The following is a 72,089-nucleotide window of genomic DNA, read 5'->3' as shown; positions in this document are numbered from 1 at the left end:
ATCACTAGGTGGATTACAATATCAAAACACAAAAATGCATAACATAGTAACAAACAACAACACCCCCAGTAACTAACCCCCAGCTTTCAATCACTGACATATCCCTGTATCCCCATCAGAAATTCAATGTACACCTTCTTGGGAACAGGCCCCACTGAGCTAATTAGTACATCCTTCTATCTAAACAAACTGTGAGGCAGGGATGGGGAAGCTGGTCAGGGATGATGGAAGTTATAGTCCAATAACATCTGCAAAACCACAGATTCCACATCTCTGCGATATGTCATGAGCAGGATAAACAAGGAAATCTGAGAACTTGGTGGTGGAAAGAGCAGGTGGCCTGATTCTGGCAGCTCTGCAGCACCACCCTGAAACAATTTGAAGGTGTACTCCTGCTTGTTGAGTCAACCAGGTGATGTGAGTAGCCAACTGGGCCAATGAGGCATTGCATTATTGCTAAATCAGACTTAGTTCCCTAATCTGATGCCTGCTTGTTGGCTGGAGAAGTTTCTCTACAGCAAGGATGGCTAATCTGTGGCCCTCCAGATGTTGTTGGACTTCAGTCAGAGGCGGAATGCTTCTGAATACCAGGAATGGGGAGTGCTCTTATGCTTGGGTCCTGTTTGTAGGTTTCCCACATGCATCTGGGTGGCTACTGTGTGAACAGAATCCTGGGCTAGAAGGTCCATCAACCTGATCCAGCAGAATCCTCTTATGGTCTCACAACTCCCATCATCCCTGACCGCGGGTCATGTTGGTGGGGCAAATGGAGTCCAGGAATATTGGGAAAGTCAGGTGTTAGCTACTGGCTTCCTCTAGTTATTTTATTGTTGTTGATTAAAATCACTATTGTTCCACTGCTCTCCCTTGGAAAACCCACTGTTTGGTGCTGAATCAGAACAAACATCCATCCACAGAAAACCCAGTAGATATTTTGTTCCGATTCAGTAGTAAAGAGTGAGTTTTCCTGGGGAAATCAGCAGGGCAAAAGAAAAACCTTCCAGACCCAGGCCTAGAAACACAGCTTTTTTGGGTGGCTTTAGCATGGTGAATAAGCTTGCTTCTGTACCTGTATTATATGCCAAAAATATGACTTATTTACTACATTTTAGCTCAACTCACTTTTCATAGAGGCTGGTGAGTTGTGAACTACATGAACAACACTTCCTGTTTAAATCCTGCATATGTTCCACAGGTGGCAATTTAACCTTAGAACAAAAAAATGTGTAAATCATGGATGGGGAATCTGTGGCACTCGGTGAGAACCCCCCTGAGCCCAAGCCAGCATGGCCAGTGGGCATGGGTTGGTGTTCACCATCAAAGAAAGTGTAGGTGCGTATCTCAAAGGCACATATTGCAGGAGAAAGGATCATTAGTCTGTCTAGGGAAAATATCATTTCTTGCGCTCAACTGTATTTCCTGTGAACATGAACAAAAACAATCTACCAAATTTTCCCAGGGGAAATATACAGCTCTCTGAGAAATCTTGGCCAAACAACAGAGTGCCCTTATCTCCACTATGGTGTTTAGAATTCCCATTCGGTCTATAGACACAAAGGACATCACTCTGTGGCTATGGGAAACTGAAGACCAAATTGTTTTTCAATGAAAGCAGAGAATAGAAATGGAAGTTCCAGGGCACCCTAATGATAGAGCAAATCTGGGGCCAATGGACCCTAGGGAACCCACAAGGCTGATGTCATTCTTTATGAAATAAAGAAAATGCACAACCCTCCTTTGCTGAGCATCACCACCGATCCCAACCGCTGGTGATCACCTGGCCTTGAGGGTGTGGGGAAGGCCGTGGCATTTAGCAAAGTAGAAAAGTACTGAGTGAACTAGCTGGAGCAGCAGCTACTCACTTAATTTTCCAGAGAGTTGATGCGGGCAGTGCAGAGGGCATTTTACACAGGGACTCCTCACCCCTGGTAAGTACAGACAAACTACCAAGGGAGAAGGCAAAGTAGCCTAATATGTTTGTTACTGGTTAATATGTTTGTTACTGGTTAATATGTTTGTTACTGGTTAATATGTTTGTTACTGGTTACTGGACCTAATGGTCAGGGACCCCTGACCATTAGGTCCAGTCGTGGCCGACTCTGGGGTTGCGGTGCTCATCTCGCTTTACTGTCCGAGGCAGCCGGCGTACAGCTTTCGGGTCATGTGGCCAGCATGACTAAGCCACTTCTGGCGAACCAGAGCACCGCATGGAAACGCCATTTACCTTCCCGCTGGAGCGGTACCTATTTATCTACTTGCACTTTGACGTGCTTTCAAACTGCTAGGTGGGCAGGAGAAGGGACCGAGCAATGGGAGCTCACCTTGTCGCGGGGATTCGAACCGCCGACCTTCTGATCGGCAAGTCCTAGGCTCTGTGGTTTAACCCACAGCGCCACCCGCGTCCCTTGTTACTGGTTAGGCTGCTATTATTATTCTTTCTTGCTTGTGCTTTACCAGCTATTTCATGCCCAAACTGGAAGGCTTCTGAGACCAGGAACTCCGTGAAATGTGTTCTGTGATCTGAGTAATCACAGGGCCTTGAGTAGCATGAAGTCCAAAGGCGGCAAAACAAGATGCAAGGGGGCATCTGAGTGGCGTTTAAAAAATAACTCTGATCTTTGTGCTTTCGAATCACACTAGACCCATGGCAGTGGTTATAAGTTCCCATGCATCTATTGTAACAGTGCTATCAAATATAGAACATAGGTGAAAAAATGTACCGTATTTTCAGCTGGTATGAGACACTAATGAAGGAGAGCCCCGCTGACTTCCATGATTCTGTCATGATAGACATCTTGATGAACTCTCCTCCTTGTTCATTCCCTGTATTGATCTGCACCCCTTGCCCCTTGTAATATAGTCATCTCTTGCTTCACATGCAGGTGAAGAGGTAGGAGGATAAAAGTAAATGGCATTGGTCATATTAATCAGCATGGAAGCTGGAGAGCCAGAGATAACTACCAAATATGTCTTGTGTCCAATGGCCTCAATAATAAAAAGTGTTGCCACTTGATGGCCTTTCAGAGATCAAATTGGAATTAGTTTTGGAGCTGTGATCTGAAAGGCTGCCCAAAGGATTTATGGGACAATGAGGAGCCAGCCAGCAAGGTCTAAAGTATGAACTATGGATTATGCTTGTGCGACTGTAGTGCTTTTTATTACGCCTTCAGACTCTCTAGCCTAGGTCAAGAGGGCAGCATTTGTGTGGCAAGAATCAGAGGGGAGAAGCTTCTTCTTCACATCACCTCCTTGGTGCAGCATTGATCAGGAAGGCTGGCCTATTGCTAGGAATTTCCAAAGATGGGTCAATTAATTAAGCTCAGTCATAGCAGCAGGAGGAAAGTTTGAGATGCCCAGGAGACACAAGTGTAAGATGCATGAGCAGGCTAATCAGGCCTAACTTGGATGAAAGACTTTTGAGTACCTTTTACAAAGCAATAACTAATTGCCACCTGAGTAAGAGGGGCATCACTTGTACTCTGTGGGGTGTAATCCACTGGGAGCAGTCAAGTACAACATTCCTTGTTTTGCTAGAGTGGACATGCAAGGGAATGTTTGGTCTAGCCAGTTGAACTTCCTGTTACACCTGGCCTGGAGTATCCTTCCTTGCATGTGACTGGGAGGTGGGTGTGACCTTTCCAGACCTGATAAAGGGCCAAGTCATGCAGCCACCTCCTTCTCTTCGATCTTCTTTTTCGTTCTGCAAACTTCCTGATTCACCTGGACTGTACTGCTGGCTACCAGCCAGCAGTCCCCCAGGTTATCTCCCATATGGGGTAAACCTGTTTGTACGTATTTGTAACTTTAAGTCTAAAGCCTGCTTTCAGGGATCACACTGTGCTCTGCCTGATCGTGAGTAAAACTACTTTTTGTTACTTATGAATAAGACTGTTTTGTCTTTATTCTTTTAGGAGGAATCAAAGGGGTCTTACCTGGAAAAATAGAACATATCTCAGTCTGGGCAAGCCAGGTTGAATTGTTTATTGTCTTAAGAGACTCTCACGAGTTTGCAACCAGCTTTCTGCTGAGCAAGAAGGGAATTGTAACTCTGCTAAGCGAAGAAACTTGCTAGAGCAAGTTAGGAAAGATATTAATAATCAATATAGCCTCTCCTGCCACCCTCAACATTCGTCCAGATTCTCTCTTTTTTTTATATAAGATATTTATTAAGATTTTCAAAATATTACAAAATAAAAATAAAAAAGAAGAAAATACAAAATAAAAATGGTTAAAAACAACTCAATCTTTCCATTACTTATTTTTCATTAGCTTGTTTCCCGGACCTCCTCACGCCTCCCTTTTTTGTATTCCAGTTCGGATTGTTGGTTCAGCAAATCCTTACCCTCTTTGTTTATCCTAGTCTTTAATCTTAAAATATTGTAACGTTAAATTTTTACCTATTAATAATCCATTTTTCATATTCCCTTATAGTATTACAGCTGAGAACCACTCAATTTCTATCCAACATCATTCTAACATTCTTCCAGAGTGGGTAGGTCTTGTGTCTTCCAATACTTCGCGATGAGTATTCTTGCTGCTGTTGTTGCATACATAAAAAAAGTTCTATCCTTCTTTGGCACCAATTGGCCGACTATGCCCAGGAGAAAGGCCTCTGGTTTCTTCAAGAAGGAACATTCGTCCAGATTCTCTGTCAGAAAGTCACCAAAATATTTCTTGGACTATCTGTGTAACCAGTGGGACATGAATATCAGAGTTATATACCAGAAGCTTACCTCAGGACAGTCTAAAAGGCTGGCAGGCTGGTTACATAGCTATTGGATTAGAAGGGAAGCAAATGTCCACTTAGTCATTTGAGGATGCATGTTATGAGGAGGAATATGTGGAGGAGAAAGAGCCCCAGGCCCCAGGAACCCCAGGTTCTAAGGGTACATAAAACTGATTACCCATTTCGATGTTTTGCTGAGGGTGAACAAATGAAGCTGTTCTGTACCAAAGCTCACCATTTAATAGGAACATAGGAAGTTGTCTAATACTGAATCAGACCATTAGTCCATCAAGCTCAGTATTGTCTACACTGATTGTCTCCACTGTTTCAGAGAGCAGCTGTTCCTATCCCTACCTGGAGATGCTGAGAATTGAGCCTGGGACCTTCCACCAGCAACATGCATGTTCTACCACTGAGCTTCAGCCCTTCCCCAGAACAGAAATCTAATTCTATCTGTGCTTCCCAGCAACAACCCTTTAGGGCCAAAGTCTTTCCAAAACCAATAATAATAATAATAATAATAATAATAATAATAATAATAATTTATTATTTATACCCCGCCCATCTGGCTGGGTTTCCCCAGCCACTCTGGGCAGCTTCCAACTAAGTATTAAAATACAGTAGTCTGTTAAACATTAAAAGCTTCCCTAAAGAGGACTGCCTTCAGATGTCTTCTGAAAGTCTGGTAGTTGTTCTTCTCTTTGACATCTGGTGAGAGGGTGTTCCACAGGGTGGGTGCCACTACCAAGAAGGCCCTCTGCCTGGTTCCCTGTAACTTGGCTTCTCACAGTGAGGGCACTGCCAGAAGGCCCTTGGCGCTAGACCTCAATGTCCAGGCAGAACGATGGGGGTGGAGACACTCCTTCAGGTATACTGAAGCTACTGAAGGTATACTGAAGGTATACTGAACTTACTACTCAAGATCTGTCAACCGGAGCTTCTAGGGATTGAACTGGGATCTTGTGCATTTCAGTGAGTCATGTGACGTAGATCTGCCACTATGCCCCTAGCAGCCATCCATAAAGGCTACTGCCTCTGAATGCCTCTTGCTGGTAGTCACATATGGGGAGAGCAGTCTTGTACTCAGGACCTGCTTGCTGTCTTCCCATAGGCATCTGGTTGGCTCCTGTCAGAACAAGATTCTTTGGACTGATTCAGCAGAGTGGTTCTTATGTTCCAGAGTAGTCTGAAGCTGGAACTAACTTCGGGATAACATACCATATCAGTATCACCTAAATAACACGTTTGCTAAGGATGTTATTAAGAGCTGCAATTTCCCAGCATTTTGGAGCTTGAATGAACATGGAAAGCCCTCAATGCAGCATGTTAAACTTCTGTCATGTGAATATGTATATGTTTATATAATGATCTACACATCTTTAGAGCTATAATATATTCTCACAAGAGTATATTAAAATGTGACTATATAGGATGTGTTAAATTATAAATCAGCATGTTTTAATGGTTATATCAACCAGTGAGACTATATTTCTTCTTTTAAAATGGTCCAAATACAAATGGAAATGTTAATTAAAAGCAATGGTTTAAATCAAGTCTTTCTGCTTGATGATTTAAATTATTTTGATTTAAATCAATCTTCCATGCTCTCTCTCTGACAGTGTATGTGTGTGCACGCTGTTTTTCTTTGTGTTATGGTTTGAGTTCATTTCCAACAAAATATACACTACCAGCAATAATGTAATACACATTTCTCTTACATGACAACCGGGTCGGTTGCAATTTTTCTTAAAAAAGTCATGAGGAACAGACTTTGCAAGTATTCAGTTTCTCTGACTTCCAGCGCAAGGGCAGAATGTGAAAATAATGGTTGTGTGATATAAAATCCATTGCAACATTTGCACTAGCATAAGCTTGTTGCATGTCTGCAACAAGTTATGGAAGAAGTAGTACTGGGTCTACAGCAATCTGCCTCACAACCAGCCATGAGAACCATGGTGGCTTCCTGAACCTTCTCTTGCATTAGTTTTTCCACTAGTACATGACTAAGGGGCTTTAAGGAAGCAATACATTGAATTACTCCCAAGGATTTGAGCAGTAGAAAATTGACCAGGATGGTAGGAAACTGAAGGTAGGCAGCCTTTCTTCACAATCCATATACATATTATCAGCTAAATGAAAAGTGTTTTAAAGGAGTGGTTCAATTAACTACTCAGGATAGTCCATTCTGATGCTGGAAACCATGGAGAGCAGCTTTGCCCCAATCTCGTGCCCTCCAGGTATCATTGGACTCCAACTTCTATCAGCCTCAATCAGCATGGTCAATAGTCAGGGATGATGCAAGCCATAATTCAAAATATCTGGAGGCTACTGTGTTGGGGGAAGCTGATGCATAGAGTACAAGTGTAGATGTCCTGTTATTGGGGATCCCACAAACTTGCTTATCCTGTTGAACTGGTAAGGTGTGAATCAGTCCTATACAAATATATTTGTAAGATACAGTGCCCTTTAGAGAGGTGTCATGTTTCTAGAACCTAGCCAAATTTGCACATGCAAGGATCAAGATGTTAGGGCCAAAGCTATTTAACAGCCCCAAACCAACAACTTGAATTGTGTCTTTTAGGCAACAGGGAATCAGTGCAGACTCTGGCACATCGGGGGTAAACAGGAAAAAGAAATCCAGAGTTCATCATAACAATTTCTACCAGCACTTTTATTCAAGGTGAGTTTGTTCTCCTCCATAAGTATTCCACACACATTTTCCTAGTTCTGTTTAAACGGAGGCAACAGACTCCCTGACATTCTTCAGCTACATTTACATTGATTTAGAGCAGGGATTCTTTTATGTTTGCTTTAATTATTTGGATTGTGTATTGTCTCGATGCCATAAATACAGGGGTATAAGGGCTTTTTCTATAAGGTTGAGCATATAACCAACCAAAAAGGCAGTTCCTCCTCTGATGCCGCAACAGAATTTAAGGGTAGCACATTAAACAGACCCCTGATGGCTACAACATACTCCTTAGGTCATATACTGACAAAAGGGCCACAGATATGTTCGGCACAGTTGGAAAAGGAATAAGATTGACTTAAAAGAACTTCACAAACTTCTTTATGTGTCTCATTTAAGGAAATTGGCAATTCGCGACCTACGACCCATCAGCCTCATCTCTTGCAGGGATGCCATATATCGGAACTCTCTTTCATTGCCCAACCTCTTGCAGGCATCATTTGACTCCAGAAATCAAAAGTTACCACACACACACACATTCACTCTAAAAGAGACAGAGAAAAGAATATTCACCATACCATTGCTTAGCTATCCAGCAAGCAGGATCGAGAGCAATCCCCTTTTGATACTTTGGTAAGGTAGGAGCGAATTTCACACTATCTATTTAAGTATCTCCCAGCTGCCCTGAAGAATGGCACAGCTTGTGCGTTTGCTAATTAGAACCTGCCCAGACTGACATTGTAAAGCAAAGCAGAATTGCCTGTGTGTGCATGTATGGCAGATAGTCTTCCTCCTCCTTCCATATTTTATTTGGGAAGCTTGTTGTTTCACAAGCGGCGATACTGTTTTTTAAAGGATCCAAAAGTGAGACATAGCCCCAGCTGATCCCAACAAACAGAGGTTTCCCTCTTCTTCAGAAATTGGCTTTGGAAAACTCATTGTTTCATGTGCAGCAACCCTCTGTTTTACAAATGATCAAAAAGCGAGACATGGCCCTAATTGATCCTTAACAAAATTCCCCCACATATTGATTTCCATTTTGTACCGAGCAACGTGCATTCCAGCTATTACAGACACAGCAGATATGTTTTGCTGGTTTCTCCATTTAATGAACCACATCACAGCAATCTCTCTCAAAAGCAGCACAGAATGAACTAACAACTCATCCCATTTGCCTTTTGCCGCCCAGCGTAACTGCATCTTACAGCAGCCAGGCAAATAATTGCAAAATGGTATTTACAATGTTTTCCCCAGTAAGATCCCCCCCCCCCATTTTATTCACAGACTTTTTCTTCTTCTTTGTCTCATGTTATTGCTGAATAGATCCCAATGTGAACGGACTGCTTTTATTAACCTGCCTTCCTCAAATAAGTCCCAGGTAGTATATAGAAGGCTGCAACTCCACAAAGTTAGGCTAATTTAAACCCACTGGTTTTAATGTGCATAAGCACAAACAATGTCAGATCGTGGGCCATGACGCCTCCATCCCAATTATATTGTCATGGGTCTAGGGATGGGGAAGAAATCCCATTGATTTTGCATTTAAAGGTAAAAAAAATTGCCCTTTCTGAAACAATATGTGAAACAGAGCACCAGCATTCTTCAAACATTGCACTTTTACAAATATTGCAATGCAATTCTCCAGCCAAATAATATTTACAAAAATGAACATATCATATTTTTTTTAAATGATATTTATTGAGAATTTTAAGATTACAAAAAAACAAAGAAAAAAAGAAGGAAAAAACAAATAACAATTAAACAATACAAATCGATAAAAATCAAAATCAAAAAGCAAAAGCATAACACATAATACATCAAAATCAAAAAGCAAAAATAAACAAAAAAAAATTAAAAACAGATCCAGTATTCTCAAATCCTTAACTGTCATTACCTTATTTCATCGACCTCCTCACACCTCCCTTTTTTGTATTCTAGTTGTTAATTATCTCAGCAAATCCTTTCCATCTTTCATAATATTCTGTCATTAAATTACCTTAATCTATTTTAACCTTATCTTACCATAAAAAACCCTAAAACTTAAAACTTAAATCTTATTTATACCAATTTCTCATAACCATAACATATTCTTACATAATTCTTTTTAACATTTCTGCTAAAGACAAATAATTTCGTTCCAACATTTTTCTAATACTCATTAATTTTACAAAACTTTCCTAAATAATTTTTTTTAAACTTTCTTCCAATCTTCATCCAACGTCTCTTCCTCCTGGTCTCGGGTTTTGTCAGTCCTTTCTATCCCATCCATCTAGTTCATCAACCCGGTAACCTTATGTCCCTTCCGCAGGTCTTCTTCATATTTATATCTGTACTTTGTCTTCTGCTCCTTTCATTCGTGGAGACTCCAGCTTGACGATATTTTTGTCCCTTCTCGACAGATCAGCCCCTTTTCCATAGTCAACACTGAACTCCATGTGGTATTTAAACGCATGTTTCAAGGTCCCTCCAAAGTTAAGGGCCCCCACAACTCCGAACTCCTCCCGGCCCAAAGCCAGACTTGAAAGGTCAAAACATCCCTGCATAGGGGGGTCTATCCAGCCCCCCAACTCCAAGCCAAACAAAACTCTATCTCTCCAAATCTGGCTTTTTCCAGGTTCATTCGTCAGATCCAACAACTCATGTTCCTGCTGGGCCACAGTTCCCTCCATCTCTGCCTCCCGAGGACCAGCAACAACCTCCTCTCTCATCTGATCTGTCAGGGCACACTCCTGGATTAATTCTTGAGTGGGTTCTATATAGATACCCACTGCCTGTCCAAAATTTCCAATCGCAACAGTCATCAAATCCGTCTTCTCATGTAACTGTTCCAATAAAGCACTTGTCTTGCAGAAGGCAAGCACCAGAGCCTCCGAGTACATTCTTGTGCAAGGTCAAAGTCTGATCCCACGATCTTAATCTATTGCAGCTGCAAAGCTCCCCAGTTCAAATTTAATAACAGTTTCGCAAGCTCCCTCTAGGGGAAAAAGCTTCTATTTGTATCCATCTCTTTTTTTTAAAAAAAAAAGCAGATCTAACAACAAAGTTTCCTTTTTCAGATATGTTGTCAATATTTTGTTCCTTTTAGATGCGAAGGGGAACAATGGAATCACTATGTTTCTCTTCTTTTAACTATCTGTCAAAAACGTTTGTCTATAGTCAATGAACTTCCCAAAGACGTCTGTCCTGACACCCCGCTCCCAGGTTCAAGACGGTGGAAAATTGCTTTTCTTTACACTCTCTTCTGCAGGTTTAAACAGTCCAGAAAAAGTTCCCCCCTCTTCTCCTGCTTCCAAGGGGGGTTCAGTAATTTTAGATGATGAAAATTGATCCTTTACGGACGACTTTCTAAACTCCAACTTGTCGTGTCTTTGCTTTAATCTATCTACAAAAGCGGAAGGCGGACTTCCTGTTTAGACCTTCAGTGCCAAATTAAAAGAAATTTCTTAATCCAATTTTCCGTTCTACTCACGGACAGTTATTTAAGATCCAATTGTCCACAGGAAAAAGTCAGCGCTCTCCGGCAACAGCAATGCAGCTTCACTCCGTAAAAGAAGCAGTCGATTCAAGGCACCGCGCCACTCACCCCACGTCGCTCCGGATCCCCGAAACCGGGTTTCCCCATGAGTAGGGGGCGCAAAGGTGCCAGCCAAATCCCACGTCCACAGGCTTCTCCCGCCTGTGGTTTTTGATGGGTCTCCGCCTCGCCGTGGCGGTTCAGACCCTTTTTTCCACGGAGCGGATTCCTCCCAATCGGAGGAAATCTGCCATTGCCAGAGGCGCCAACCCGGAAGTCCCAAACATGAACATATCATGGCATAATGTGCATAATAATGCACATATTGGTGAAAAATAACATACAGAAATGCATTACAGGAGGAAAAATTGCATTGCAAAAATGTTTACAACAGGAAAGATCACATACAAACAAATCCATTAAAACAAATCCACACTAAAATGCTGATGAATTTTCATGAGAACTTAAAACAAAAATTCCACAAAGTGATATGAAAATGTGAATTGAACTAAATGCTGGAAAAATAAGGAATTGGAGAAACCATGTTTGACAGATTTGCCCATCCACACCTACATGAGTCTGTAGACTTGTGTAGACAGTACTTGGCTCCACAGAACAATGGTCTGACTCAATACAAAATGGCTTCATATGTTCTCAGCATCAGAGGTTTCTGTAAGTCTCAGAACCAATTATCCTCTTAGCACCCAAGTCAAGGACATTAACAGTATTTATTACCTTAGACTCCGCTGGCACACACAACACTTTAGACACAACGAGGCTGAAAACCTAGGTTTTCCAGGACAGTGGCCAAAATGGCCTCTGCGATCTCACACAATTTTGGGCTGCACTTTTTTCCAGGCACAGTGCCCCAAAACGCACATTTTGGGGCACTGTGCCTGAAATAGTGCTTTTTTTGGAGGCCGTGATCTCACACAAGTCATGTGACACATGCGGGAGTGCAGCCCTGGAAGATGGTGTCCCAGTTTGGGCCTCTTCATATTGGAAGGTATGTGTTTAAAGCACTAATCCACCCCTTTAACAGCCAAGGAATCCTGGGAACTGTAATTTGTTAAGAGTTGTTAGGGGATTCCACATATGGCTACATTGCCTAGTACAAGTCATGTGGCACATGCGATCTCTGCTGAGGACGCAGCTGGCGGTGGGTGGGGGATGGTGGGCCAAGTCAGCCTGGCTGGACATCATGCATGCACAAACGCCCCATTCCCAAGGTTGGCACACCTGCGAAGGATTTCCCCCCTATATCTCAGTCCTGATCAGAGTTGCAAGCCCCAGTCCGCTATTTGGGGGTTTTTTAAAGGAAAAAAATAAACCACACAAGGCCAACACATCGTGTCTATTATGGTTCTAAACTGCATCACATCAAGGTGCCTGCAGAACAGATGACTGAAAAATGAGCCTTCAGATTATGGACCAAAATGTTCCCCATGCCCTTTAGAGCAACATTTAAAATGTTTTCAGAGCCAATTACCATTATCTACCCTCTAACCATTTTTCTAAGTTTAACATGTCTATTTTTCTTGTGATCCAGACACTTTTCCCCTTCTGAAGTGTTCCTATATGACTCATCCAACTTCTATAGCGATCCTGCGTGAAATATAGTAGAGACAACAGTTTTGCTCAGGTCTGCAACCGCACAGCACTCTTGTACTATTATTTCTTATAACTCAGATTTAAAATGCTTTTGCAAATAAAGTATGTAAAAATGATTGGGGGCTACAGAATGTGGGGCTTTATAGTTGACGTGGGAGCCAGAGAAGTGACTAAAGGGGAAATGATAGAGGTTTATAGAAATACTGGATGGACATCTGAAGGCAGCCCTGTTTAGGGAAGCTCTTAATGTTTAATAGCTTATTGTATTTTAGTGTTTTGTTGGAAGCCACCCAGAGTGGCTGGGGAAACCCAGCCAGATGGGCCGGGTATAAATACAGTGGTACCTCGGGTTACATACGCCTCGGGTTACATACGCTTCAGGTTACAGACTCCGCTAACCCAGAAATAGTGCTTCAGGTTAAGAACTTTGCTTCAGGATAAGAACAGAAATTGGGCTCCGGCGGCGTGGCGGCAGCAGGAGGCCCCATTAGCTAAATTTATTATTATTATTATTATTATTATTATTATTATTATTATTTGAAGAAAGTGGATAGAAGGAAGTTTTTCTTCCTCTCTCATATTAGAACTTAAGAGTCACCCAATGGCAGGAAGTTCAGGTCAGTCAAAAGTTATTTCTTCACACAGCACATAGTCAGTTTATGAAATTTGTCTCCACAGCGATGGACACTAGCTTACATGGCTTTAAAGAGGAATTAGACAAATTCATGGTAAGGTTATCAATGGCTATATATTATTGATAACCTTGTCAGAAGCAGCATACTTTTGAATATTGGTTACTAGGGAGCATGACAGAGATGGTGCTGTTGTTCTTATGCCCTATTTGTGGCCCTACGAACTAGAGTCATCTGTGGGATGCCACTGTGGGAAAGAATCCTCTGGTCTGAACAGGCAGGTCTTGTGTTCAAATATTCAAATATGCAACCACCACCCCACATAATTTCCCCTTGAAATAAGGTGGAACTTTAGAATACGCTTCAGGTTTTGCTTTAAACAATGTATTGGAGGGGTGTGTGGAGCAACTCCACACATACACACATCTCCAAGAAATTGTATTTGTTTCAGGGAAATAATTTTGGCTTTGTCCTCAAAGATATTCTGCCTGAATGGTGGGGTGGGGTGGGAAAATTCATTTCAAGTTCCATTTTGCGTGAAATTTCAGTCACAATACACTTTACCTTTCATTCTTTTTGGGAGCAGAACAAAAAAACTCACCTTACCACATTTGTCTCCAATGTTCCCATCAATCTGAACATGGATAATCTGGAGAATATGTCTTTCTGGTCGCAGCCATAGGCTTTTTTTAAACCACCACTGCTCTTTGTCTTGCACTGTTCATTACATTTCTAAAAGTTCCTTCTCAAATTCTCTTAAATTAGTTCCTCACCTACTCTGATGCCATCTAGGGAAACCAAAATGCTTGTTTACAAAGCTATTGTACTACCAACCTTACTATATGCTTGTGAAACATGGACCACTTATAAATGCCATCTCCAACTCCTCAAAAGATTCCATCAACGGTGTCTCCGAAATTTTTTACACATCACTTGGGAAGACAGGCGAACAAATACCAGTGTATTGGAAGAAGCAAAGATCACCAGTGTTGAAGCAATGATTATTCAACATCAACTTCGATGGACTGGTCATGTTGTGTGGATGCCTGATTATCGTCTTCCAAAACAACTACTCTATTCCAAACTTAAAAATGGAAAGCGTAATGCTGGTGGTCAACAAAAGAGGTTTAAAGACTGCCTCAAGGCAAATCTAAAAAAATGTAGTATAAACACCAATAATTGGGAAAGACTGGCCTGCAAGCTTTGAAGACACTCGAATTCAGGACACAAGGGAGAAATGTGGTAAGAGGAAGGCACTCTTGACAAATCCACACCGTGATCAACTCCCACCTGGAAACCAATGTCTCCACTGTGGAAGGACGTGTGGATCCATAACTGGCCTCCACAGTCACTTACGGACTCATTGTTAAAACCATGTATATGGAAGACAATCTTATTTGGCTATGAGTGATCACCAAAGAGAAGAGAAGAGATGCATGCAGCATCAATCCCATTCTAAAGCATGTGGAGTGATGCTCAGCAAGTGAGCCCCTCCAAACAACATGCCTTATGCTATCATTTGCTATGCTGTTTTTGAGCAGGCTTGAACACATACTTTGGGGTCCCAGTCATTTAAATGAGTAAGCAAAGAAATAAATCACGAAGGAACATGTGGAGGTCTATTTCTTCTAGAAACAATGAATCATGGTCTGTGGCCCAAACACGTGTTTCCATGTCCCTTTATTTTCTTCTAATTCCCCTACACTTTCTTTCGCCACCCCTGCCAGGCTTCAGAGATGTGCAGCAGTTTCAGATCAGTACGTTAGAGCCTTCAGAGTCAAACCCTGGTATCCTCAATATTTGTCCCCAGCATGTAAGTGGTGCCTCATGCTGTTCCCCTCTGTGACCTCAATATCCAATTCCTGTTCCCCTTCGTTGCTTCACTTGCAGGAATAATACCTTCTGTGGTGAAGATAATACCCTGCAACATCTCACCAATACATGAGGTAGGCCTGATCTCTTCCATCACACTCACACACACACACACACACACACACATACAGAGCTCTGCTGATAGAGGTGCTTTGTACAACCAGCACGTTCATTGAATGCAGTGTTCAGCAGCACATCTTTCCTCTGAATTATTCTGTTCATCCCTTACAGTTTTCACGGAAGGAGCTATGACAGACAGTTGCCATGTGGTTGCTGCAAAGGTGCAAAATGTATGCAGCCATGTGCATTGTTCTCTAACTCCTCTTGCATTCAGAAATGTGTGTCTATGTGTGTATGCGCGCACACACACACACACACACACACACACCATGTCTTCTGTTCTCCTTCCAAACTTGATGGATATTTACAGCCGTCCTCTTTTGTTTCGTTCAGCAAAGTTGTTCCGTGAGTGCATTTCCTTATCGCTGGTCATCAACGTTTCAAAACATGATTAAGCAGAGAGAACAGAGGCAAACAGTGCTGACTTAGGAGTTTGTTCTGCGGCACTGGCATATACAACAGTTAATTCAAAGTAATTGATTTCTGCATGAATCAGTTTGAAGATTACTGCACTATGGTCTAAGATAAGCCCCTTATGAACACAATTCTAGTTTTTTCAACACAGGGTGGCAGGGAATGGGATTAATGACAATGACAGCATATTACATAAACAAGTCCTGTGCTTTAAGCATGCTTCTTTTCACCATAAGCTGGGTTTCTAAAAATTGTTACATCTGCCTTTGCATCAGTATAGACCTAGAGATACGGCTCACGCGCACACATTCCTCAGTCATTGACAGTAGCGTTGAGGGTGGACTTTCATGTGCGAAGCGAGCCACCACAGATTAAATCACTGCAGGCATAATGCATCAGATCAGCAGGTGTCATCTCAAACACAACGCTTGGGGCTGAGTCGCATCTGATGGAGTGTCATCAAATGTTGAGTAACGGGTAATGAAAGATCAAACGATATAAATGCAGATGTGAACCAACCATTATCTATGTATCTGAGGATCATGGGCCCAATGCAAGGGCTCTACCATTCATCAGCCAATGACAAACAGACATGCATCCATTGTAATCACCCAAGCTTCTGCATGTATGTGGCAGAAATTCCATTAAAACAAGAATCTTCTACAAGATTCATTGGGCTAATTTGCAAGCCATTGCTATAGCTCTGTATGCGCTAGTGTTCCAATTCAAGGACACTGCAGGGGGGGCCTATAGCACAGTGCTAGACCATCTGCTTTGCATGCAGAATGTCCCAGGTTCATTTCAAAGGACCAGGTGTGCAGCCTGGGAGTCATTTTGTACTCACAGCTGTCTATGAAGGTGTCCATGAAGGTCTCCATCTGGTACATCAGCTGAGACCCTACCTGCCCGCAGACTGTCTCACCAGAGTGGTGAATGTTCTGCCTCGACTACTGCAATACGCTCTACATGGGGCTACATTTGAAGGTGACTCAGAAACTACAACCAATACAGAATGCAGCAGCGAGACTGGTGACTGGGAGTGTCCGTCGGGACCATATAACACCAGTCCTAAAGGATCTTCATTGGCTCCCAGTACATTTCCAAACACAATTCAAAGTGTTGGTGCTGACCTTTAAAGCCCTAAATGGTCTTGGCCTAGTATACCTGAAGGAGCGTCTCCACCCATCATTCAGCATGAACACTGAGGTCCTCCTCGGAGGGTCTTCTGGTGGTTCCCTCACTGTGAGAAGTGAAGTTACAGGACTCGCTTGGAGGTTTTCAAGCAGAGGTTGGAGAGTCATTTCCCATGTTGAGATTCCTGCATTGCAGGGGATTGGTCTAGATGACCCTTAGGGTCCCCTACAGCTCTACAATTATATGATTCTATGATGCCCTTTCCCAAAAATCTGACCCACCATGAGCTCCTTTTCTCTTCACTTCTCCCACTTCACTGCATTTCCAGTCCCCTCTTTCCTCATATACAGAATCACTTGTTCTGCAAAGGCTTTCCTAAACACAGCACCTTCGCCACTATCTGTGTGCTCTGTTATGCGTTAATCATAGCCAACTCTCACTACACCAATGTTCTCTCTAGTTCTCAAATTATATGCACTCGGGGAAGGACATGGTGTCATTTCATTCCTGATTAGAACAAAGTGCATATATAATTCCAAAATGGAATGCATGAGAGAAGCTTCAGCACTGGAAAAACTTTGGCATGTCCAAGCTTAATTCTCAAAGCACAGGTGAGGAGGTAAATCAGTTGCTTATAAGAACCTACCCAATCCCTTTTCATTCCCTCATTGCAACTTCTTCCTACCAGCTTGCCCAGCCACACTTTTGAATCCCATACAAACCTATTTACAACCAAGCTTTGAGCTTCCTCAGCATGTCATCTCTGTGGGTGATGCCTCAGTACGTCACCTCTCTGCTGATCATCTCTGCGCACCGTCTCCACACATTCCAGGAGCAACTTTAACTCATGGCTAGACTTCAAATCTAAGGCTCAGTGAATGGTCTATGCCAATGATCCTACTTTCTAATAAAGATGGGAAATCAGTTGCCTTTTTCTTTGCTGCCAATCACATGCAAGCCAGGGCAGAATGGGAAGATCATGTTGGGCAAATTCATTTATTTCCTGTATACTTGGGAAAGAGGAGGTGGGGATGAGGGGAGACTCAGCTGTGAATTTATTGACTCTCCCTTAAGAAGCTGTGGAGCAGTAAATTCCACCTTTATGGTGCCTGCTAATTAGACATTTATTTAACTTTGTTGCTTTTTTTAATGACTCGCTGCTGTTGTTTGAAGTTCGCTGTCTATTATTTGTAATAAAAACCTCTGTCACTTTTTCGCCTCATTATTCCCAACAAATAGTGCATTTCGCAGCCAAACCTCCCCCACTCCCCGCACCTCACAGACTATGGCTTCCAGAGTTTCAAAGACCAGCTGTTATCATTTTGTCGACGGAGCGCTTTTGAGAAACTTCTGTCGCGGACTCAGGCACAGCAGGGGCTGCTGAATAAAATATCAATCCCTCAAAAGGGAATTAAGGCAAAAGAGGAAAGCCGCCGGGAGAAGTAGGAGGCGAAGGAGGTGGCCAAAGCTGCAGTTCTCCTCCCACCCAGGAATTTTACTGAGGGAGCCCTTAAGTGCGCTCCTGCACCAACTAGTCTTTCCCTCAAACTAAGTCCTGTGGCAGTCAGTGGGCTCTACTTCCGCGTAAACATTGTAGGATTACACCATCTAATTCTATAACTTATAAATTCTGGAGCCTTCAATACAGGTTTCTTAACCTCTCTGGCAGCAGCCTGAAGATTTTTCTGACTGCAGCTGCTGTTTCCTTCGGAGTGTTGTGTCCCCTTATTTCACCAAAGTGAAGCTTCAGCTGGCCATTAAAAGACTGCAAATGGGCAGAGGAGTGAACAAGCTGTTCTCTGAACCAAGTCAATTCTGCACAGCTGCCTAATGGCTAAGTCAATTAACAGGTGAAGCTCTCCCTATCGGGAGGGCTTTTCTTCTGCTGGAACACAGTTCCGACACCTCTCAGATGGGGGCAATTTCTGATGATGATAGCGCTGCTTGTTTACAAAAACCACAGCATCCAAGTGGATGGCAAGAGCAAAGGAGTGAGGCATGCACAGCAGCAGTAGGAGTGGGGCAGGGGGCCACTCCAGTTGCCTCATGAGACAGAGAAGCAACAGTCAAGGCTTGCCCCTTCGAGGGCATCTGCACAGCACAAACCAGACTGATGCTCGGAGGCTAGAAGATGAAGGCAGTGGTGGCCGGCTGCTGCCATGGTTGTGCACAATGTGGAGGATTTGTGCTGCGTAGCAGTGCCCAAGCATTGATGCTTTGCATGGTGAGTCACCCACAAAGAAACAAGGGTATAAAGCTGCCCAGAGTGGCTGGGGAAACTCCGCCAAATGGGCGGGGTATAAATAAATTATTATTATTAATTATTATTATTATTATAAAAGAGCAGGATTTCAAGTCACAGTCTGGAAGAGTACATGCACACCTTTCTCCCCATTAATGAGCGAAGGCGCTGAGTGGCAGAAACCATCTGGATATCCTTATAAGATGGTGTAGCCTAGCACCTTGTCATGCAATGTTGGTTTCAAGATGCTGTCTGCATTGGCATCTGGGTTGGTGACTGAGGCAGTTAGTTCCGGCACTTTTTTCTAAAAAAAAAAAGGACTGCCTATCGGCATTACCTCATGTGCATGGATGATGGGAGTTGTAGTCCAGCAACATCTAAGAGAGCATCTCCTGGCTATCTGCATACCAGGTTTCACCTGAATGATTTTTACCTTCAAGGCAGCTTGTAGAAGGTTAAAGACCTGTGGGTATAGGATGGTGTCTAAATTCAATAATTAATAAGAGCAAGCAACATTTAACACAGTGCCATGCATAAATGTAAGCTTAGATTATGAATATATTTTCTAATTCTCATTGTGTATCTCATTGGGATTTAATATTCAGGCTGGGCTGGCTTGCCATTTTGAGCCAGGGAAGCCATAGCACTAGGATAGACCAGTAATGTATCTTAGAAAGTTTCCAAGCGCCACCCCAGTAAGTTCTGTGTGCCTCTTTTCAAATGACATTCATACTTAAATGATACCAAAATCAAATACTGAGCATGCCAATATTCTTTATTCCACATCTAAAGTAAAATCAATAATTACAAGACAAGACACAAGTATTTCTCCTAAACAGCCCTATGGGAGAAGTTACCACATAATACCTTCTACTGAGTTTCAGTTGCAGCATTGCAAGCTGGCTACTGGGCACCCAAAATTGGTACACTCACTAGTCTTATTAGAGGGAAGCATTTCCATTTCTCCCTCTCTCAAAAAACAACTTTCTCCTTGATTACTTTAAAACTAAAAGACAAAGAGCTGCTGAGTCCACAGAAGATAGCTTCCCTACCTTCCTGCCCTTACTAGACAGCCCAGCAGAGGCTTGCCATGGAGTTTTAAGGAAATGTGGGCACTGAAAGTAGCTGCAGAGCAGAGATTGTACGATCTATAGCTACAAACGCAAGCATCTGTCCATTTTGGTTCTCCTAGCTTCCCATTTCCCCCCAATTCATTTCTCTACATTTCTGCAGTAATGTGGGATTTTGTGCTGATTTCTCCCAATACATATGTTTTTTGTAGGTATCTTTGATTAATATCCACATTCTTGCAATTTCCTGTAATACACGAATTTTTGCGAACATTTTTTCATTGGAGAATTTTGTCACAAAAAATCTGATAGTGTGAATTTGGAAGGACGGCTGTGGTTCAGTTCTCATATTGTTATGGAAAGTGAAAATTTGATACCTTTAACAGAATCAAATCTCTGTTCTGTTCCCATTCACAGCAGACCAGAAGAATAGGACACAAACATGCCTTGGCCACCTTGAAAGTAAGGAAGTTCAAAGAAAATCTGCATCCCAGCACTTGAGTATTTCAAAATTTTATCCTTTGATCATTCTTTAAATAGAATTTCTTTTCTCATAAATTGCTGAATAATTCATTTTTTTAAAAAAGGGATATTTTGTTATATACAATTTTAGCTACCTTTTTCAGTATATCCACCTACCTTCAATTTAACACATACCAGAAGAGTGCCTTGTCTAATTCCACTATTTGTACTTCACTGCGCTAGATCCAGAAACAGTGCAATGAAACACATACAGTGGTACCTTGGTTCTCAAATTTAATCCATTCTGGAAGTCCGTTCCAAAACCAAAGCATTCAAAAACCAAGGCATGCTTTCCCATGGAGAGTAATGCAAAATGGATTAATCCATGCCAGACTTTTACGTAACACAGTCACAAAAACCAAACAAAAAGCCGCAAAAACAAAAAGGCAAAATAAATAGCAAAAACAGACAGACCTCAGTGTAACACTCAAAATGGAAGCATGGCACTCAAAACAGAAGCTTAACACTGAAAACAGAGCACATTCGGCTTCCGAAAAAAGTTACTTCCTTCCGGGTTTGCAGTGTTTGGGTTCCAAGTTGTTTGATAACTAAGGTACCAATGTACTTCATTTGATTTTGACAGTGTATGTTGGTAACTGTTTTAGCAGTTCCAACTTGAACCAAGCAATCATTGAGACGTAAGGCAAGACTTGACAAGTACATTGTCCACCCCTGCTCTTTACCATGAGGTGCCTTCTAGACATTGCTGCCCCCATGGTCAAGGTTCAGGGATGATGGGAGCTGTAGCTCAACATCATCAGGAAGGTTCCTTGTTGGCTAGCGCTGGTGTAGAGCTTCAATACAGGACAAGGCAAATAAAAGAGATCATTCACCACTTCTTTATTTAAAACAAAAAACAAAACAAAAAACATCTGTCCATTCACATTTTGGTCCTTTTCGAGTATTTCCTTAATCCTACAAGAGACAAAGCAACAAAAACAGCTCCTACTGCAACTACAAGGGCTCTCTCCCATTCTTTTGACAAGACTGGACTACTCCAATGGGAACCTGCAAGAGATAATTAATTAATTAACCGGCTAATTAATAACCACAGAACTCTAGTTTTCTTGTGATTCAGCGAAGTCCTCAACAGAGAGGTGTATGCAATACTTTCGTACATCAGCATTTTCACACGATCCACCTTGCCATATACCATTTGCCCACCACTGCCATATTTCTTCAAATTCTTCTTACAAGGCTACCTAAGGAGAAGCCGTTTTGCCCACACATGCCAAGCATATGCCACAGAGGACCAGGACACCCTCTGGGCCCATCTATATATATGTATTCCATGGAGCAGATTTCTTTAGGTACGTAGTGTAAGCTTGAACCATAAGCACATCCATGCAACTGAAAGGTTACTGCTCAGAAAAGGCTTAGAGGGCTTTTGTTCTTGCTCTTTATGACCAATATAGGAATTTAAAAAAAAAAAAAACCCAAAATGCAGCAGTGTAGACAACCCTTAGCTTAAAATTTATGCATCTGAGCCAGTTATGAATTTGGCAAATTAGATCTATATTAGGAATAGTAAGTCTCCAACACACAAATACAGTTTCAAAGTCATGCCCATGAAAAGAATAGGACCCAATTCATCATGGTATTTCATGGCAACAGTCATTATCTCTCCACACACACACACACACACACAAATAGTATTCCCATCTCAATAGCTACTTCCCTCTCACCTTTCTGTTCAACATTGTCCTGTTCTTTCTCCATCTGGAAGTCTACAGGTCCTTCTGCCATCACTAGGCTCCTTGGAGTGTCCTGTAGGGCTTGGTTCTCAAGCGATCTCCTGGCTATTTGACAAGAGAAGTTAGCAGGCAAGCGATTAATACAGATGTTCCAGCTCTTGTGCTGATCATGTCTCCCCTTTCCTTTCAGCCTCAGGATTACCACTGAGGCACTCAAGGGAGCTTTGCATTGAAAGGCTGCGTTTGAGGCAGTCGCTAGGCTTTCTGGGAAGCCATAAGCATTCAGCACCTTATTCGGCTAGTTACTCCTGCAGAGCAGCACACTGCGCTAGATGCATTTCCACATATTGTCAGATCTCATGCACAAAATTCCACATAAAGATCTGAATTGGCCTCCCACAGAAGAGTAATCTAGGGACGGCTGATGCATAAATCCTCGAGGCGACACTGCAAGTTTGTTTAGTTTTGCATCTGGCAGAAAGCACCTTGAAAATTTGTACAGAACCGTCTATTCATCACAGCCTCCTCTCTGCATTGGAGTGGAGAACCACAGGCTCCAGGGCCAAATGTGGCCATCAGACCTTTAAACTCTCTACAGACCATGGCCCCTCACTGTTTTTGCCTGGCTGGAATATGGAACTAGATCCTGCTTGCTTTTTGGGTCATTTATTCTGCACCAACAGTTCCTAACTGGTTGCCACTGCTCAAGGGAAGTCAACTCTCTTTGTTACAAGAGGAATAAATTCTTCTATATCCTCTTTTAGCAGTTTTGGAAGAGAAAAACAAAATGGCAGTTGAATAGCTGGGGAGCCATTACCTCTGATCCTAGGACAGTGAGCCATGCAGGTTTCCACAGTGGATGGGACACAAGCAGCAGCGCTGCAGTGGAAGTAAACCTGGCAAAAGACAGTCAGACTTATTCACGCCTGTTAAAAGTACAAATCTAAGAGGGTTGTTCTATACACTGCCCACCTATACTCACACATCCTTTAACAGGCATACTGTGCATTCCAAGTCAATTGCCCCACCCAAATCTGGTGTTAACAGCATTTAACCAGACTTTGCTATGCTTAAGCACAAGTAGATGGACCTTCATTGTGGAATGGTCCTGCATTAAGAAAACAAAATGACTTGTCCTGGAGGATCTGGGCTAGGACCCTCAAACCTCCTTCTGGCTCTCAGGACTCCTTCCTCTCAGGCCACATCCTTCACCAGCCCTACTCCATGCCCTCCCTGAAAGCTTTTGCAAGGGCTCAAAACATGCCATGCAACTGTGTTAATGCTTCTTCTTTGCATAGATGGAGGATAGAGAGTTACGCTGTGGTTTTGCATGGCTGGAATGCAGCCTATAGTACGAAGAGATAAAAGTCGCATTTGTTGCTCTAGTCCCCACTGGTATGCGGCCCTCAAGTGTTGCCCAGGAAGGCATGTCACCCTTACGCCAAATGCAACTCTCTACCTCTATTGCATACAGTAGAAGCAAAAACAGTCACATTGTGGAAGGTTGTGTGTCTGGACCCAGCTCCTTGGGACAAGCTTCTGCCCACAGCTGTGAAATCCTGCACAATGAATGTCTGTAAAACACACTGCTGTTTAACAAGTGCATACATAATAATTTTCTCTGGCTGCCCGAATGGTATATGCCCAAAGATGGAAAAAAACAGTTCCAATGAAAGATGATTGGCAAATAAAACTGATGGAAAATATGGAAATGGCGGGACCGGAAGAATAAGAGATCAAGGTGAGAGACTTTCTTTTAGTAGACTGGGGGAAATTTGTTGAATATATGAAGACCAGTTGTATGTAATTTAAAACATTAGCAAGAATGACAAACATGAGCAGTAAGAAATAACTTAAAGGGAATAAAAAGGTTAAATTTGTAAATAGGTTTGAATTGGTTATGCAGTAAGATTACGATATAATAGAACAAAGTACGGAGGGGAGGCAAAGAAAATGTAAACCGACTTACTTTAGATTTAATTCTTGTTGTTGAAATATTGTAAGATGGAAAAATGGAAAAATAGCATTTAAAAAAATCCCAATTTTCTCAACGATTCATGATAGATGGCTCAGTCAGTAGAGTATCTCAAGGTCATGGATTCTGGAACCACGTGGGGCCAAAGGGGGTTGGGGACTAGATTACCCTCATGATCCCCTTCCTACTCTACAATTCTATGATTTCATGATTCCGTAATCTGATTCAGTAATCTATTCTCATGCATCACTCTTTCACAAGCTAGGACCCTGGTGAAACTGGGGAGCTCTTACTGGTCCAGTAAGTGCCTGCCGGGAAGCAGTGCTGAAAGTGCTGATGACAAAGCGTTGGTAGTGAGATGGAAATTGTAGCCCTGAAACTGCTCCCACGAGGATGAACCGAGTCTGGTAGTTGTCTCCTTCATATGGACACCTGTAAGAGAGGAAAATGCTGCATTATGTGAAATGCTCTTCAGTAGTCTCAAATTCCTAGCTTATCTTGGAGGTCTTGCCTGTTCATTAAGATGGGCCACTGAGGCCTCTGCAGGGGGTTAGTACTTGGTGTGGCCCAGCACTCATGAAGAACCAAGACAAGGTCTGGGTCTGTCCGCTGCAGGATCCGTACTTCCAAGTAAACAGAATCCTTCAGGAGCTTGACTACAGGATAGTCCCCATTAGCATAGTATTTGCTGTACTGTTGGTCTGCAGAATACAAATATTGCAAATGGTTACACACCACCAACTGAGAAGGATCACAACACCATCGCTTTAAATGTTTTTATAAAGCTATGCTATAGCTTTATGATGCAGCAAAATAGATATTTTTTATGAAGAAATGAATTGGCCATGGTTCACTGACTTGGTGGATGCTGTAGTTCAGGCTTCGTCAACCTCAGCCCTCCAGATGTTTTTGGCCTACAACTCCCATGATCCCTAGCTAGCAGGACCAGTGGTCTGGGATGATGGGAATTGTAGTCTCAAAACATCTGGAGGGCCGAGGTTGAGGAAGCCTGTTGTAGTTCATTTGCAGGGCCCAAGGCACCCTACTCCTGCTTGTAGCCTCTTGTTGTGGCTGTCTTACAAAGATCTAGCAGTGTGCCCAATTAATCCCTCCTAATCATCAAAATGTGTTCGTATCATGTGCAGCCTTCTATTGTCTTTTTCCTTGGAAAGTCAGTAGACACAATAATCACATTGCACCATGCACAACTCTTAGCAGGAAGTTAGCTGTTCTCGTGAAGTTACTTCCCCGTAAGTCCCTTTGTTCCAGTTCAGTCTTCGGGGAAAGTTTGAAGATTGAGTTTTAGGCTTCCAAGCTTTGTTCACACTATTGCAGAGGGATGCAGACAGCTACTAAACAGACGATTCTTTACAATACATGCAAGTAAGAAGTACACGAAGTGGAGAATAGAGGTGTCAGAAATTATGACAGCCATAGATTTTCCCCTCATTGACATGATGACACTTACTAGTAGCAATTCTAAGCTCGAGGCTGAGTGGGCCAAACTGAGTGATTGACGGTGGAGGCGGCAGGGTGAAGACTTGTACCATAAGTGGGAGGAAGCTCCCTGTTGAATACCTGCAGCTGACATGCAGTCTAGTGAAGAGCAAAGATAAAGAAGTTAGGTATTGGGGAAGAGTCATAGCTTGGTAGTAGAGCATCTGGCTTTGCAATCAGAAGGCTCCTGATTCAATCCAGGGAAGGACCTATCTCAAAACTTGAGAGCTGCTACCAGGCAATGCAGACAATAATGTGCTAGATAGACCAATAGCCTTAACACTGTAGTTTCCTGTGTGCCCAGATGCCATTATGTGTGAGTGCCATTTACGATTACCTGAAGGTGCTATCTTGCATGAGTGATCCAGTGTTCCAGTTTTTGACATCATGGTGTGCTACCAGCTCATTTGCATATATGCCCTGATCGCCTGCTCCCTGTTTTTAAACATTAAAGATTAGTTGGGATTAATCCAGTTTATTTGCCCTGCAATCCTGCACCCAGAGAAGAATGAAGGAAACCTAAGAAGAGTCAAACATTTCTGAACCATAAAGTGCACTCTTGATAATACCTGTAAATTTAGAGGGGTTGCATCAATTGCTCACTTTCTCTGGCCTTAAGAAATTCAGAGCTTCCTTGTGGATGGGAGGTTGCCTGCTCTTGATGACGTTACAGTCCTTCTGAAGGATCCTATACAGATTGGGCTCAGGTGGCTTTGGTGGCACAGAGTGCTTCCATCAGCTTTGGCTGGTGGCCCAGCTGTGCCCCTATCTGGGTAGGGATAGTCTAACTTCTGATGTCTATGCCCCGGTAACCTTTTGGTTAGATTGCTGTGATGTGTTATACCTAGGGCTGCCTCTTAAGACGGTTTGGAAACTTCAGCTAGTGCAGAATTCAGTGACCAGGTTGCTCACCAGAGACGACTGTCTGAGCATATTGCACTGATCCCGGCTCAATTGTACTGGTAGCCAATGCATTTGTGGGTCCAATTCAAAGTGTTGATTTTGACCTAGAAAGCTTTAAAATGGTTCAGGACCATGGTACCTCAAGGATCACCTCTGCCCATATGAACCAATTTGGTCATCTAGCAGATTACTTTCCTCAGTAAAAAGGTAAAGGTAAAGGGACCCCTGACCATTAGGTCCAGTCGTGGCCGACTCTGGGGCTGCGGCGCTCATCTCGCTTTATTGGGCAAAGGAGCCAGCATACAGCTTCTGGGTCATGTGCCCAGCATGACTAAGCCGCTTCTGGCAAACCAGAGCAGTGCACGGAAAGGCCATTTACCTTTCTGCCGGAGCGGTACCTATTTGTCTTCTTGCACTTTGACGTGCTTTCGAACTGCTAGGTTGGCAGGAGCAGGGACCGAGCAACGGGAACTCGCCCTGTTGCAGGGATTCGAACCACCGACCTTTGGCAAGTCCTAGGCTCTGTGGTTTAACCCACAGTGCCACCCGCATCCTACTTTCCTCAGTACCTTGCCCAGTTCCTGTCTCCCCTAACCCCTGTACATTTTCAGATCAGAGGGCGTATGCATGGATTTACAAGGACTTTATTAACACAGTCCATAGTAGCCTATGCTTTTCTGTGCATCTCTTCCCACTATGCCTGGGGATTTCAGCTATGGAATGGCCATGCAAGAGGCTCCTTTTGTTGACCCCAGACTTACCTAAAACCAGAATATTTCATCCAGGTATAATAGTGTGGTGCAGTCAAAGAGAAGGGTTATAGCTCAGTAGTGACTTTGCACACAGAAGGTCCCAGGTTCAATCCCCTGCATCTCCAGGTAGGGCTGGAAATGTCCCCAACCTGAAACCTTGGGGAGTTGCTGCCTGTCCATGTAAATGATACTGAGCTACAAAAGTGCCAACTTAGCCCCGTAACTATGGGTGCCCGGGGCTGTGGGTGCCATGCAGCGTGCACCAAAATTTGTGGGTGCCCAGCCCCTTCAAGGGGAATTCTTTGGGTGCTCGGGCACCCAGGGCCCATGCGAGTTGGCACCTATGCTGAGCTGGATGGCCCAATGGTCTGATGCAGTGTAAGTGCGTTTGCAAGCTGGTTGCTTAAATCAGGAGCTCTCAAGGCAGGTGGTTTTGTATTGGATTCCTACCAGAAAAGTAGTTCCGCAGGAAGAGAGTGGGAATTTGTAGAGGACAAAGGCACCGTTCTTTGTCACAGGAACACAACCACTGCCATATCCACTGACAAGATGCACAGAGTCCAGAATTAATGATGGCAGAGTCACATCCCTGGACACTGCAATTGAGAAGTAGCCATCTGGAGTGCAGTGTGTAGTCACTGAAAAATGAAAGCCAAAAGCTTTAGCATGGAATTCCACCACATACTTCTCATGGTTTCTAGAATTAACCATCCTTCCTTTTGTTGCCACCTGGCTCCATATGGAAGGCAACCATTTCAGCCATAGGAGATACCACGGCCACAGTAAAGAAAACATCCAATTCCAGCAAATTCCAAGGTGCACCTTTTAAAATGTGGATTTTTTTAAAAAGAATGCTTACCACATAACTAGATTTCCTTGAGCCTGCTTCACTTCTATGGTTCTTCCCCTTCTCTCCATATAAGCAAGGGAGAAGAGTTGCTTAATTAGACATTGCCTTGCAAAATATGGATTTGTGCAGCTAGGATGAAAGTTGTTTAGACTGGAAATTCAGTTTCCCTTGACTTCTCTGGAACGAAGTGTTTTGTTCTCAAATCAGAACCTCAAAATATGCCTAAAGTACACTTCTAGTGCAGGTGTCTTTTTTTTTTTTTTTTTAAGAATGCCCAGCCTACCTGTATTGCCATAGTAACAAGGAGCACGATGATCTTCAGTGGTATAACAGCAGCCTCTCTCTTCACATTCTCCCCGGGACACAGGTTGAGTGGCACAGGGAAGGCGGTCTTGTCTCTGCACTCCCTGGCATACGCTGCTGCTTGGAACATCTAACGCTGAAGGCCAGAGTGTTAGGGTTTGTTGTTACATCATCCCACTCATCCTAGGAACACATTTCTGCTATTGTTGAAATACTGCCTTTAGCCTGTCCTACATCACTGCAAATATGGTAGTCAGCATTTTGGAATGCTCCAAATCCACATTTAGAAGAATCATGGGAGGGATTTATGGTGGATGAAAAGCCATATTTCCCTCCCTTACAAGACACAACGGAATTTATCATAACCTGCAATTCTGTATTGACACAGGGTGCCCTCTTCCCCTTTCCCACCTGATGTCCTATTCTCAACCAATAATGGACTTTACCTTTGCTTCTTTCTGCCAGGTAATTTGGGGTGACATTTAGATTCTACAAATTTAGATTCCAAAGTTGCTATACCTGGCAAATGGGTTGGGCATTTCAGGTCCTCTTCATAAAGAAGCACTTTGCTAACCGCTTCCAGTCCTTCAATCCTGAGAGTCATTAAGAAGTAGCTGTTCTGTATTAACAGACAAGGCAAGGCATGTTTGGAGATTCCCACTAATTGAACTAAGACAGAGATTACTCCCATAACTTGCACGCTTATTAGAAGACAACAGTTTTCTACTATGCAATTATAAAAGCCCATTCCGCACGATTCATGATGCAAGAGACTGTTGAGGAATTCATTCATGAGTAACCTGGTATGAGGATCCTTCATACATCCACCCAATTAATGTAACTTATTTCAGTGACTCACAACTGATCCTAGTGTGACTGGAAATATTTGTCTATATAGTCCTTTATAGCAACCCTCTATGTCCCAGCAAAGGGTCAAGTTACTACCTTTTTGATAAAGAAACATCCAGTATAAGGAACAATGACCACTGTAGAGCCTTCTGGTTTCTGAGAGATGGAGACACAAGCAGATCTGTCAAGAGGATGGGACTGGCCTTCTGAATCTAGGAAAGAAATTGGTGCCCTCTTTGAGATCTATCCATGCAATGTCTTCATGCCAGGGGTCAAAGCTCTCACCCTTACATTGATTATTCTCAAACGGTTTGGCTCTAGTCAGTACAATACTTTTTAATCAGTCATACCCTACAGTCTTCAATCTTTCTCTGATGTGTACAAATATATTTTTTCCTTATTACCTAGCATACTGATCTGTTGTTGAAATATGAATCTCAACCCAGTCAAAACCATCTTCTTCAGTGAAACTGCAGATTAATTCTACTTCTCTATTCCTTACAGTATCGCAAGGCTGGTCTAAAGCCAAGGTAAGATTATCGCCCCATTATTCCAACTCTGGTGTCCCCAGATTGTATGATACAGACCAACCGCCATCAAATGCCTGTTAGCAAAGCCAACACAGCTCCTGATAACAAAAATGTAGGCATCAAGCAGTCCTTCATTTCCAAGATATAAGGATCAAGTACACACTACATTCAAGTTTGTAAGGTAAAGGTAAAGGGACCCCTGACCATTAGGTCCAGTCATGGCCAACTCTGGGGCTGTGGCGCTCATCTCGCTTTATTGGCCGAGGGAGCTGGCGTACAGCTTCCGGGTCATGTGGCCAGCATGACTAAGCCGCTTCTGGCGAACCAGAGCAGCGCACGGAAACGCTGTTTACCTTCCCGGTGGAGTGGTACCTATTTATCTACTTGCACTTTAACGTGCTTTTGAACTGCTAGATTGGCAGGAGCAGGGACCGAGCAACAGGAGCTCACCCCGTCGTGGGGATTTGAACTGCCGACCTTCTGATCAGCAAGTCCTAGGCTCTGTGGCTTAACCCACAGCGCCACCCACATACACATTCAAGTTTGTAGAGCTTCCTAATTCTTATTATGATGGCTTTCCTCCACAGGCTCATGATTTCCTTGCCCTTCCAGTGTTATAGATAGAATGGCAGCTGCTTCACAAACCCAGGATGCTCTCTGCTTCTTTAACAGCCAAATGCAGAAACTTGAGTGGATCATTTACCACCATTGCCTTCCCCTACCCCAAAAAATGTAGGAGTGGGATGATAGGGAACCTCTCTCATGTTGAATCACTGCCTGGGTTAACGCTTCAGAGCTTCAGTCAGGAGGAAAACTGACCAGGTAGTGCATTTCTCTAAAGCCTTTGTAACTGTACTTGTATCAAGGCCTCCTAGCTCTTTGACACCATCTGCAAAGACACTCTAGCTTTTACAAGCACAGTTTCCCCTCCGTAGTCCTATGACCCACTGAATCACCACGATGGTTTAAAAACAAAGCTCTGATTATTGTACTAAAGGCAGGCAGGTTCCTATTCTTCACATAAGAAAAGGGTCTGCTTGAACAGCAACCCTGTAACTAAGGACAAATTCATAAAAGCAGATACAGTATAAAGAGTCGCTCTGCAGCTGTTTTTTTTCCACTGGGAGTTGGAATTTCCTCTTGCAACGCAAAGCCCAAATTAATGCAAGGACAGCAGCCATTTGAGGAACCACTAGCAGCACCCAATAGCTTTAATATCAGATCAGTGTGAGCTGCACCTGTAAACAGGCCTTGATTGGTGTAGCAGCCAGCTGGGTGTCCTCTGCTTGGTTGTCCAAAAGAAGTATGGTTTAAAGAGGAAACTGGAGAACAGAGGTCTACAGCCAATCTTCCCAATCCCACATCAGTCTACTAGACACACTCAGTCTAGTCAGAGGGAATTGCAGAGAGAAAGGGTATAATTCACAATGCACCAGAAAATATAAAGCTTCTGTCTGAAACGCTAGGGCCAAATCCCCCAAAAGTCTCCTTTAAAAAGCACCTTCGATAAGAATCTGCTTACCTCGAACAGTAAGAAAGTGAATTATCTCAGAATGGTTTGCAGGTAAGGTGAAGTGCAAGCTGTCCCTTCCACAATACAGTGTTCTACTGCTCCACAATCTTGGCAAATCTTTAAAGCTACTAGGAGCACCCAGAACAAGAGACACGAACAAACAAATAATCCAGAAAAGCATTGTGCCCGAAGGAGCCCAAAGCCATTTTACTACTGTCATCTTGTCTTAACAACAGTGACCACGCCTCCCAAAAGTCTTCATATATAGGCTTAACTAAACTGTGATTGGACAGAAGAAAGGAAGGGGTGCGGTTTCTTCAGGCCAGGTAGAACCACAACGTAATGGAGACATACCTGCATTATAGCCAGCAGATGGCAGTAATAGGGTCTCTTCTAAAGGCTTGCAATGCTATGAGAATGCCTGGAGGAGGAGAAAGAAGAGCATCCTATTGGGAAGAACGGAATGAAATCAATGTACATCTTTCCACTGCCCTCCTGTCTATATTCCAGAAGCACCTGCTCCATATCTATCCAGCTTTATTTCTTCTGAAATTAGTTTTCTAAATCTATCTATATTTGCCAATGCAAAATAAACAAATTTCAAAATGGCAATAAAAGAGACAGCATCTGAAAATCTCCTCTGCTCTTTTACTGGGTCAGAACGATAATAAATTGTATGTGCGGGTGAAAAACAAAAGATGTAGATGAATGGGAGGAGGAGGCAAAAGACTTGGTTTGCACAAAAGCCAGCGGTCTCTGTTGCCAGCTCAGGCAGTGCTGAACAATGTAGCAGCCTGCTTGGTAAATGATGCGAATGATTTCTATAACTGTGAGGCACATTCTTCAACATGTTATGTTTTTCAATGTATTATGCAGTTTTCTGATCTTTTCTTGGAAGACTCATTTCGTAGTGCATCTATAGAAGCAATAGGGGAAAGAATCAGAGACGGAAAATGCCTGCAACTTGCAACTGAACCCTCTCCAGAGTTAGGCATGCTGGCTTTGAGGCATCTACCACTTGCATAGGATTGGGCTGTCAGGATGCAATCCAAAAGAACTTATTTGGGAGTAAAGCCCATTGAAATCAATGGGATTTACTTCTGAGTAAACATGCATAAGTTCACCGTGCACTGGGTGTCCAAACCACCAAGGGAGGATAGACGGCCCTTAACAAGTAATTTGTAGAAAGTTAGACATTGAGCCGGTTTTGTTTTTCCTGTCTTTGCTGCTTTGTAGCAAGAGAAGTTGCATTTTTAACATGTTAAAGACAAATAAGCATCTATCAGGAAAGGTGATGGCAAAGGAATGCTCTCTTTCCCAAAGAAACAGAAGCAGCTGCCACAGAGGATCCATGGCTCTAACAGCTGAAAGTGCCCAAAGTATTGCATTTGCATGTAAAAGGTCTAAGTGAGGAACCAGAGGCTCCCAAAAGTTTGCTGAATTACAACTCCCATCAACCCTACCAAAGCATAGCTAAAGGCCAGGAGTGATGGGAATTGTATTTCAGCAACATCTGGGGAGCCAAATGTTCCCCACGCCTGAACTAAGTTCATCTCTCTGTTCAGTTAAGCAGAGTCTTGTGCTAAGCACTCACTGCCAAGGATGTGGGTGGCGCTGTGGTCTAAACCACCAAGCCTCTTGGGCTTGCTGATCAGAAGCTTGGCAGTTTGAATCCCCATGATGGTGTGAGCTCCTGTCACTCTGTCCCAGCTCCTGCCAACCTAGCAGTTTGAAAGCATGCCTGTGCAAGTAGATATATAGGTACCGCTGCTGTGGGAGGGTAAACAGCATTTCCATGCACTCTGGCTTCTGTCATGGTATTCCATTGAGCCAGAAGTGATTTAGTCATGCTGGCCACAAGACCTGCAAAGCTGTCTGTGGACAAACAGTGGCTCCCTCAGCCTGAAAGCGAGATGAGCGCCACAACCCCATAGTCGCCTTTGACTAGACTTAACTGTCCAGGGTTCCTTTACTTTTTAAATCTTACCTAAGCACACACTACCTTACAATCTAACTCACAAACGTTTTAATACATGTATACGATCAGAGATTATTCAAACTGCAGGGTTACCAATGGACCAAAGCAAGGTTTCCAAACTTGAGTCTCCAGCTGTTTTTGGACTACAACTCCCATCATCCCTAGCTAGCAGGAGCAGTGGTCAGGGGTGATGGGAACTGTAGTCCAAAAACAGATGGAAACCAAAGTTTTGGGAACTCTGGACCAAAGAAAGCAACCTGGCTGTTCTTGTGTCTTTTACCAGTGGCTTGATGTGAAGAAACGGGCAGACACACCTTTTCACAGCCAGGAGATTAACATTATTATCTACTAATGTAAGCACATCAAGATAAATGCAGCGAGAAAGGCCTGTTGAAAAGTCTGTTCAAAGCAAATCCCTATTTAGTTTACAAATGTGGGAAATTCAGAAGGCTGCCACTTTTTATGAGCAGAAGCATTCTGCATCAGCTGGAATATAAGCAGCATTCACCATACTGATGCTCTTTCTGCCACGCAGATTCCATGTTTGGTGGACTCTACACACATAAAAAATGCTGTGAAAATGCTTTAAAAACACACACACACATTTTGAAAAATACATTGAATTTTGAATAGCTCACTGTCGCCATCTTGTGTCACATTTGTATATTGCACTTTACAACACATTTAAAATGTTTTATTTGCAGCTGTGTAGCTGAGTCCTTTGTTAAACCTTCTGATGATCAATCCTGCTGTGCACAAAGCCTCTGTTTGTGAGCAGGTGTCAACACTAGAAAGTCAGGCTCTGTTTTTACAGACCAATCTTATTCTTCCCCCTCCATTTCTATAATAGATAGATAGATGACAGACAGATTAAAAACCCTGAAAATTAAACAAAATTGATTTCAATGGAATTCTGAGCAGGAAAACACAAGATCACAGCTTTTGCATTTAGGAAAGGAGGTGGACCTGCAATGAGCAGAAATGCAATGCGGCTCCCATGTGTGTTCTGTAATACTTGTATAAATGACAGGCTTTCCTGTTGTGCAAAGGAAACAAGGCATGAAGGAATGGGACCAGCCCACCAAAAACCAAGAAACCATTTCATGCACTGTACTGCACCCATATGTCTTTGTGACACCCCCCCCCCAAAAAAGGGAGTAGGATTCAGGAACCCATGCTAAAATGCATTTGATGCCCTCCCCAGCCCCAGTGTTTCAAGCTGTGAATCAGGCAAGGAAATATATGCAGGCAAGGGTGACAGCTTGAATAAAATATTGGGGTGGGGAGGTAAGACCCACCCTGAATAATCAATCACATGATGCGGGTGTGTGTGTGTGTGTGTGTGTGTGTGTGTGTGTACACTCTCTCTCTCTCTCTCTCTCTCTCTCTATATATATATATATATACCGTATTTTTCGCCCTATAGGGCGCACCGGCCCATAGGACGCACTTATTTGGGGGGGGGGGGAATTCATTGCCCCCAGCCCCAAAGAGCAAAGGAGCCATGACAGCGAGCGGGATTCGTCCCGCTCGCTGTCCTGGCTTCGTTTTTAGCCTCGGGGCTGGGGGTCCGGGAGCGAAGGCAAGGTTGCGCAACCTCGCCATCGCTCTCAGAGCTTGCGGGGCTGGGGGCAGGGAAAGCCCGAGCTTCCCCCGACCCCAGCCCCCAGAACGGGTCCGAGAGCGATGGTGAGGTTGCACACAACCTCGCCATTGCTCCAGGAGCTTGCCGGGCTGGGGAGATAGCTTCCTGAAGCCTGGAGAGCGAGAGGGGTCGGTGCGCACCAACCCCTCTCACTCTCCAGGCTTCAGCGAAAGCCTGCATTCGCCCCACAGGATGCACACACATTTCCCCTTCATTTTTGGAGGGGGAAAAGCGAGTCCTATAGGGCAAAAAATATGGTATATATATGAATGGCAATGCTCATTAACTTTGGGGAGAGGCTCCCTCTAATATTTTAGTGGGGGGGGGGGGGCGAAGGGACCTCAGCCCATAGGACTTGACTCCTCTGTATGCAGGGAAAGGTACAGTGAAAACATCCAGGAAAGAAAGAGTGCAGAGCTGGTGGAGAGGAGAGGTGAATGGAATAGCTGGCTACCTTCATTATGTCCAGTTGTGCAGTTGACCAGTTAATTGAGCAAAGTGAATTCCCCCTGGAATTGGGATTAAATGGGGGGGGGGGATAATTAGTCCTTGGTGGGGAATGGAAGACAGGGATTCAAAGATACCATAGTTTTGGTCTGCATTAACACACACACACACCCAAAAAAGTCCATGTTTACTCGTCTTCCTCTGCACTGTGAAAGGAGAGCAGCACATATCCTGGCTCTCTCTGATCATGTAAAATTCATCATTTTCCTCTTCCTTTTTAGTGCGTGGGCTCCAAGGGGAAGCAATAAAATTGCACATTTCTCTGGCACTGAGGCTGCTGAACATTGCAGTCATTAGCATACTACCTACAATAAAAGATGAAAACAGGGTAACTGCGGAAAGCTGTGGACATCACCAGTGACCTTCTGCCAAAGTAGCTCCACCCCAAAAATCCTACTTGAAGTCTTCCATTAATTTTATGGCCAAAAGTGATTTTCTCTCAAACATCCTCTGCAGAAACAATCTTCTTCCCTGTTTGTTTTGTTTTTGTAAGATTGTTTGCTTATGTTCAATTAAAGGGGGAGAGGAACCTGTGGTGGGGACTTTTTAGTGCTTCATCTGATCCCCAATAGTATCCATCTGTCTTGGGAGACAATGGAGAGCACCTCCAGGGGTGAAGTCAAATTAATGTATTATGAGCACCTCCCTGGAGTGCAAGCCTGGGCAGTATGTATGGAAGTCCTAGTCTGCTCAGATGACAAGACTCTCTCAGCCTTGCTAATGTGGTCCAATGGAAAGTAGAGCAAAGCGTTTGGCACCAGCTTGGTTGCAAGAGTTGCCAGAAGGAAGCCTACAAGGCACCATCCAACCACCTTAGGGACTGCACTCCAGATTTGTATTGGGTTTACTCCTTAGCCTTTTCTTCTCCTGAATATATCCTACAAGGCAGCAGAGGTTTGAGTTTCCTAGATGGGCTACCTTCCCAGGTTGATGAGTGCCATCTGCCCCTCACTTTCCTAACAGCATGTGCAGAAAATGCCTTCTTGACCATTGGACCCCCTCTTAAACTTGTCTACTCAATCCAGGGGAGCCTGTCTTTGAATGCAGGGGAAGTCCCTAACTGACTGAGGGTTTGAGACCCATCAGCTACCCTCACCTGGTTTAGCAGGCCAGTTGAAGCCATTTCCCTGGGTGTGGCTGTTGTTACATGCTGACAGCTTCTAGGAGCCATGGATGGGAGTGGAGTGCATTTTATGTATGTATTGTGTTATTTCTATCCCACCTTTCCTCCGAGAAACTCAATGAGGCATGTCCATGATTCACAGCAACTTTATGAGGTAGGTTAGGTTGAGAGCAAGTGACCAGCTCAAGGTCTCTCGGTAAGCTTTTGGTAGAAGGCGTCTAGGAATTTAAATTGATCAGCGCCATTCAATCAGGTCATAGGCAAAGAATTGTATTTAGTATGTGTGCAATGGTATACCACAAGAGTTCTGCCTTCAGGGAACACCTTAAATATTGATAAATCTGCCAAGCAGCCCCTGAAAAATAGGAACTTACATGGAAATTTTAAATGCCATACATTGTGGAGGAAGATCAGTGGTGGTCTTTCAGATATCTTCTAATTTAGGACCCCCTGACAATATTTATGCAAGCATTCTCCCGAAACATTTGTCTCTTTATGTGTGCAACTATGCAGATATGTCCCTGGGACCATGCTATTCTGCATAGTCTTTTCTTCATCTTGCTTCCTTCTCCTGGAGGCTCTTCTCTGTTTTCCCTTCACTGGGGCAGGGTGATATTAATTTTTTGCTCTGCTAGTCAGAAGATTAGAAGTATTAAGATGTATGCGGCATAACAATGCTTACTTTTATTTTATTTTATTTTTTTAATTGGTGGGGAGAATAAACAGGGCTGCTGCAGTGACAAAGAGGGTTATCTTCTTGTAGCTGAGCTATCTTGCAGACACTGCCATTGGCTTGATTTTAATTGTTCCCAGATTTCATGTTTTGCTAAGCATTTCTTTTCTCTCTGTATCTCCAAAGTGTGTGTGTGTGTGTGTGTGTAATCTGTGGGTGCCTGTGTGAGAAACTTCAGATAGCCCTAGAATGAAGAAATATACATAAAAGAGTCAAATTATAGCCCAGGGCTGTATGCCTTTAGGTGATGCATTAACATACCAGTGTAGGCTCAAATTCAGATCCTTCAAGCTAAATTTGACTGGAGTAAGATGCATGCAAGCAGGCAGACACAAGTGCCAAGAAAGTCTTTGGACTTAATTTTAGCAGTGATTCCAAGGTCATACGGATCAAGGATGTGATATAATTTATGCTCGAGAACCCATTTTCTGCCAGCTTCCTGCCCACGTGTCAGCTTACACTCTGAGTCAAGGATACCACAGAATGTTGCAATATTACTAGGATGGCATTTTACACTCTCTTTGCAAAGGCAAGAAAAAAAGGAAAAGCAAACAGAGGATAAGAGTCTTTTTTACTTTAAAAGCCTGTCTCCCACTTCTCTCTCTCTCCTCACCCGCCCACCGCACCTCCACTTGATCATAACACTTTCCTCAAACTGTTGCTGTCTGGTGCCTCCTTTACAAAAGTCCTATTGTGAAGACTTTACTGGCGCCAGCTTTGGAGGACCTTGGGGAATGATGCCTTCAGTGCCCTCCTCCTATTTGCAATTGCTCCTCTTTGTCCCCACTTGCCCTCTTCCTTTGGTTCAGATCCACATGGCCAGACAGAGGGAAAAGGTGAGAGACAGGATGTTTGTGTGTCCTATTTTATGAAGGGCTGTCTGATCTAGCAATAGAAGGGTCTGTCCATTTCAATCCTCTCGGGTTCTCATTTTTTCCAATCTTAAATTCAGTTCTCCATATTTCTGCAGCAACCTGCAAATTTCCTTTGTGAAACACCTCACAAAAATCATTCTGCTTCTTCGTGCAAATGGCACCTGACACATTTCTGTGTTATCTTCATCAATGTGTTCATTTCTAAGCATACTTCCCTCTAATCTATGTATTTTTGTAAACATTCTTTGCTTAGAGAACTGCATGGCGAATTTTGGATTGGTGCAAATTTTAAAAGATGGCTGTGTTTCAGTTCCCATATTGTTTTGGAAAGTGTGAATTTGATAAAACTGGTTTTAAGTATTAACTGAATCAAAATTATTTCTCTTGTTAGTCTGATCCAAATCCAGGTTAAATATAAAGATACATAAGAAACATGTGCAAGAACCTTGAAGTTGCCCTTCCATAGTTAGTTGTGGTCTAAACCACAGAGCTTGCCGATCAGAAGGTTGGTGGTTCGAATCCCCGCGATGGGGTGAGCTCCCATTGCTCGGTCTCTGCTCCTGCCAACCTAGCAGTTTGAAAGCACATCCAAGTGCAAGTAGATAAATAGGTACCACTCCGGCAGGAAGGTAAACAGTGTTTCCGTGCACTGCTCTGGTTCACCAGAAGCAGCTTAGTCATGCTGGCCACATGACCCGGAAAAACTGTCTGTGGACAAACGCCAGCTCCCTCAGCCTGTAAACTGAGATGAGTTGTCCGCGACTGGATCTAACAGTCAGGGGTCCCTTTACCTTTTAGTGGACTGAACACAGCACACATGAGGGTTCATTTTTCTTCTGTGAAATAGGCATTATTTGGTACCCATGACAGTTTATTAGATTTACAAATGTAACCAATCCCCAGGCTCTAAATAGTTGAAGACTCTTGGCTTAAGTCAAAGACATAGGGCAATATAACTTTTCCTCCCTTAACTAGACCTCTTTCTTTTTCTTTTCTTAGAGTAGTTTCTTCAACCCAAGAGTAGACAGGGCTGCATCCACAGTAAGTATGAATAGGTCTAATTAAACACAGCAGCATTTACCTGCAAGTAAACACACATAAGGCTGTACTGTGAGCTCCTAAGGCTGCACCTGCCATCTAGTACCCAGTAAGAATGAAGGAAATATTCTGTTTAAATGTAATCTGTATGGGAGACATGAAAGCAGAGGAGGAGAAAAAAATCAGCGTGTTTGTGAATGTCAAACATGATAGATGGAGGCTGAAATAAGCAAGCCAGTTTCGAATAATATAGCAATGTGCTGTGTTCCCCCGTTTACTTACGTTTAAATAAGACCAGAGAACCATTAACCCCACAATCAATTTTGGGATCTGATATTATAATAGTAAACACAGCTTGGACTCTGGAACCCTGCATATATTCCTGGCTACCACTAGAAATTTTGAACCTACATCCTGAGAATTCTTGAAGCACTAAAAGAAGTTCCACACATGTCATTTGTCCTCTTTCTGTGATTCATGTTCCTGTTTACCACTGCAACATAACCAAATAGTAACTACCTGTCTTTGCCCACTGACTCATATTGCCACTAATACCACTAGGATTGGACACTGAGGAGAAGTGCAAAGTGCAGCTATATGGCAGCCATTTTGTGTTACACCATGCTTTCAAGGTAGCCATTTTGTGACTAGTGCCCAGAGTACTTTCTCCAAATTCCAAATGTACTCATGTGCACAGCATTAAAAAGATTCATTTCGGCTATTTTTCAGCCAAGCATGCTTGAGATTCAAAAGAGCCTCATTTGGGCAAATCTGAAGCGCTATCTGAACCTAAGAGCACTGCTGTTATCCACAATACTTAAGAACACAAGAGCATCCAAATAGCCTGTTGGATCAGGCCAAAAGGCCCATCTAGTCCAGCATCCTGTTCTCACAGTGGCTAATCAGATGCTTGTAGGAAGCCGACAAGCAGGACCCAGGTGCCACAACAATCTTTCCTCCTCTGGTTTCCAGCAACCAGTTCTGAAGCATTACTGCCCCAAACCATGGAGGCAGAGCATGGCCACCATGACTGGGAACCATTGATAATCTTGTACTCCTTGAAGTTGTCTAATCCTATTTTTTAAGCCATCCAAAGGTGGATCTAAACACAGGAGGGAGAGAGAGAAAAACGCTATAAATAAGTCAGAAATTATATCATTTTAACAGAAGGGAAAAAAATCCCTATGGAAAATCCTGTTTTAACATTTTCTGCTCTCTGGCGCCATCTGGTGTTGGGCGTTTGTAACACATTCAAATTGCTGTTGTTGTTTTTACCAATGTAGCTGAGTACCAAGTTGGTGGCCATCACCATCACCCAGTGGGAGCGATTTCCATAGTTTAACTCTTTGCTGTGTGCAGTGCTTCTTTTTCTGGGGGACTGAAGGGGATGCAATACTAGAACCATTCTTTGTAGAAGAAAAGCACTGGTTAAAATGTGGTATTTACTGTAACAACCTCATGGTGAGTACCGGCACCATTTTTTCTGGAAGAAAAGGCACTGGCTGTGTGAATAAGTACTTTCTTTTCTCTGTCCTGAATCTTACAACATACAGCTTCCCTGGAGAGCCACATGTTCTGCTGTTATGGGAGTGAGGAGGGACCTCTCTCGATCTACTTTCTCAATGCTATGCATAATCTTATAAACTTCTCTCATGGCACCTGTTACTCAACTTCTCTCAAAACTAAAAAGTCCCAAATGCTGCAACCTTACCTCATAGGAGAGTTGCTCCATCTCTTTCTGGTTGCCATTTTGGTTGTTCTGCGAACCAGGGCAGCAAATGATGCACAGCCCTGTTCAAGGAGGGGCACAGTATCCAAAGCCAGTCAGGTTTCTGAGGCTGATAATCTTACAACCACCTCTCTCTCTGGCTTTAAAAATGCAACAATAATAAGTTTAACAACTATTTGCTGCCTTTCCATGATGGCCCAAACCATCAGCCTGAGGCAGCTGACTCGCTCTGCCTAATGGGAGGGCCACAAACTTCTACACAGAAACACCATTTTTTTCATGCGCTTTTACAACCCCAAAGACCTTCCCTTTATTTCTCCTTATTGCTGGTGAATTGCCCTCTGTATGGTAGTTAGTATCTCCCCGTAGGCTGCATAGTTGAGTTTTGCTTTCCAAAATCAATCTCTGCTCTTTCTTTAACAACATTCCCCTTCTATTTATAGCTTTATTTATTTATTTCCACCCAAAGGCTAAGTATCTGAGGGTGTACGTTACAAGAGAAATGGATGCACTTTCCCCAAAAGATTTCATTACGGGCCTGTTGATTTGACACAACTGTAAATGCAAGGACAGTTTCAAGAGGTCATGGGACATAAACAGAGCAAAGTTTAGTGGAAGGACCACAAAGGGAGGTCAAGTGAAGGTGTGCCTGTTGTCTGTGGAAAGTAAAGGCAGAGAGGAGACGGTTATATTCTCTAATAAGGCACTCGGTACTCTTCTGAAAGGAACAGATGACAGTAAGCTGTGTTCTTTGTGCAGGGGGTCCCAAGTTGGCATTGAGTCTAACATTCTAGTCAGTCGTTATGCTTGAATGTGAAATGTAAAGAGTAAATACATGCTTTGCCTGCTATGTCTCCATATACAGTAGCCCTCACATACTCTCGCCTCAACATTCCCATGTGCCTACTAGAGTCTTCTTAGTATGAACACACTTCCATACCACTGCACATTTAAAATCCTTTACGTTTCTTAAGGGACACAGGTGGCGCTGTGGTCTAAACCACTGAGACTAGGGCTTGCCGATCGGAAGGTCGGCAGTTCGAATCCCCGCGATGGGGTGAGCTCCTGTTGCTCGGTCCCTGCTCCTGCCAACCTAGCAGTTCGAAAGCATGTCAAAGTGCAAATAGATAAATATGTACTGCTCCAGCGGGAAGGTAAACGGCCTTTCCGTGTGCTGCTCTGGTTTCGCCAGAAACGGCTTAATCATGCTGGCCACATGACCTGGAAAAACTGTCTGTGGACAAATGTCGGCTCCCTCGGCCAATAAAGCAAGATGAACGCCGCAACCCCAGAGTCGTTCACGACTGGACTTAACTGTCAGGGGTCCTTTACCTTTACCTTTCTTAAGGAAAACATCTGAATTTACTTGTTCCCTTTTCCTCAAAATACATATTGGATAAAAGACTGAAGAGCACACAGCAGGTTAATGAATAATGACTGCTAACACAACAGAACCTCGGGGCCTCGTTCATTTCTATTATTTCATTGGGGGCTTGACTTTGAGGCACATGTTATCCCATTTGCTGTAGCCGATGACTGATATGCAGCTCTCGGTGATTGATTAACTGTGCCTCCAGACTGTCACTAGTTTGCAGGAGGCATTCAAGTGCATGTAAGAAATTTAGGTTTGTGCTATTAAAGTGGATTAAAATGCTCCGTTGCAACTAAACAAAATGACTTTTTCGTGGTTAGGAAAGTGACAGGGAAATGGACTGGAAAGCAAATCAGAACGAATACTCCTTGTCACAAACAACATGAACTAATGTATCAACACACTGCAGCGGGGGGAAGCAGAATGAATGCTCACTAAAGACTGGACATGGTCTGACCACTGCTACATAAGCTTTGGGCAACCAAATCAGGATGAATGCTCAGTAAACCTTCTTACTGCTGAAACCACGCAAATAAGGAAGTAAAAATAGGTACTTACATTTGACTGCAACACCTTAGTATCTGTACATCACAGAGAGGCAGAAACTGAGCATTAATAACTCTAACCCTAAAGCCCAACTCATGTTTTACAATAAAAATAAAAATAATGAATTCTAACAAACGCAAAGCAAAACCTTAATGTAGTGAAGTAATGTAGTGCAGTAAAATTTTGTTTTAAAATGCATTAAAAACAAGAACATAGAATTGCTGAGTTGGAAGGGACCAAAAGGGCCATCTATAGTCCAACCCCCTGCAACGCAAGAATCTTATGCCCAATGTGGGGCTTGAACCCACAATCCTGAAATTAAGAGTCTCAAGCTCTACAAACTGAGCTGTCTCTGAGTAAAACCCTCAGGGCTCATTCAGACTTCCTTCTTTGCTGCGGTTCTTAGGCACAGGTCTGCCTTTTCTAGGACTGTGTCCTAGTGGTGTTTTGTCCCACAACTTTCTCCTGGAAAATCTGCTGGTTACTGCTGAATCAGAACAAACAGCAATGAGGTTTACGTAGATTGCCATTTGCTGCAATTCAGTAGGAAACAGCAGGTTTTATTCAGGTTAAGTGGTGGGGAAGAAGAAGAAGAAGAAGAAGAAGAAGAAGAAGAAGAAGAAGAAGAATGATGATGCTCAGACATGGACGTAGAAAATGCAGACCTGGGCCTGGAAAGTGAAGTGCAAAAGGAAATCTAGTTGAGTCCACAGCAACAATCTTCAGGTAGGATGCAGGTTGAAGTACAATTTACTGAAACTAAAACATACTCAAGGCAGACCAAGGAAGTAGAATTCACTACAACAAAATGTTTAAGTTTCAGAGGATATGCATTTACATTGGGAAATAATTGTGTCATAATAACAGATTAATAAGCAAGATGTTGGTGCTGACCTTCAAACCCCTAAATGGCCTTGGTCCAGTATACCTGAAGGAGTGTCTCCACCCCCATCATTCTGCCCAGATACTGAGGTCCAGTGCTGAGGGCCTTCTGGCGGTTCCCTCACTGAGAAAAGCCAAGTTACAGGGAACCAAGCAGAGGGCCTTCTCAGTAGTGGCACCTGCCCTGTGGAATGCCCTCCCACCAGATGTCAAAGAGAAGAACAACTACCAGACTTTTAGAAGACATCTGAAGGCAGTCCTCTTTAGGGAAGCTTTTAATGTTTAACAGACCACTGTATTTTAATACTTTGTTGGAAGCTGCCCAGAGTGGCTGGGGAAACCCAGCCAGATGGGCGGGGTATAAATAATAAATTATGATGATGATGATGACATGCCTAAAGAAAAAATTCTCACAGAATATTTTCATTAGACAAAGATACACATCTTTGTACATGATTTGTTTGCAGATATTTGTATGTTACATGTTGATCTGGATTCAGTGAGGGGGACAACCCGTACCCCACCCCAACCCCACTCCCTGCATCCCAGAAGCTGGGCAGAAGGGAGTCCAGTCCAGGGCTTCAAGCAGAAAATATTACGTACCTTATACATTTCCTTTCCCATTCAGGTCAGTTATTTCCTCTTGCCATTTGCATACTCACTCTGGTCATTAAAGTAATATAAAAGAGAGAGAAAATGGTGCCTGATAGAATGCAAAGCTATTATGCCTAGAGAGAAGGTAGGTCACATCAACCCCAGGACGATAAGAGTCAAGGTCAGTAAAAGAGCACTGTGTCTCATCACCGCATTCATTCAAATAAAGGAAATGGGATTGACGCTCGTCTCTCACTCCTCCAGACACTCATTACTAACTCAAATTTCCAGTATTCCTTCCATCTATTGCTGCCTCACACTGGACCCCATAGCATATTCTGTCTTTGGTAAAGCTTAGCAGGTGAACGAATGCAGGAACAGAGCTTATGGGAACACTTTAGAGGGTCTATTTAAACATTTAAAGATAGATTTACAGATAGCTGGATTTAAAGATTAAAATCAAAACAACCCAAGTTTCCCAGTGTGTTTTATGCCAAGCCACACTCTTAAAAGATGAGAATTAAATGGCTATGGTGGGATTTCTTGTAGGACTCCATAACAACTCAAAGTGCTGTTTTTTTTAGGTGGGGTGTGAAGAATATGGGGTGCCCATCACCCCCTTCCATTACAGTTCCTTGTATTCCATCTCAAAAATCTAACACAGTAAATCAGGAAATGTTGTAAAGTCTAAGATACTGCAGCTAGCATTTGAAATCCTGAAGGCAGCGCTGTTCAGGGAAGTATTTAATATTTAATGCTGTACTGTTTTTAACATTTGATTGGGAGCCGCCCAGAGTGGCTGGAGAAACTCAGCCAGATGGGTGGGGTATAAATAATAAATAATAATAATAATAATAATAATTATTATTATTATTATTATTATTATTATTATTATCCAGCAAGATTCAGTGAAAATACAAAAGCTTTTGGGCACAGACATCAGAATTCTTCAGTCCCAGATACTTTTAAAAAAAAAAAAATTCTTCCAACTTTTTGTTTAATACGTGCATATGATAAGAAAGAATCATTGTATTCTAAGCAGGAAGGTACTGTATCTTGAAGGATCCAATATTCTGTTTCAGTAGGAGGGAGACTGTGAATGCTTCTGCTGAGAAGAACTATATAGATATAAATGGCATCCTGAATTTTTTTCCTTGTACAGGGAGCAACTGTAAAGGGAGATTCCTGCCGTGTGCCCTGTGACTGCTACAAATGTTCCAAATCCTCGTGGATATGCAACCTGGAGCCATTACTGCCACCAATGGAGCTGTTATCTACAATAGGCAGGTGTTCATGAAACCTGAGCTGCACACAGTGGCTTTATGAGGTCTTTGCAGACCTCAGACTTACCATATTTACTACAGCAGACTTAGCAGGAACATACAAGAAAATGCACATTACCAGAGTGGTTAGATGGTCTCTGTTGAAATCTTAGGTGTAGTGAACCACACAGAATGACAAACTAAATCATGCACGAGACAATGCATTTTTTGAAGAAACAGGAGGGTGGGGAACCACACAAGTTTTTCTTACTATATATATATATATATATAGCATTGGTCCTTGTGTTTTTGCTATGGGTTCCTTCAGATGGAACAGGGGACCAAGAGCATATTAGTGTAGAGGTGTCTATATTGATTTTAGTCCATCACACTCAGTTATTTTCCTCTTGAGATTCTCCTCTCCATCAGAGATGAAGGTCCAGATGTATCTTGGGGCTAAAAGTAACCAAAAGGTCAGAATATGAGGAAATGGAAGTTTGAGTAGTGTGTGAACCTGTGTCACATTCAGCTATTATTCACACATTCTTTCAGTCCAGATAATAGCAGCAGACTCCAAAACGTGGGTGGATAAACCAAACATCCAAGTCTGTTCTCCCAGATCCATTCTGGATCTTATACAGGGTCCAATCTGATATTCAGGTTGCAAATGGAACACTCTCCACCATCTCCCGCACGTGCTGATCATAGATGTTATGGGGAGAGACCACTTTATTTGCAACATAAAGGCTATTATAACTTCTTGGACCCTGTATGAATCTGCATCTTCTTGGTGCAGCCAAAACCTGCAACTTTGTGATATCATCTGGTGTGGTGAATGAGTCTACACTTGTTGCTTCCACAAGTAACATGAAAAGCAGAGTGGCAAACAGGCCATTACAATGTCTGGTCTCCAGGCCCTGACATGAAGGTATGACATTATCATTAAGGGACATAACCTACAGGTGCAATTTGGGACCCAATCCTCGTCTACTTTATGCTCTCTAATGTGCAGAGGACTATGTTTCACGGTGTGCAAATAGTCCTGAGATTATATCTAGAGCAGAAGGGAATCAGGTCCACCTCCATAACTTCTGTCGATTTGTGTTTTGTCTCAGTGCCACAGCTACTTATGTAATAATCCCTTTCCTTGATACTTGGCAAGATGAGCCCATAATCTCCTGTAGTCATAGTGTACGGATGGTGCAACACTTGATTAGACTCATACAGCCATGATTGTTCAAACTGGAGAAAGACATTTAAAATAGCCCTGCAGGAAAAACTAACTCACAAACAGTGGTGTATGAGCTCTTGAATATTCAAGCCACAGACTGTTGTACAGTCAGAGTGATAGTAAGCAGCAACGTTTGGTATTTTCTGGGGGTATTCAAGGGTACACGGTACCAGCACCTTTTTTTTCTAGAAGAAAAGCACTGGGAAGCAGAATTTGCAGAGGAGGTAATGGAGTTTATCTACTGAATCCAACCTTTGGGGAAATTATGCCACTGCAAACCCTATAACTACTCTGGGATTGCTGGACTTGTTTAGTTTCAGGTTGTTATGTACCGTGGGCAGGCATGAAAATAGCTTTATTCTAAATGCAAGCATCTCCTGAAACCGAAAATGGTGTGGTCAGAGATGCCTCTGAATATGAATAAAGGCCTCATTCTGTATCTCAGCTGCTGCTGCTGCTTCATCATTAGCCATAGCAATTCATGACCTCCCCAAGAACCCAGAAAACGTTGTGTGACACTTTTAGCCCAAACAATGCAAATTAAGGCAAGCCCACTTGCTCCTAACCCTGCTTGTGTTTCCAAGCAGAGGGTAAAGCATAATGGGTTCAGAGGTCAAAGTGACCCTTTGCCACTTCTAAGCCATGTTTAGCTTAACAATTTAAAAGGTCAGGTGTCTGGCTTTAAGTGCTCCACAGCAAGCCCAGTTCAGTAACCTCATTGTTTTAAGCATATCTGAGAACAAATTATTGTTGTCATGAGGTAAACCAATATTGTTTACCCAACATTCCCTTCTCTGTCACCTGTGAAACTTCTTTTCTTTTAACTTAGCTTCCAAATCACACACACATGTCACTTCCTGGGAGAAAGAGCTGCAAGGGTCATAGGCAAAGCAACTACAGTGATCCAAAGCTCACATTGGATTAAATCAGACATTATTCTGGCCATCTCCTTCTCCCTTATCCTGTCTGGCCATGTCTGGCCAAATCCTAGATACCCAAATGGACTTCTTCCTTCTCTTTATTTGTCTTGTAGTTGAAGCAACAGGAGGAGCAACAAAGGTACATGGTTAGAAGAAAGGGAGTAGGGTTTTTGCCCTTGCGGGAACTAGATTTTTCACATCCCAACACACTGATGCCCAGCAAAATGGAGAAGAGAAAAATATTCTCTCCTCACATGCCTATGCTCCAGTCACAGGTTCAAGATAAAGAAAGGGAATGAGGGGAAATTGAGAGGAGCTTGCATTCAGGAATAGGGGAGGGTGGCCGAGATGGAAGGATAGAGCTGGGAGTTCTTATCTGGCTTGGATTTGATCTGTGCTGAAGAAGAATTTCAGAGCTTCTCATTTGAGATGTGTTTATGAGCCCCCCAAGTTTCATGCCTAAGCCAAGCTCAGGAGAATTTCACCAGCATCCCTAAAAGCATCCAGTCACACCTCCAAGGATCAGTTTCCTTTCTCCTAAGATTCCCTTTTCTGCTCCTCCCTCATCCCCTGTCCCAAGAAAATGCTTGGTAGACCAAATGGTAACTAACCCTAATGCTCCTCTAGCTACATATGTACCATTCTACAAAGTGTTGTGGAGAATGTTGTCATCCTCTTCCTTTTTTGTTTGCTTGTTAAATTTATATCCCTCACAAAGAAGCCTGGGGTGGCAAACAACAGGTGATTTTGCAGATCTCTGACCAGACAGGAAAGCAGGAGAACATCAAAGAATCTGCATGGTGGGGCATCTTGTTAAGGAAGCTGTTTACATGCACACACAGATATGGCCCCACTTGGTAATAGTCACCTGTGGTTACTCCATCACTGCTTGCCTTTCCAGTACTGCACCCCCACATTGCTAAGTACATGAATGAGGGATTAAACGTGGGTGCCTATATTGGTCCTTGCATCTGTGCAATGGGAGATTTCTAGCGGAGTGCAGGTGAAGGATATTGTTGCATCTAATCTGCACTTTGTTTACATTTAGTCTGCCGTCTCAGTTATTTATAGTTTATGTGTTTAATTTTTGACACGACTTTTTATTTCTTTGACATTGATTTCTTTGACACTGATGTACTGATTTTGACATGTGAATTTTCTTCCGATGGCACTTGCTGATTGAGAGCCAAATCCTGAGAGGCCCTAAGTATGCATATCTTCCATTCAAATAGCCTGAATGCTGAGCCGGGATCCCTTTTGTACAAATGAGGGTCTGAGCACCGAGCCACAACTTGTGCATTTAAAAATATATTTTGATAATGTTTTTGAACAGAAAAATTGCACCAGAATATTCGGCAAATGTGAAAGTGGGTGGACATCTTGATCTGCACATTAGACCAGAAAGAGTAGATAGCAGATCAGTAATAAGAACTTGTTCATAGCAAAGCAAGCTTTGCAATTGGAAACAGGATGTGTCTCTTTGATCAAAGCCCCAGTATGTATTGTGACTAAAAGAATGTGAGGACCAAGGTCATTTTTATGAACTAATGTGAAGTGCACAGTGATATGGAGTAAAAAATTCCCCAGCGCTTTATTTTTACGTGATTCCCCCCACCATTTCATAAATTTATTAGTAACAATGAATGGATGTCAGTTGCAAATACATCTGGAAAGGGACTGTCAAGGTTTTTAGGTTTTTAGCTTTCTAAGGCATCAGAATATTTTCCATTGGAAACTAAAAAACTTTCCTATATTTGCATAAGACTTTTTCCAAGTCAAAATTTTCTGTAAAACTCACATCACAGGAGATCCATGACTGAAGTGCACAGATCACCTACTCAGACCCATCACTGGAAGCCCTATGGAAAGACTTCTGCTTTCATGATTGGGCTTCCCCTTTCTCCTTCCCCTCCCTCGTGGTCCCAAATGGTCTCTGAGGAGTTAGAAGAATGCCCAGAACACAACATAGAGGGGGAATAGTAGCAAGTATTGCACCTGGCAAGCTGGAATGCTTGTGCAGAGACCACAAGAGTGCAACACTGAATTTCACCCATAGTTAATATCAGTGAGCCAAAGTGTGTCCAGGACTTCCTTGCTCTTAAAAAAGCAGGTATCCAAATGAAGTTCAGACACAATTGTCTGGGACAAAATGCACCTTGATGCAGTTCTTTGCTTGTGCTGCAATGTATAAACCTTGGATCAGATGGAGGTGTGAATGTATTTTACAGGTAGCAATTAACCCCTTCTCTTTCCAAGTTGTCTTGACTCAGGATTCATCTTCATGTTCTCTTTACTGTAGCATCTATCAAATGATTCTTGTTGTATAAGCATTCTTGATATTTCTTAATATCATTTTAGGTATTTTATGGCGTATTAAAAATGATTTCAACGGCACTCCAGAAGAAATATAGCCAAGGAGCTGAATGCTGTACAAGTAGCCATTGTGACAGATGCAATGGCTAAATCATATTCAGAAAAGTCCTGTTAGGAGGAAATCTTCTTTGTCATGTAATCAATAGCACATGGAGAGATAAGAGTGCTTCTCCGGCAAGCAGATTCCACAAGTATTTAGCATATGTAACAAAGAGTCCAAGGGGAAACTACCAGCTGAATATTTTTTCAGACTAGTAAGAAGGATTCAAATTTTCCTAAAAGCAACAATCACTTTTGTTTTTCCCTGAAAAGTCTAGTCCAGTTTTATTTGCATCTATTGAACAAGTTTGATATAAATCACTTAAGCTTTTCAGTCGTTAAAAAGTTGGGGTGGATAAGGTAAATCCCATTATATTTTTATATCACTGCTTTTATGAATATTGAGAAGACATAACATGTCAGATGTTTTGTTTTGTTTTCCCCCAGGATTGATATTGAGCCTTTATATTACTGTTTCGTGAGTGGGCATGTCTGGGTTTTAACGCTCCTTTGAGGTCTCTGATACCATACCCCAATGCATCACAATGTTTTCAATTATCAAACAAAGAAGAGCCTCCCACCCGCTGCCACCAGGAAACAAATGGCCATGGTGGATTGGTTGGAGGGAGACAAACAAGTGGGAAGTAAGCCCAAGGGCATAGGATACAGAATTAACGAAAGCCAGAAGAAGAGGAAAAAGGAATGATGGAACCAAACAGGGGATTCTGTTTCAGAGAGAAGGGCTCCTGGTATTGTTACCATATTCATCCTCTATAATAAAGCAATGTTTTATTGCTAACCTGCATCTCTATATTATTCTATGCACTGTTGCCAGACACACTCCTTTCCAGCTCTGGCCCCGACTTGGTGGAACGCTCTGTCACAAGAGACTAGGGCCCTGCGGGATTTGACATCTTTCCGCAGGGCTTGCAAGATGGGGCTGTTCTGCCTGGCCTTTGGGCTGCACTCAGTCTAACCCCACCCCCTCTCATTTATTTATTTTTTGATGGAACCCCTTATATGGGATTTTGTATGTAAATTTTCCCTCAGCTCTTTTTGCTGGCCCATGTAGGACCAGCATGGATAGTTGGCCCCAGTGAATATTTGACGTTTTCTCCCCTTATGGCTTTGATCTATAGGCTACCACTAAAACGAGGCTGCATTTTAAACTGTATTCTAACTTATATTTTAATCAACTGTTTGTTTGGTTTTTGTTTTGTTTTGTTTTTTGTTTGTTTTGTTTTGTTTTTAATGTTTTTACTGTATTTATATTTGGTGTTAGCCTCCCTGAGCCCGGTATTGGCCAGGGAGGGCGGAGTATAAATAAAAAATTAATAATTATTCTAACTGAATGGGCCACCACACCTATGAGGCAAGGTGAGGAGACCGCCTCAGGTAGCAGGACCCACAGGGACAGCAGATCTGGCCTCCAAGAAATTCATTGCCTGCTGCAGCTGCCACAGTGGCAGCGATGGCTGTGGTGCTCTCCTTGGAGGCCACACCTGGCCCCTCCTTGGCAGTTCCCCGCTGCTGCCACTGCCAATGCCATACCTATAGCAGCCCCTTGGCATATAGGTGGCACTGCTATTCTCCTCCCATCCTTGTTCCTGGTGTGGATCTTTATTCCCCCATTATTCCTGATCTAGATTTTCACTCTTCCCTGCCGGGGCAGGAAACCGTTTTCTGTTTTGCCTCAGGGGCCAAAATGTATTGTACTGACCTTGCTAACTTAGCTCTGCTATAGGCTGATTCTTACAACTTGATCTCACAATAGTATTTTTTGTTGTTAAGCTACTGGATTTATTTATTTTTTTAAGACGGTGGTTGTTACTCCGTAGTGCAGACACAGCCTGGAACTCTGTGAGTTAAAACTCAATAATTAAGCCATATATTTCTACTGTGGAGTAGTTACCTGATTTGATTATCCAAGCTTCTAACGATTTGGAAGTAAAATAAATAACACAATCTGTAGTGGCAGCTACTTGAGACTGCCTGACCCATACTTAAGTTCCGCTGAAATTAATGGAGCTTAAATTAATTGCAACTAACCTTTCCCATTGATTTCAGTGGAATGTAGGAACTACTACTTTCTCTGGAAGGTGGCCAGAGTATTTCTATTTACTGAAGAATTTGGAATATGCGTTCTGCATGCATGTTTCCAAATAATCCTTAAAACATCAGGGACAGAAACATTTTCTGTGATATGAAAGCTGACAGTCCCAGAAGTCTTTTTTAACAAGTTTCACTTTCTGTATGAAATTCCATGGTTTTGGTTTTGTTTTGGTTTTGGTTTTTTGGTTTTTTTCTTAAAATGACAAGATATAACTAGCTCTGCCAAGTGTAATCCCCTACTACACAATATTGAGGGAGAAAAAGTGAATGGAAATTACTATATAGGCCTGTAAAACAAGCTTCCAAGCACTGGATGAGCTTAAAAGAGATCTCACCATGTTCTCTGAAGGGAACATTTTCTGTTTCTTTTAATTTGCCATTTGCTTTGTTGCTGACCAGGAAGAAGAAGAAATGGAGTCAAGAGTTTTCTCATCTTTCTAGTAAAATACATCCTTCTGGATACTGTAGTGGGAGAGGAAAATATATCTCACATCAATTTAGAGCTGATAAAAGAATAGAAAGGTCAAGTCCTTCTTTGCATACCTGATATTTACTTTCATGTTCTCCTCAAGGCATTCTCACTCCAGGAATGCAAAGAAAATAGCTGATAGTAGAAGATATAATAAGAACTGTGGGATATGTTGTGGCTCTTGCAGAATTAAATAGGTAAGGCAGGCTGAATTTACCAGGATGTTAAAGACGTTGCACAGTAGGCTTCAGCCAAACTTTATAACTCTTGTTAGATTAATTTCGAGAGGTTGCTTCCCTGTCTAGAACTATGCCAATCTCCTGTGAATCTTAGCAAATAGTGACTACAACCTAATGAAAAGTTCAGTGGAGGTTGTGGGCTACTGTGTTCATATAGTCACTGGGTATTATTTGGTTTCTTTAATTAATTGAAAAACTGTTGGTGCGGTTTGATGGCCCTAGGTTGACGCCATCAAGGCCCCATGCAAATTGGGAAGGCAAGATCTTTCACCAGAGCACTTTTGTCTCATACTTTCCATGAATTCACACCTTCAAGCATTCATACTGAATATAGAAATAAATGTTTATCATTAGCCATTCTGATTTTTAAGAATGCATAATGAACAAATGGCAACGTTCTTCCTGTTTTCATAATCCTAAATGTCATGAGCACCTTCCGCAGATGTCCCCAGCTTTAAACACTAATTTTAAAAGTGATTGGTGTTCTGTATGCAAAGCACCACTGGAATTATGGCCTGCATTGTTTCTTAATGTCAGGATTAGTATTTATTATTTCTTTAGCGCCAGCCATGTGTAACTACTGGAGAAGCCCCTCCCTTCGAGAAGTAGCACCATTTCCCAGGAGGGGGTAATGCATGTTCATAAAATGAGACTGTGATACCAACACTTGGTACTTGCAATAATACTCTGCACTTCTTTATTACTTTCCATTAGAGTGCTTAACAAACATGAATGAATTAAAGATGACATTTCAGAATGTCTGCTAATTGTCGCCGTCTAGCTTGAGGCACTGTGTGAATCTCTTTGCAGAGACGTCAAATACCTTAAGCCCTAACCAATTGGCTGCAGGTGAAAAGTTTGATCTTATCTGAGTCTTACATGGTGAGCAAGCAAAGCAACCTTATGTTCAGATTTCAAACTGGGAAACTGAAATGCGAAAGTGATGCAGGCACAGAGGCACAGGGGTGGATTAACTCTTTTGCTCAATACACAGCAGACGGGGACACCAGACAAACTGGGGATCTGGCTGTGATTTAATCGCTTTCCATTGTTACAAATGAGCCCATCTTCCTGCCTGCAGAACAGTACTTGAACTATGGGAGGTTTTCAATGAAATCTGTAAGCTATCCCCATTTTCCTCCAGTTTTAGTCAATTCATGCCCCCGCCATGCCATCTCATAAAAACAGCAAGTAAGACAAGGTGCCAGCCCTGCCCTGCTCTGCTTCCCCTATAATTTGTGTATTGCTGAGCCACAAATATGGTGTCTGTAGTTGTTCAGCTCAATCATAGGTTTCCCACCTCAATGAGAGCTGGACCTTAAGACACTACCTATGTCTATAATGCTTAATAGAATGGCCAGGCAGCAGGTGGCACTGTGGTCTAAACCACTGAGTCCCTTGGACTTGCTGATCAGAAGGTTGGCAGTTCAAATCTCAGTGACGGAGTGAGCTCCCGTTGCTCTGTCCCAGCTCCTGCCAACCTAGCAGTTTGAAAGCAGATAAATAGGTAAAAATCACAGGCGGATGAAGCCTGTGACCATGGGACTCGGCGGGCACCCTTAGCGCCCCCCCCAACCCGCAAAGGAACCCACTAACGGGCTCCAAAGTGAAGAGGGGGAAGTGGCGCGGTGCTGTGAGTCAACTGCTATTTCCGTGGAGTGAAGCCGCACAGCTGTTGCCGGAGAGCGCTGCCTTTTTCCTGGGACAATTTGGCTTCTAAAATAAGCACCCGTGAGTACTTAAAATTTGAACAATTGGACTTTAAATAAGGACTTGCGTGCAGAAAGGAATTGGACTTAAAAATTTACTTCAATTTGGTACTGAAACGGGAAGGTCTAAACAGGAAGTCAGCCTTCCATTTATTTGTAGACAGAATAAAGCAAAGACAATGTAAACTAGAGCTCAGAAAATCACCTCTAAAGGATTGGATTTCATCATTTAAAATTGTGGAACCCCCCTTCGACAGCAGGAGAAGAAGGGGGATCTTTTTCGGACTGTTTAAACCTGCAGAAGTGAGTTTAAAGTAAAGTAACTTTCCACTGTCCTGATCCTGGAGCGGGGTGTCAGGACTGACGTTTGAAGCTCATTGACCAGAGACAAACGTTTTTGACAGATAGTTAAAGGAAGAGAAACATAGTGATTCCACTGTTTCCTTTTCCTTTCGCATTTTAAAGGAACAAATATTGACAAAATATCTCGAAAAGGATACTTTGTTGCAAGAACAAATAGAAGTTTTCCCCCTAGAGGGAGACTGTGAAACTGTAACTAATTCCAGGGAGCTTGCAGCTGTTACAGATTACAATCGTGGGAATGGATTTGTGACCTTGTAGGACAATGTATTCAGAGGCTCTGTTGTGTGCTCTCTGGAAAACAAGTGCCCTACTGGAACAGTTAAATGAGAAGATGGATTTGATGACTAATGCGGCCAGAACTTTTGAACAGGCAGTGGGAAACTATGTGGAGCCCACCCAGGAATTAGATCAGGAGTGCGTCCTGACAGAGCAGATGAGAGAAGAGGATGTTGCTGAATCTTGGGCGCCAGAGATGGAGGGAGCTGCGGCCTTGCAGGAACATGAGCTTTTGGATTTGACAAATGAACTTGGAAAAAGCCAGATTTGGAAAGATAAAGTTTGGATTGGTTTGGAAATGGGGGGTTGGATAGACCCCCCTATGCAGGGATGTTTGGACTTTCCGAGTCTGGCAATGGGCCATGAGATGTTTGGAGCTGTGGGGGCTCTCAATTTTGGAGGGATTCTGAAACATGTTTTTAAATACCACATGGAGTTGAGTCTGGACTATGGAAAAGGGGCTGATTTGTTGAAAAGGGTCAAAAACATCACCAAGCTGGAGTTCCCATGAGTGAAAGGAGAATATGAAGAAGAGCTGCGGAAGGGACATGGAAGAGATTTAAGGGCCTCGGATATAAGGTTACCAGGTTAATGCGCTAGATCGATGGGATAAAAAGGACTGACAAAACCCGGGATCAGGAGGAAGGGATGCTGGAGGAAGACTCGATTATTTTTATTTCTTTTTTTTTTAATTACCAGGATTGATTTATAAAATTGATGAATGTTAGAAAAATGCTGGAACGAAATTACTTGGCTCTAGTAAAAATGTTTAAAGAATTAGGTAAGAATATTATGGTTGTGAGAAGTCGGTAAAAATAAGATTTAAGTTTTAAGTTTTTAAGGTTTTCTATAAGATAAGATGAAAATAGATTAAGGTAATGTAATGACAGAATATTATGAAATATGGAAAGGATTTGCTGCGATAATTATTAACTAGGATACAAAAAAAGGGAGGAGGAGGAGGTCAAAGAAAGAAGGTAATGAGAGTTGAGGATTTGAGAATGATGGAGTTATTTTTGTCTGTTTGCGGTGTATTTTTGAATTTGTATTGTTTGATGTGGTTTGTTTTTTCTTTGTTTCTTCTTTTTTCTTTTTCTGCTTTGTTTTTTCTCTGTAATTTAAAAAAATTTCAATAAATATCATTAAAAAAAAAAAAAAGAAAGCAGATAAATAGGTAAATGGCGGGAAGGTAAATGGCATTTCCATGCCCTCTGGTTTCCATCACGATGTTCCATTGCATCAGAAGCGGTTTAGTCATACTGGCCACATGACCCGGAAAGCTGTCTGTGGACAAATGCTGGCTCCATTGGCCTGAAAGCGAGATGAGCGCCGCAACCCCATAGTCGCCTTTGAATGGACTTAACCATCCAGGGATCCTTTACCTTTTACTTTTAATAGAATGGCCACCACAAGTTTCAGAATTTACTTTCAATCCTAAAAAACCCCAAACCACTGTTTTCAGCAAATGAGACCTTTGGCAGAACAGTATTCCCTTCAAAGGTTACACTGAAAAGTCCATACAGAGGCTCTACGTAAACACACACACACACCACATTCAGTTGGTATCTTTTTCCACTACACTCTTGATTCACAAAGGAGACAAAATCACAACGTCTTTCATAAAAAGAGTCAACATCCACAACAACAATACCCTGCAAAACAACATTAACAACCTGGAGGTGGTGCATTAGTTTTTCCATTATCTCTAGAAACCAAACTTTCTCATATTGGTTTTTAACTGTGAAGCAATCAGCTTTCCTCCAATACTGAGCTATCATTAGCCTTGCTGCCACAGGTAGGTAGTGTGTCATCTCTTTAGGAAGCATGCCTGAGTTATTCCCCTAGAAGACAGAGAAAAGACATCATGAAAGGGTCCCTCTCTAGCTTATAAATAACACTCATTTCCACATCCACATCTTCTCAAACTATGTTTACCATTGGACACTGCCACCAACGCTGCCAGGATGTCCCTTTAAAGCCGTTCTTAACAAAAACTTTGGCAGCCCTGCTGACATTTAGCCAAGACCGACAAGCATGACGACAGAGCAAGCAAAAGGCTTAGGTTGGTCCTGCAGTTTCTAGAACGATACCCCAGAGTTCTGCGAAATCTCTCCTGTTTCATGCAAGTGATACATAGAACGCCTCTGTGAAGCAGCAGGCCAGAGCAAGAGGTAGAGCATTTTGATGAGGCACTCAAGCTTATATTGTCTCACTGTCGTGCTGCACAGCAGAGAGTTCTAACTTTATTGCTGAGTTTTGAGTGCCGGGGCAGGGAGAAGCTGTTCTCTCTTGATAGATGTACATTACTGCCATTGTTAGTCAGTCAATGTAAAGTGCTCTTGGAGGAGTAGCAGATGTCATATTACGTGGAGGCAAGTAGGACACCTGGGTTCGTTACTACCTAATTAGGTTCTTCATTTGATTGACTGCTTGTGCTGCAGACAAAGGAAGAGAACAGCCACGGTGAATGCCAGGAGAAAGCAGGCTGGCATGTCAGCACTCATAGATACATGCTATAGGAGTGCTCCTGGTGGAGCAAAGAGAGAAATTCTGAATAAAAGTTTTTGTAAGAGAGAGAGAGAATATCGGCCTGGTGTGCATGTTCTCAAACCAATGACCTTTGGATAGTTAACCCAGCCCTCAGCCTTCATAATTCTACCATGAATGGGCGATTTAAACTTCACAGTCATAAAACAGAAACCATGGAAAAGATGCCTGATGGTGTTCCACATTGTAGGTGTAATGTTTGGAAGCTATTTACTATGTGTACCAGACTTACTGTGTGGAGAGTCGCCATGCCTGTACTAGCCACTGCAGGAATATTTAAATATATGAATATAGTTCTCCATCCAGTTAAGTTGGTGGCATTGTAATTAATATGTGGGGTATTACCAAGTTAAAGCATTTTTCATGTTGCCCAAAATTGTGGTAAGGTTTGAACTGGTGCTAAGATACTTAATAGCACCAAATGCTCAACCCACTTTCAACACTGACATCCATTTCTTGCAAATAATGTAACTGAGACCTAAAAAATTGTGCCAATTTAATTCTGATATTTGAAAATGATGCTCCCTTGAACCATGTTCTCATTCCCAAGTAGGAAAATACCTCATTTGCACTGGACAATGACATGTACAAACCATTAGAAGTTGTGTCACAAGCCCTTAAAAATCATGTTCATTATTTTCAATGGGTCCCCTCTGCATAAAACTTATATATTTAACTGTCCTCAAATTCCCTTTGCAATAGGTATTTTTGAATGGATTTTTATTTTCTTTCAAAATGCAGTTTTAACAAAAAAGAAATATGGGTTTGGGGGCTGAAAACTTCATTGTAACAGTCAAAGAAATGTGAACTCCGATAGGGAGACAGGAAGGTTCTAGTCAGCATCTACATCCAGGACATGTGGGTCTTTGTCAGTTTGTGTTGCAATTTGCAAAGACTGAATTCTTCAAGCATTCTTAGTGCAGGATTTTACAAATGTGGAATGCAAATATGTGGGATAAGCAGCCTCATATAACCAACATGTTTAAGTCTAATTAATGCATGAATGGGATAATGCAATAGAGTAAGCTATCCTGCCAGGCTTAGCTAGGTTACTCCCCTTAACCTTGGGAGGAAGGCAACCTAGTCTATTGTCTCCCTCAATATAAAGAAGTCTAAGCTGATTACTCCAAGCTTACACATGGCTTTTCTACAAACATCTCTTGAGTTCTTATACAAATAATTTAGGAACTTTCGCCACTTTGGAGATAACCTAAGTCTTACTGCCTGTGTTTTCTGACTGCTGTATGGAGAAGCAAATGATTCTGACCTTTGTAGAGTTTGTAAGTAAACCATTGGCGTTATATGTCAGGGATGTGTATACCTGTGAAGAGATCCAAGATTTAAAACCTCAAAGCCAAAGTGAGAGCATTTGGGTGAAAATTAAGGGAGAGAAGAATAACAGTGACCTCATTGTGGGAGTTTACTATAGATCCCCAAGCCAAACGGAGGACATAGATGATGCCTTCCTGGAACAGATGGCCAAGCATGCAAAAGGAAGGGAGATAGTAGTAATGGGGGACTTCAATTACCCGGATATTTGTTGGATGTCAAACTCAGCCAAGAGCATAAGGTCAAACAGATTCCTCACTGGCCTTGCAGACAACTTCATTGTCCAGAAAGTGGGAGAAGCAACAAGAGGAACAGCCATTTTAGATCTGGTCCTAACCAATGTTGATGACCTGGTTAGTGGGGTAGAAGTAGAAGGATCATTAGGCGCGAGTGATCATGCTCTTCTGAAGTTTACTATACAGCGGAAAGGAGCAGCCAAGCATACTAGGACTCAATTTCTTGACTTTAAGAAAGCCGACTTCATAAAACTTAGGGAAGTGCTGGACAGTAATACTAAAAGGAAAGGGAGTTCATGATGGCTGGGAGTTTGTTAAGAGGGAGATACTAAAAGCACAACGTCAGGCAATACCAATGAGACGGAAACATGGAAGGTCCCTAAAGAAGCCAGGGTGGCTATCTAAAGAACTTTTAACTGAGTTAAGATTAAAAAAGGATGTGTACAAAAAATGGAAAAGGGGGGAAACCACCAAAGAGGAATTCAAACAAATAGCTAGCACGTGTAGACACAAAGTCAGAAAAGCTAAAGCAAAGAATGAACTCAGGCTTGCTAGAGAGGTTAAAAGCAACAAAAAAGGCTTTTATGGGTATGTTCGTAGCAAAAGGAAGAACAAAGAAACAGTGGGGTCACTCAGAGGAGAAGATGGTGAAATGCAAACAGGGGACACAGAAAGGGCTGAACTCCTCAATGCCTTCTTTGCCTCAGTCTTCTCCGATAAAGAAAACAATGCCCGACCTGAAGAATTTGGAGCAAATGATTCAGCAAAGGAAACACAGCCCAGAATAACTAAGGAGATAGTACAAGAATACTTGGCTAGTTTAGATGTATTCAAGTCTCCAGGGCCAGATGAACTGCATCCAAGAGTATTCAAAGAACTGGCAGATGTGATCTCAGAACCACTGGCAGTCATCTTTGAGAATTCCTGGAGAACAGGCGAAGTCCCGGCAGACTGGAGGAGGGCAAATGTTGTCCCTATTTTCAAAAAGGGGAAAAGAAAGGACCCAAATAATTACCGCCCAGTCAGTCTGACATCAATACCAGGGAAGATTCTGGAGCAGATCATTAAGCAAACAGTCTGTGAGCACCTAGAAAGGAATGCTGTGATCACCAATAGTCAGCATGGATTTCTGAAGAATAAGTCATGTCAGACTAACCTGATCTCGTTTTTTGACAGAATTACAAGCCTGGTAGATGAAGGGAATGCAGTGGATGTAGCCTACCTTGATTTCAGCAAGGCATTTGACAAGGTGCCCCATGATATTCTTGTAAAGAAGCTGGTAAAATGCGGTCTTGACTATGCTACCACTCAGTGGATTTGTAACTGGCTGACTGACCGAACCCAAAGGGTGCTCATCAATGGTTCCTCTTCATCCTGGAGAAGAGTGACTAGTGGGGTGCCACAGGGTTCTGTCTTGGGCCCGGTCTTATTCAACATCTTTATCAACGACTTGGATGATGGACTCAAGGGCATCCTGATCAAATTTGCAGATGACACCAAACTGGGAGGGGTGGCTAACACCCCAGAGGACAGGATCACACTTCAAAATGACCTTGACAGATTAGAGAACTGGGCCAAAACAAACAAGATGAATTTTAACAGGGAGAAATGTAAAATATTGCACTTGGGCAAAAAAAATGAGAGGCACAAATACAAGATGGGTGACACCTGGCTTGAGAGCAGTACATGTGAAAAGGATCTAGGAGTCTTGGTTGACCACAAACTTGACATGAGCCAACAGTGTGACGCGGCAGCTAAAAAAGCCAATGCAATTCTGGGCTGCATCAATAGGAGTATAGCATCTAGATCAAGGGAAGTAATAGTGCCACTGTATTCTGCTCTGGTCAGACCTCACCTGGAGTACTGTGTCCAGTTCTGGGCACCACAATTCAAGAAGGACACTGACAAACTGGAACGTATCCAGAGGAGGGCAACCAAAATGGTCAAGGCCTGGAAACGATGCCTTATGAGGAACGGCTAAGGGAGCTGGGCATGTTTAGCCTGGAGAAGAGGAGGTTAAGGGGTGATATGATAGCCATGTTCAAATATATAAAAGGATGTCACATAGAGGAGGGAGAAAGGTTGTTTTCTGCTGCTCCAGAGAAGCAGACACGGAGCAATGGATCCAAACTACAAGAAAGAAGATTCCACCTAAACATTAGGAAGAACTTCCTGACAGTAAGAGCTGTTCGACAGTGGAATTTGCTGCCAAGGAGTGTGGTGGAGTCTCCTTCTTTGGAGGTCTTTAAGCAGAGGCTTGACAACCATATGTCAGGAGTGCTCTGATGGTGTTTCCTGCTTGGCAGGGGGTTGGACTCGATGGCCCTTGTGGTCTCTTCCAACTCTATGATTCTATGATTCTATGATTCTGTTCTATGATTCATTTTTAACTTAACATTTTTCTCTAAGCCAGGGGAAGTGGGAAACTTTAAAAAGAACTAGCAAATATAGTCTAACAGACTATCTTTCCACACTTCACTTTGGTGCATGTTTTGTGATTCTCTCACCATGTTTGTTTTTTTTTGTTTGTTTGTTTTGTGGGGTTCTCTCACCAAAGAGTCCTTACCCCAAACCTGGATCTTGACATCCAGGGAATTCTCCATTTTATACTTACATTTGTCATTACCAACCAACAAAATCTGCCCAGAAATAAATGTGAGATGGGGTGCTAATGGGCCACAGCCTTAGGATTAGTGGGTGCCACATCAATCTGTTTCCACTGACCATTCAGAAATGCCAAATGTTTTTCTAGCAAAATCATTACTCTGAAAATATTTTTTTAAAAATGTATATAAATAAATCATATTTCATTTGCCCTCATCGCTGCTGTCTCGGAGCCACACTTGCAATTTTTCAGAGCTAGCTTTATGATTCCACTGGGGCCCTGGTGGAGAGGTAGCTGCTGGTTCCTCAGACACACTGCTGCTACCTTTCTGGAATTAGAGAAGAGGAGAGGGACATGGCTTCATTCAGGTGATCTGAAATGGAAAAGGGCAATTTCGTAGAGCAGACTGAGGCCTGAGTAATTGCATGATTTATGCACATGATGAAAGCCAATCTGACACTGGTCTAAGCCACAGGAGCTTGGAATGGCCCCAGCACACTGGAGAGCCCTGCGCATTGTGGCATCTGTTCATCCGCTCACCTAGCATCCTGTGGTGGTGCCTGCAATCCTGAGCAACAGTTTTGAGATGCTTCGGATGCTGCTCTTCCCTTGGAGTGTTTCCCTGGTGTTTAAGTTACTCTTTGAAATTTTAATTCATCTAAGTGATTTTAATGCCAAGAAGGAATGTTGGATTGACAGCCCTGGGCAGCAGGGTTTTCTGAGCTTCCCAATAGACAAACTGTTCCCGGAATAGCGGCACCTCCCTCCGCTGCTGATGTGATCACTGATCAAATTCGAAACTCCATCTCTATACATGCAGCCCACTGGGCTGTCACAATTCAGGCATGCTAATTTCAGTGAACAACAAAGAGAAAGAGAGAGAGAGATGTGGCCAGATCTTTCCTTTGTTTTTGCCAGCCAAAGGAGCTGGCATCTATAGCAGTTTGGTTCAGCAGATAGTAGATAATTGGACAGATCCAGGAATTTTGCATTCAGCTTGAGACAGGAAATAGTATTTAAAGGAGAGTTAAAGATAGTTTGATAGATATATAATTTCCCAGTGTGCTCTGGGACAGTGCAGGCTACAGCAAGCAAGAAAGCAGAACTAATTCTTCCTTCTCAACTGCACCACTGCTGCCATGTGGGTATCTTTCATTTGTTTTCCTGTGCTTGCCTTCCCTAAACAGCCCTTTAACATTTTGGGCTTTGCCAAAGCCCCTATGTTGGTAGCATCACAGCAGAGATGTGGAACCTGTGGCCTTTCAGATGCTGTTGGACTCCAACTTCCATCTTCTCCAGACCATTTTAGTGGAGTCCAACACTATCTGGAGGTCCACGAGTTTTCCAGCCCTGCCTAAAAGGCTAGAACTGTAGTGTTATGTATTGAACATAACACTGCTGGCCCAGGGTGTTATCACCCTGGGCCAGCAGGGGGATACTGTAGATAATTTTCACTCAGGTCCACATATGTAAATAAGGGATTGAAAGTGACATTCAGTGATTGGATAGTTACAGAAAGTGGTTACTGTTACGTTCTAGTGGAGCTCCATATAAGCAGGCTGGCTGAACCCTTCAATTCAGTCCTGTTCTGGCCTGTGAATAAACAAGAGCTGTTTGAAGAATCGCTGTGTCGTCTGATATGTTCACCCACAACTTAACATGTAGCACAATCCACTTGTCTCTAGGTACATTGACTGTGTGCCCTTGCTTTTGGTGTGTGAGGGTGGAGCAGTATGAAGCCTGAGACTCTCAGGACAGTGAATTCAGTTAACCCAATAACATTTCTTTTCAAAACAAAAAGTCAAAAATACCAAAAGAGTTATGGATGGGCAAAAAAAGAAGAAGAAGAAAAGTGTAATTGGCATTAATCCTGAAGAATGGCCTGAAGGTTGACAACTGTTTTACTCTGATATCGCTAGTTATATTCTTCATTTCTATAGTATTGGGCGGGGATGGACGGATGGACTTTGGCCTTTCAGATTTCAGCAGTGCCCTGTGTGAGGTCAAAATTCAGCACCCCTTCCCAGTTCTCACCTTCCGTTGTGACACCCAGTGAGGTGGAACTGCTTACATTGCCCTAAATTTGCACCCAACTCTACTGCAGCTTTCAAAGGACTGTTACTCAGAGTGCTTTTCTCTGCCTATAATCCTAAAATGTGTGCATGGATGTGGCTGGGAAATCATTGAAGATATGTCTTTGGTAGCGAAGAGCAGATGTCCTTCCTATCCGTTTCATTATTATTTTTCCCTGCGTTGGCTTTGCTCTTTATTCCGCTCCACCTGCTTTCTGATTTAACTTTAGGAATTTTAAAAATTAATTTTGGAGTTGGCTTCATATGTGCAGTTGGCTGAGGTTTTCGGTTCTCTTTAACCCCACCCCAATTTACATGTGACACCTATAGTGAAACAACTACAGCAAAAAACGGCAGGAAGCTGCCAAATAAGTCCTACCTTCCAAAAGCAGAATGAAACAAAAGAGCTTCCAGCACACCATGGGAGGGGGAGCCAAATTAACAGTGCCTACTCCAAGAGATTGTTCCAAAGCTAGAGGGGCATCTAAGGAACTCCACTTCTTATGGGCATCAATGGGCATCACTTCTTATGGGCATCAACCTAGTCTCCAGCTTGTACCATAACTGCATCAGCAAAATATGAACAGCCTGAAGTATCCTGGTCCCAGATGTGTAGTGGCAGACTATTGAACTTAAGATAATGATGGGGGGGCTGTTGCCCCTCATATGTTGCTTGACTACATCTCCCATCATCCCTGATCACTACCTATGTTGACTGGGGCAGATGGGAGAACAAAAATAGCCCTCCTGGATTAGTCCAGAGGCACTTCTAGCCCAACACTCTATTGTCACAGCAGCCAACCAGATGCCTATAGGAAGCCTGGAAAGAGTGAAACAGTACTCTCCCCACTTGCAATTCCCAGAAACTTGTATTCATAAGCATCAATATCTGGAGGACCACTGGTTCCCTACCTTTGATTTAGAGCTTTATACATTTAAAAAAGCACTTTTAATTGGATTTGAAATCACACAGGCAGGAAAATAAGAACCTATTAAATACATATATATCATATACAGACACTCAGGGTGATTCACAATAAGAATTTAAAATAAAAAATAATTACATAATTAAAATACTAAAAAAACCAACAAAAAATAACAATTAAAGTAAAAAAATCACAAAAAACCTCCATCCATAACTTCAAAACCCACATAAAGGATTACTCAATTACAGCATTTGACATATACCTTACCTTCCCCCTCAGCACTAAACAATTTGGTGTCTGAAGGGAAAGAATAAAAATACCTTAACCCGTGACTTGAAAGAGAACAACGTGGGTGCTGGACATACTTCCCTGGGGAGGGAATTATGCAACAGAGGCACTGCCAATTAAAAGGGGGGGGGGATAAAAACCCACCTCACTCTATGAGCCTCCCCTCCATGCACTGAAATCGTGTTTTGAATTCCATCTTATGTCAGTCCCCACAAAAAAGCTGAGCATTCTCGGTTGCTGCTCTGGGGCTTTGGAACGCTCTCCTGCAAGCTGTTCATTTGGCTCCATCTCACATCATGTTCTAGGAGCAGATAAACATTATTTTGTGTCATTCTGCTTTTGGAAGTTGCACCCAACTTTATGGTCTTCTGCTGCTCGGAGCTTTGGTTGTATGCTTTTGTATGCTCATTTAAAATTCTGATATCAAGAGTTTCTTTTCACCAAGGCTGCTCCAAGACATTGTGCCCCCTTCTCCTAATTCCATATATGGAGGACCAGAGGATTTAACAATCAATCTCTTTATCTAGGGAAATGTGGGAATACTGGTCTCCTAACAACTCTCAGCACCCTTAATAAACTACAGCTCTCATAATTATTCAGGGGAAGCTGGTATCATAGTGCGTCAAACATGTGGCATGACTGTGGCCTCAGTGTTGCCCTTGTATAACTCAGCAGGGATGGGATAGAACTAGAATTGGCTCGCTCCACTTGTCATTGGCTCCACTTACTCCTGGTGTCCCTGCATTCTGCCCTACTTGTCTCAGTGGTCACCAGCCACCACTAGGGTGTGTAGTTAAGAGCTCCACGTAGCTCCACACCTTCCAAGTGCCCCTATTTTCCAGGATTTAGAGAAGCTGTCCCAGTTTCTGATTTCATCCAGGAATGTCTTCGTTCCGATGCCGGGCGGCGGGAGGAGGCGTTCCCCCCCCCCCCGCCCGGCATCGGAGCTTCGTTCCGATGCCGGGCGGCGGGAGGAGGCTTCCCCCCCCCGCCCGGCATCGGAGCTTCGTTCCGATGCCGGGCGGCGGGAGGAGGCGTCCCCCCCCGCCCGGCATCGGAGATTCGTTCCGATGCCGGGCGGTGGGAGGAGGCGTTCCCCCCTCCGCCCGGCATCGGAGATTCGTTCCGATGCCGGGCGGCGGGAGGAGGCGTTCCCCCCCCCCCGCCCGGCATCGGAGATTCGTTCCGAAGCCGGGCGGCGGGAGGAGGTCCGAGGACAGTGGGGAAGACGCGCTGCGCTTCCCCGCTGTCCCGGAGATTTCCCTATGGGCTGTCGTCTTGCGAAGCAAGCCCATAGGGAAATTCGTTTTGCGAAGCGCCTCCAAAACGGAAAACCCTTTCGTCTAGCGGGTTTTCCGTCTTGCGAGGCGTTCGTCTTGCGGGGTACCACTGTATGTTGGAAGCCACCAAGAGTGGCTGGGGAAACCCAGTAAGATGTGTAGGGTATACATATTAAAATTATCATTATGGAATGGGACGCCCCTATTTTCATTGGAGAAATCTTGGAGGGTGTTGTAGCTCTGATCTCCAAACGTAGAGGAATGGCCAGGGGGGTCAGAAGGAATGGCTGGGGAGGGGATACTATTACTATTGCTCTCCAGCATCTACTGCCTGAATTGATGGACACACTTTTCCTGGTGGTAAGGCTGGCCCTACTTGAACTGTTTTGGGAGCAGTTGCTAAAAAGCCATTTGCAGATTTGGCAGTTTGCATCTGCTTTCCTGGGTGTTTAATTTTATTGTGTAGGCTGCTGCCATACTTTGGTGTCTTATAGAATGCTATCGAACTGCATTTTTGTTTTAAATGAAACTGTACATTTGTTATTTCAGTAAACATCTTGGGAAGGCTCTAGCCTTCAAAGGGAGCTTAGAAATGTCTGGAATAAATAAGACACACAGCAAAGATTAAAGAAATAAATGACAGTGCAACAAGGAATCAGGATGTGGCCCTCCTTTTGCAACAGTTTCATCATTATGTTTGCCTTTGTTTGCATTGGAAGAGGGAATGAGGAGGAGGAAAGAAACTGCAACAAGCTCTGCATATGTATCAGTCTCTCAAACTTTAGAATTAAGAAAGGAGGAAAAAGAAGGGTGAATTGCTAATGTATCAACACTATTCCACAAACAAGGTCTGATAACTTGGAACCCCAAAACCCATGGATAAACTCAGCAGGGGAGAGATCGGCTAGCATCCCAATTCTTTGGATAGTTTCAGCAGCCAAACAACAAATCTGAGACATATGTTTGTCAGAGCAGTTTCCATTCAATTTGCCAGGAAGGCCTCCGACTAGTAGTTTGGCAGACATTACTCTTTTTCGCCTCTCTCCTTTTTTTGTTGTTAGTTATTTCTTGTTTATTCATTTCAGCGATATGCCATAACAATAAGCCACATTACAAAGATTGGCCTCTTCAGCCATTTTCCAGCTGCTTAATCCCTATGCATATATTATTCAGGAACAGAAAAGCAACAAAAGAAATCGCCCCAACCACATATGAGGTACTGCTTTGGTGTTGCTATAGAATTATTTTTGTAGTTTACATTTGCTCCTTGCCCTACCTTTGGGCATAGGTGATGCACAGTTTATGAAGGATTTATTCCAACCCTAACAGTTCTAGAATAGCCCACCTTACATTGTATATTGTATTTGGGGATAAGGGACACTCTAGCCCTTAGCAGTTAACTGCACCTGTGAGTAGCAAGATTAATGTCGTTTGTTTCTGTTGGCCTTCCGAGCATATAGCTTTTGTGTCAATCCTTCCCAAGGCATCCAGAATTCTGTGTATCCCTTCAACACACTTGCCAAGAGTGAGTGCAAGTTATCATTTTCACCAACAGTCTAAACACACGCTTACCAGAACATCTGCAGTTTGCGAAAACTAGGCCAAAGACGTAGTCCATGTATAATATATGTGTGTTTGTCACTAAAGCAGGGCCTGTTCAAGGGTTAGAAATGAGCTTAGAGTGAAGCATCGTGGGAAAAGTGGTCCCCACGGAACATCTGCACAGATGGTGATGGGCGGCTCTGCAAGTGATGGACAACTGCCATCCTCTCAACGCATCACCTGAACCCTGCAACCTAGCTTGGTACATAAGCTAGTCCTGCTAACGGAAAGAAGGATTTGTGTTTCTTGCCAGATCACTTCATTTGGAATGTGTGGGTCTGCTTTTCTAACTAATACTTGTTATGTAATGATAATGTGAAAGTTTTCTCATCTGTAGAAAACTTGAGTTCACCATGCCCCTTCCTCGAGACAGTGAATGGATTGCAGTAGACCTTGACAGCCAATTAACCTCAATATAGTATTTCCTGGCAGATTTCCTCTTCTTGTTGATTGGTACAAGGGATGTTTAATGAAAATAACAGAAAAGGTACTCAAAAGGTTGTCATAGTGAGCCTCCTCAAGGCAAGAAAGCAAGATTTTAGCTTCTCAAGTATAGGAACAATTTTGTTAAAAAGGGGGGGGGAAATTAAAAACAACTCCGTAGTGTCTTCCCTCTTCACCCAGCAATGAAGCCACAGTCATCAAAAGTTTAGCAAACATATATAGCTAACTACAGACCCTCCGACTGTCCCAATAAATCAGGGCATCCCATTTTTGCAAGTTTGACTGGGGTCATATACCATCTATATATCATTTTCATTACATTTTCTTTCAAAGCATTGCATGCAGTAAAGCTCAATCCAGTACTCCACAACCTTTCCCAGTCCTCAAACATAATATTATACCCAATGTCCTGTGCCCACCTTATCATAGCCGATTTGACCAACTCATCTTGTGTATTCCATTTTAACAGCAAGTTATGCATCCTTGAAAGTACCTTAGTCTTTGGTTCTAACAATTCTGTTTCTAGTTTCGATTTCTCCACCTGGAACCCTAGTTTCTTGTCATTTTTAAAAACTTCTTTAATCTGAGCGTAATGTAACCAGTCTCGCACTTTATCCTTCATTTTCTCCAAACTCTGCAATTTCCAGTTGTCTCCATCTTTTTCTAGTATTTCCCAATATTTTGGCCATTTAGCCTCCATATTGGGTCTTTTTCGGGCCTTAGCTTCCAAAGGTGAAAGCCACCTTGGAATTTTATTTTCCAACAAGTCTTTATATTTTATCCAGACATTAAACAGTGATTTTCTGACAATATGGTTCTTAAAGGCCTTATTTGCTTTAACCTTGTCATACCATAAGTATGCATGCCATCCAAAAGCATTGTTAAACCCTTCCAAATCCAACACGTCAGTGTCTTCAAGAAGTAGCCAGTCTTTTAGCCAGCAGAACGCTGCGGCCTCGTAATACAACTTTAAATCTGGCAGGGCGAAGCCCCCTCTTTCTTTCGTATCGGTTAAAATCTTAAACTTAATTCTGGGCTTTTTGCCCTGCCAGATAAATTTAGAAATGTCTCTCTGCCACTTCTGAAAGCACTCCGTTCTGTCCAATACCTGAAGTGTTTGGAACAAAAACAACATCTTTGGCAATACATTCATCTTGATAGCAGCAATTCGGCCTAACAAAGAAAGTTTCAGTTTTGACCAGCTGTCTAAGTCTCTCTTGATTTCTGCCCAGCATTTTTCGTAATTATCCTTAAATAGACTTAGATTTTTTGCTGTTATGTTTACCCCTAGGTATTTTACTTTTTTAACCACATTAAGTTCTGTCTCTTTCTGAAACCGTTCTGACTCTGTATCTGTCAAATTTTTCCCCAAAACCTTAATTTTCTGTTTATTTAATTTAAATCCAGCCACCCGACCAAAGTCATTAATCAGTTGTAATACTCTTTTCGTACTAGACTCTGGCTCCTGCAGGGTCAAAACCAGGTCATCTGCAAAAGCTTTTAATTTATATTGTTTCTGTCCGACCTGGATTCCTTCCACCAACCGGTCCCCTCTGATCATATTCAATAGCACTTCCAGAACCGAAATGAATAACAAAGGGGAGATAGGGCAACCCATTTTTGGAGGCCATATTCTCACGTGCTAGCATGACACCCAAAAACTTGTGAGAGCATGGTGCCCCAAAACATGCTTTCCTGCAAGCAACAGACAGCTGTTCAGTGTTATTTTTTAAGTGAGGTCTTTTATTTTTAAAGAAAACAGTGTGGATTTTCTTTTTTCTTTTTAGGTAAAAGGAAGGGGATCCCTTAGAAAACATAATCAGTTGTGGGGTTTTTTAATGCAAAAAACATTTATTCAAAAGTTAGGATACAGTTACAAAATCAGTAAGCGTACTGATCTCAGGCACTTGGGAGCAAGCCTCTCTTGCTTCTTACACTTCAATTAAAACTTGGAGAAATCTCCTATGGCAGGGCACAGGTCAGGGAGCACAGGCACCCAGACCACTGGAGAAATGTTTAATGGGCAGAAAAACACACTTACTACCCATGGGCAACAATAAAGATCAACCCTGCAGCCACCAGAATTTGGAAGACATCTAACGCAACCTGAGAACAAAGGAGAAAAGCAGAAGCTTCTTTCTTGCAGGAGAAGAAAGCTTTTGAGAAATTGGAGGGCAGGTTTTGGCCCAGCACTCATTTTAACCATTGCTTTCCACACCTCTCATTCAAGGCTAGGCGTAACCACCAAATAGCTCTTTAGTGTGGGAGGAGGAAGGAAAGCATGGAGGGCTGTTCTTCCTTGCAGGTCCCTGCTGCTTCTTGGCTCCATGCCTCAGTGAGTAGCCCAAGCTCCCCACCTTGCTCCATATGCACAGAAAATTACCCCCATGCTGTGGCCTCTCGACAAAACCGTCAACAGCAGCTACTAATGGGCCACCTAATGGCCATTTAATGGGACTAGTAAAGCTAATAGATTTTTAAAGATAATATTCATAATAATAGCTGGAGCGAAGCCTGCTGAAGAGGCATGAGGGCTGGCAGGGCTTGCCCTCTTGGAGTGAGCTCGCTGAACCATGCCTCCACTGTGACCTGCACAGGAAGCAAACCTGCTTTGCAGACCTTGGATGGCGTAAATGGAATAATGAGGCATTGTTTTCATGCTGAATCTTTCTTCCAGAGAGTTTCAATGCCAGCTGCTGATGGCCCAGCACTGCATACATGCTTACAGTCCCTATATATTACAGACCGTGCCTGTTTTCTTATTGCTTCCTTGGTTAATCACAATCCACATCTTTTTTTTCCCTTCTTTTTATTATGCCTTGTTCAAGTTGTTTAGCTGTGAGTTTCCCAGAGGTCATACTTTGGGGTTCAGCGAAATTTCAGAGCAGGGAGTAGACACATAATAGGGGGCTCAGGCAGCAATCTTTGGCATGAGAAGTGAGGCACTAATGAGTTTGTCTCTGTTTTCATCCATGAGATCTTGGGATAGGGGATGAACACCACAGGCAACCTTGTTGCTCTCAGGCCTAGCTCCTGCAAAACAACCAGAGAGGCCAGCTGTTCCCATTCAGCTAACTCAAATAAGTCAGGGACAGAGTGAGATGCTGCTGTGAGTGAACTTGGGTGCAGCAAGAGCATGGTCAGATTAGCTAGATACACTTCAAGGGGTTCGCTCTCCTGGAGAAACTGTGTGGCTTGGCTCTATAGCATACCCTCCAACATTTCTTCAATGAAAATAGGGACGTCCCATTCCATAATGATAATTTTACTATTTATACTATTTATTCTTTTACCATACCATAATTAATTAATTAATTAATGCTCTTTTTCAAC

At 42.8% G+C, this 72,089-nt stretch overlaps 1 protein-coding gene across 1 annotated transcript; it reads right to left on the bottom strand.

Annotated features, from left to right (window-relative positions):
- Positions 1-21,371: 21,371 nt before the first annotated feature.
- On the bottom strand, positions 21,372-31,610 carry ZP4 (zona pellucida glycoprotein 4). The gene is made up of 12 exons (XM_081003385.1): positions 31,422-31,610; positions 29,466-29,581; positions 29,040-29,139; positions 28,501-28,656; positions 27,818-28,005; positions 26,050-26,147; positions 25,684-25,811; positions 24,727-24,916; positions 24,509-24,647; positions 23,058-23,136; positions 22,232-22,345; positions 21,372-21,554 (listed from the first exon to the last, which is right to left on the bottom strand). The coding sequence occupies exons 1-12, from the start codon at positions 31,591-31,593 to the stop codon at positions 21,427-21,429; spliced, it is 1,608 nt and encodes a 535-aa protein (XP_080859511.1). The 5' UTR covers positions 31,594-31,610; the 3' UTR covers positions 21,372-21,426.
- Positions 31,611-72,089: the final 40,479 nt, after the last annotated feature.

This window comes from Podarcis pityusensis (genome assembly GCF_964106645.2).
Source record: "Podarcis pityusensis genome assembly, chromosome: 4".
Lineage (NCBI taxonomy): Eukaryota > Metazoa > Chordata > Lepidosauria > Squamata > Lacertidae > Podarcis > Podarcis pityusensis.
Note: the sequence above shows the minus strand (reverse complement) of the source record. Positions and strands in the feature narration are given on the sequence as shown.

Excerpts from the sequence above, each read along its gene's own strand:
- ZP4 (XM_081003385.1), bottom strand. The coding sequence starts at position 31,593 with ATGCTTTTCTGGATTATTTGTTTGTTCGTGTCTCTTGTTCTGGGTGCT. Across the intron at positions 29,582-31,421 it reads TCACTTTCTTACTGTTCGAG|ATTCAGAAGGCCAGTCCCAT; the intron begins GTAAGCAGATTC and ends TTTCTTTCCTAG. Across the intron at positions 25,812-26,049 it reads ATGCAAGATAGCACCTTCAG|ACTGCATGTCAGCTGCAGGT; the intron begins GTAATCGTAAAT and ends GCTCTTCACTAG.